This window comes from Lycium barbarum, chromosome 6, assembly GCF_019175385.1.
Source record: "Lycium barbarum isolate Lr01 chromosome 6, ASM1917538v2, whole genome shotgun sequence".
NCBI classification, from domain to species: Eukaryota; Viridiplantae; Streptophyta; class Magnoliopsida; order Solanales; family Solanaceae; genus Lycium; species Lycium barbarum.
Window position 1 is genome coordinate 21,542,878 of NC_083342.1, and position 72,089 is coordinate 21,614,966.

At 35.8% G+C, this 72,089-nt stretch overlaps 1 protein-coding gene and 1 pseudogene across 4 annotated transcripts; both read left to right on the plus strand.

Annotated features, from left to right (window-relative positions):
• The first annotated feature begins 17,868 nt into the window (after positions 1 to 17,868).
• On the plus strand, positions 17,869 to 30,227 carry LOC132643596 (uncharacterized). 4 transcript variants are annotated; one of them, XM_060360063.1, is made up of 6 exons: positions 17,870 to 18,050; positions 23,935 to 24,059; positions 24,376 to 25,077; positions 25,150 to 25,385; positions 26,281 to 26,390; positions 29,686 to 30,227. In XM_060360063.1, exons 4-6 carry the CDS (start codon positions 25,378 to 25,380, stop codon positions 29,907 to 29,909), a joined length of 342 nt encoding a protein of 113 aa, XP_060216046.1. In that variant the 5' UTR covers positions 17,870 to 18,050; positions 23,935 to 24,059; positions 24,376 to 25,077; positions 25,150 to 25,377; the 3' UTR covers positions 29,910 to 30,227. The 4 variants fall into 4 exon arrangements, with proteins under 4 accessions (XP_060216045.1, XP_060216044.1, XP_060216046.1 ...); XM_060360062.1 differs by lacking the exon at positions 25,150 to 25,385 and having other exon boundaries at positions 17,869 to 18,050; positions 23,930 to 24,059; XM_060360061.1 differs by lacking the exon at positions 25,150 to 25,385 and having other exon boundaries at positions 17,869 to 18,050.
• Positions 30,228 to 62,808: 32,581 nt separating this feature from the next.
• LOC132643597 (probable xyloglucan endotransglucosylase/hydrolase protein) lies at positions 62,809 to 64,879 on the plus strand (annotated as a pseudogene).
• The last annotated feature ends 7,210 nt before the right edge of the window (positions 64,880 to 72,089 follow it).

Genomic DNA, 72,089 nt, shown 5'->3' on the forward strand with positions numbered 1-72,089 from the left:
TTCAAGGCAATTCCAATACATCAAGAAGGATTAAAATACATTCATAATTCAAGACAATCTTCAACCACGAGAGGCGGTTCCACTATGATAGGTGCTTCCACTATGAGAGGTACTTGCACCACCACGGACCCATTGGTTACAAAAACGCTTATTATGGCCAAACTCCTTACATGTCGAGCACCTTCGAGAGTTTGTCCTATCTGGAACATCCATTTGATTGGGAATCCGAGATCGTGCGTTAGCATGCACTTTACGGATATACTTCTTGTTAACAATCATTGAAAATGGCTCGTTTGGCAAATAAAATGGATCACCTAGTGAGTATAAACCTCCGACATATCCTTTAAGATAAGTTTCGACGTTGTATTCGGATGTCACATAAGTGGATACCCTTTTTCCCATTGCCTCGAAACACTTGATGGCATGAGAATATGACATGTGGTATTATTGTCACTTACCACAACTACACGTTCTCGTTCTCTCATAAACGGTATGAAGGTTTCCTCCCCGTCCTTGGTAATAACTTGTCCGGAATTCATACACACGTTCAGCATAGTTATACTCTTCCATCCTGTGTAGCTCACATTTTTTCCTATGATGCTCGAACATTTGTGCAGGTTTTGGCATCAATTTTCCACCATCTGCTAATATGGCTTTGGCATGTCTTGTTCTAGTGGCAAACCGCTCCACAACTTTCTTGAAAGTCATTTTCACCATTGCAGTAACGAGCAGCCCCCGAGCAAATTTTAACAAACCATTGAATGACTTCGAGTTGTTTATTGTTAGCATTCTCCATCTCTTACCTCCATCTGCATGTAATGTCCATTTCTCAACCTTGATATCCTTCAACCAATTATATGCTATTAGACTCACTGCCTTAATCATCTCCATCCGCATATGAAACTTTTTTTTCTTGATGCTCCATTGCAGCAGCCCACATCAATTTGTTTAGTGTGTTATTTCTAAATTTTGTTTGGAAACTTGCCTTTGTGTGCCTTAAACAAAAGCGAAGGTAAGCAAAGGGAGGCTGCCACTCCATCAAATTAAACATATTGCTTAATATGCCTTAATGTCGATCAGATAGCACACATATGCCCATACGATCCTTAATAACATATCGCCTCAAATGTGTCAAAAACATCCCCAATGTCTCGTTTTAGCGGCAATGGTGAAAGCAAGAGGGAATATCGACCCATTGGCACCCATCCCTACTGCAATCAGTAGCTTGATGTCGTATATCCCATACACATGCGTGCCATCTATGGATATGACTGTACAACGCCAAAAACGACGACACGGATTATCTTGGGTCATTGATATTTTTAGCTTACAATACTAACCACATTTACAAATATCGGATTCTATAGCAAAGTTTGACATTGCCGAGCTTTGATACATGATTTTTTTTTTGGGGGGGGGGGGGGGGGGTATAAGTATGTTGAAAGAGTGAAAATTGAGGAGGTGAAGATTGGCTTGAAAATGGCTAACTGACGGGGTTTATATAAACCCCTAGTGCGCAAAAGGTACTTTTGTCACTTTTTTTTTTTTTGCCGTCATTTTGGTCCACAAACCCACTTTTTGGGTCAATTAAGTTGCGGACTCTGAATAGGACCTCTTCACCCGTAATTAAACACTACTAATTTTTTTTTTATTTTTCCATTAAATGTTTCACGAAAAAATGTTCACTGGATATTTTTCACTGAATGTTAATGGGGAAAAAAATCTAAATTGTAATGTTTTGACACAAAAAAATTAAGAAGTTTTCCACCATTTCAATGTAAACCTGTATTCCATCGTGCGTTTCTCCAGTAAGTTGGTTCGGTGGGAAAAACATGTTTTATAATACAAATTTCTCACTGAATGTCGGTGAAAAAAAACTCTGTTTCTATTAGTGAAAGATTTTTAGTTTGAATTTTGAGTCTAGGCCTTACACGACATAAATTTAGATTAGTCAAAACTCAATGCAAATACCAAACACTGAGTCAGAGACTTAAAAAAAGGCAAAAATAGCCAATTTTCTTCAACGAAATTTTATTTTCATTACATATTCAAAAACTTCAACATGTAAAGTCAACATGAACTTTATTTAACTTCAAAGTTTTATTCTCCATGTGAGATTTTTCCTATTAATGAGAGTTTTGTAGTATTTGAATTAATTTATTGCATACTCGTAGTATTGATCTGTTTTCTAATTTCATGTCAAGTTATACTATGTTCGAGTACAGTACGAATTCTTCTTACTGTGGAGAGAAGAGAAAGGAAGAAGTAACATTCGGGTTAGGGATTTGGTTTTTGACCGTAGTCTCTAGTTTGTCAGTGAGAGAAATAAAATTTGGGTTGGGTTAAAAGAGTATCGGTTGGGTGAAATTAATTTGGGATCGGCTCTAATTTGAATGGGACTTACGTGGACCTTTAATTGGAGGCCAAACCTGGTATTGTAAAATCGGCCATTTGAGCCGTTAATAGTAGGTGACCTGAATGTGTATTTTTGTCATGACGATGATTTAAATGAGCTCAACTATTAATGAGTGTTATGAATGACTCATTTCGAATAGTTCGATGTCATATTTAGTGGGCGTTTGGCCATAAAAATTATTCCGGATTTTTTTTTCCACTTTTTTTAACTTTAGCGTTTGGCCATAAAAATTATTCACTTTTTTTCGGAGTTGTATTCCGGAATACTAAGTGGGCGTTTGGCCATAAAAATTACTCACTTTTTTTGATTTTTTTTTTCACTTTTTTTACTTTTAGAGTTTGGCCATAAAAATTATTCACTTTTTTCCGGAGTTGTATTCTGGAATACTAAAAACAAGAAAAACTTGTTTTTCAAAATCTTTCCACTTTTTTCACCTTTCTACACTACATTTCACCAAAAACTACAATTTCAAAAACTATGGCCAAACACAACTCCAATTTCAAAAATTCCAAAAAAAGTGAATTTTATTTTGGTATTTATGGCCAAACGGGCCCTAAAAATAAGAAAAACCTGTTTTTAAAAAAAAATTCACTTTTTTCACTTTTTTACAGTACATTTCACCAAAAATTACAATTTCAAAAACTATGGCCAAACACAACTCCAACTCCAACTTCAAAAAATTCAAAAAAAGTGAAAAAGTTTTTGATATTTATGGCCAAACAGGCCCTTAAACTTTTTCCTTGAAACTATCATGAGCCCAACAATGCAATTTTATTTCTAATTTCTTAAGCTTTCACTTACAGCTTCATCTAAGAGACACAATGTCACGACCCAACCCCGTAGGCCGCGACTCGTGTCCGAGTAGGACACCGTACGTACCCGATAACCCCAAACCAGCATGTAAATGAAATGCACAGATATAGAAGTCAAACGACATCGCAAGCTATCGTATAAAAGAAAATGTAGCGCACGGAAGCCGATAAGGCTATCACAAAAATACATAATCCCAGAACATATACACAACCCACATATGTGTCTACAGACCTCTACGAACAATAACAGAACCATAAGACGGGACAGGGCCCCGTCATACCCCTGAATAAACATATACATATACAATAGAGAAGTCTGTACCAAAATGTGGCTCCGGACAAAGGAGCACTCCAAGATAGCAGAGTAAGATCCTAAGCGGGCGGGTCAGCAAATTGAGCGTCTGTACCTGCGCGGCATGAAACGCAGCCCCCGAAGAAAAGGGGGTCAGTACGAAAAATTTACTGAGTATGTAAAGCATAGAGTACAGTAAACAGAATCATAACCGGAACAGAAAGTACAGAAAATGAGTACAATGTCCAAAATATCAAAATGCATATGTACAAAACATAAATAATGCATGCAGAAACATATGCCATGTCCGGCCCCATTAGGGGACTCGGGGAACAGAACGTGGTCACCACCCGTCACTGGCGTCACAACACATCATACTCCAGAGTAGGGAATAACTCCGTAACATATCATAGCATATTAGATGGCCATATCAAGTCATATCATCAACATCAGAACATAGATGTACATGGCACATCATACTCCGGACCCATGTATATGTCATACCTGCCCCCTCACATCGAGGCACGGCGAACAATGCAGTGGAATACGCTTGATAACATATCCTGGCCCGGGCTCAGTGAAAGAAGCATTGAGGCATCCACGAGTGGAGTAGTGAGAAACTAAATGCAATATAAAACACAACACATTTACAAAGACTCGATGAGACATCTCAAATGACAGATCATAACAAAGGGATCGGACGGTAATCATAGTGCGTGTCTTTCGGATGTCACAATGGGTCACGTCAAAATAATCTTTCTAGGATCGTTTCCATGCTTCAGAATAGTTTATAAGACTCAATGGAATATTTGAAACTGTTATCGTTCAGTAGTTAGAAGAGTAGCTAAAACGTTTCTTTTAAATATTGCTTGAAAACAAATCAATAGCACAATAGGAGAGGATTTGGAAATAGTGGGCCCACCTCGGGTCAACTGAGGTGACGCACACAAATTACGTACATTAAGCTTTATGGAGTCACTTATGAAGGTTTTAGTGTAATCCGGTTTCATTTGGCAAGTTATAGATATTGGAGCAATCGTTTCAATAAGATATGAAGTACTTAATTCAATTCTATTGAATGAAAAAGAGTCAAAACTAAGCTCGGATTTCTAAGAGTAGAGTCGTCCCCGAGGCTCGTATCTTAACCTATCATACCTAGGACATGCCAAGAGAATGAAAAGCAAAGTTTTACATACCTTATTTGCCTTTTACGCTTGTCCAAATTCAAGTCCCGTTTCCTCCAAAATCTACAATTGGTTACATTTACCAAATATTAATTATTAGGCTTTAGGAATTTAATCTCAAACCAATACTTGTCTACAAAAATTTGGGCAACATCTCCCCTATACATACCACATCCCCGAGATTTAACTCGGCCCAAATATCAACAACCATACCAACAACAATACCAATAACATCAACAACCGAATTGAAACGCATTCTAACACAAATAGTCTTCTTTTCTACATAGTGCAATAGCTTCCATTCCAACTTCACATTTTCAAGTCAATATCAACATTTTCATATTCATGTACTAATTTAAGATCATTCAAACATAGGTCAAGAACATTCCAAGAAATCTATACAATATTCGAACAATTCCACCAATTCCACATTCCACCCGAAATCCCTACATATGCAACAAAACTACCACGACGCATTTTCTACTTTCAAATTCATTATCAACAACAACATTCCACACTTTAACAACTTCATTCCCATAATATCATAAACTCATACTAAAATGACATAATTTCCTACAATCAATTTAATGCCAACTTAAACCATTTAACCCTCATTTACATTATAAGGGTCACAACAACACAACTAACATACTAAACAAAATTAATTCATTTCCATCTTACCTCCCCACACCACACGACCCCCTACTCCATTTTACAACTTCAACCAAATCATCAAACTTCCATTTCCAATATAGAGTTTACAACAACCACAACTAGAATACTACATAAAATTTAACTCATCTTGCCTATACAACAATACATACACACGGCCACATACACATATACACACTCACCATGCAAACTTCCATATTTCCATAAATTCTACTCATTTCTACACATTACAACATAAACAAAGCCTTCACAACATATAAAAGAGGATGAAATCTTACCTTTCTTCACAACTTCCCAACTTAGCTAGAGTTGCGATTTCGCAACAAAGAGCGGTTTTCTTGTTTCAACGATTATACCACGTTAGAGAGGACCCTTGAATTAGTAGGAATACTAGAAGAAATAAATTTTTGGGGCAAGATTTTTTATCTTCAATTTTTTTGGTAGCTTGGCCGAATGGTTGGCCTTGTTGCTCTTCAAGTTTTTGTTTCTTGAAGTTTCTTGAATTATGAAGAGAAATAAGAGTAGTCTTCCATTTTAAATCACAAGGATTAAATCCCACATGGGCCTTGGGCCTATACCATGGCCGGCCACCCCTCCTTGGGCCTTTTCATCATTATATTTTTTTTTCAAGCCCAACTATCTCATGACTAATTGTCATTCATGAAAACTAATTTTTCTCAATTTCCAATTTTGCCCTTAGTCTCCCTCAATATTTCCATATCCATAACCCTTATAAACAACTTGTGTGCTAATCAAGGTTGAAATATAGTCTTGCACTCAACCTCCCGCAATTGTCTTGAATTATCCGATTGCTCAAAATGCGGGATATAACACACAATCCTTTGTGTCCTCACCTAGGGATGGCGAAATCAGCCCAAGCTCATTTGAACCATCCAAACCGCCCATGTTTTAATGGGTTGGGCATAAAAAAAAAAAAAAAGACAACTTACACAAATAACTATAATTTAGGAGCTTTTAACTATCCATAGCTACTTTTTTTAATTTACAATTCGTAGCTACTAAAGGCCAATTCGCGTGTATTTGAATACACTGTTCAATTGCGTCCAACCTTATTTGATGTCGCGTGTATTTGACTGTGCTTGAATACGTGCAACCTTAATTTCTCTAAATACATGTGTACTCAAAATGACTGTATACAAACAAGAAAAATTCATATACACTGTATTTACTCAAATAATTTGTATACAAATATATGTATATAGATCATTCAAACAACACATACAGTAAAATACATCTAGTTTGCCCAAAAATACAATCAGCCTAATACATTAAACTTATATTTACACTAAAAAAATATGACGAAATACACTCAGATCTGAGATACAATAAGGAGAAGAAGCTATGGATTCCGGTCAAATCTTCAGTCAAATACAAAAAAATACACTCAAAAAATGATGACTACCCTCAAATACACTCAGATTTGATATACAAGAAGGAGAAGAAGCCATGAATTTCAGTCCAATCTCCGATCAAATATAAAAAATACACTAAAAAATGACGAATACACTCGGATCTGAGATCTCATATTGTTCAAAAGTCTATCGGGCAAGCAGTAGGTGATTTACGAATGATGAGTCCAAGTTTGATGAATCCTGTCTCTCTTGTGGAAAATCATCCATCTTGAAGTAAGTGGACTTTCAAAGCCTGAAGATTCATTCGATCACCGTAAGCTCTTTGGTTTCTCCAATAGGACCACAGTTGTTAATCAAATAGTCATCTGCGTTTTTCTGGGCCCTAATATGCGTCGTCAGTTTCATCGCCGTCGTGAGATGCACGTGGCTCCGGCGAGGAATCGGCGCCGGAGGGAACGGTGGTGGTAGTCAACCGTCGACGGAGTTGGACGGCGGCTGGCTGAGGGAGAAGAGAGAGGGAAAAGCGAGAGAGCGTTAAGGGAGAAGAGAGAGGGGGGGGGGGGGTTACGGAAAAATATTGATGTAGTGGAATAACTCTATGTATTTGGTATAGTTATGATGAGTAAATTGAAAATTCATTATAGTTATGAAAATAATTAATTTAAAAGGTAGTTGTTATTCATAAATAACTCTTAGAGTTAGCTATGACAGTTAAATTTTTGGGAAAATTACGTATATATACACGTTAAGAAGAAATATTTACGAAACGTGACGATAGTTTTCCTTATTTACAAAACATAACGATATATTACGAAACATGACGGATTTTCATATATTTTTCGTTTTTTTTTCCAGAAAATATATGTATTTTTTTTAAAAAAAAATACTTAATTTTTATATATATATTTTTTTAAATAATTTTTATTTTAAAAAAAAATTAAAATTTTTTTTGCTCAAAGGCTTAAAAAATTACCTCAAATTTTTGTGTATGAAAGTTGTATGAAAAATGTATGAAATGTGTATGTGTTAGAGAAATTTTTAATATAATTTTCATACGCAAATTGTGAGCGAAAGCTTTAAGCCTTGAATATTGTATGAAAGTTGTTGCAATGTTGTTGTTGTTGTTGTTGTTGTAGTAATTTTCTAGAAACCTAATATGAACTTTATATACAAAAAATGTTAATGAAATTCTAAGTCTTGAGCGATATTTCATACCATTCTCATGCATAAAATTTTGAGCGTAATGTTTAAGTCTTGTTGAGATATACACATTTCATACGTTCTTCATACATAAAATTTGAGCGAACTTTTTAAGCCTTGAGCGAGATATACATATTTCATACACAAAAATTTGAACGATTATTTTAAGCCTTGAATGTTGCATCAAAGTTGTATACAATATTGTTGTAGTTGTATTAATTTTACAGAAATCTAACATAAACTTTATACACGAAAATGTGACCGAAATTTTAAAACTTGAGCGAGATACAATTTTTATATTGTTTTCATACACACAATTTTGAGCGGATTTTTTAAGCCTTGAACGAGATATACACATTTCATACATTTTTCATACCGTTTTCATACACTAAATTTTGAGCGAGCTTTTTAAGTCTTGAGCGAGATACACACATTTCATACATAAATTTTTAAGCGAAAAAAATATTTTTAAATAATATTTTAACAATAATTTTTTTTTATTTTAAAAAAGCATATTTTGTATAGGGTTTATAATGTTATACTTTGTAAATATAAAATTATCATCATATTTCGTAAATATTTCTCCTTAACATGTATATATACGTAGTTGTCCCTAAATTTTCCTAAAAAGATGCTTTGATGATGGCTAAGTTTACAGCACAACCCGATCAAACCCATTCAATTTCCTTCAATTTCAGTAGTCCAAATCAATACAGAGTTTTTGTAAGTTATCACTTTCTCTTCTTTCTGTCGTGATCAAAGTTCGAACGACAGAAAATAGCTTCAACAACAATTAATGCTAAACTAATCAAATCAAACTATTAATCTTTGAACAAAAATAGTTTAGCCAAACCCAAATTTTTTATTTCTCCTGCATCTTTGAACAACAATAGTTCTGTAAAATATTAAATCAAATCCAGTAAATGGTAAACCAAGCAATTTTTTGCTATTGAATGGATTTAGCACTTGAACTGTAATGGCATCTTCTTCTTAATTTTGTTATTAAACTCTATGCATTTAATTATATTGGCAGCTTCTTCTTTTTTGCTTCTTTCGTTTTTTATTTTTTTATTTTCAGATGGGTAGTTCATATTTGTTACTCCCTCTGTCCCAATTTATTTGACATTTTTCTCTTTTTGAGAGTCAAACAAATTGTTCTTTGGCAGCAATTTTTTCATATGTCTTTTAAATATTTTAAATTATTAATTATGGGTCCTTATGGTACCTTTTATGTAGTTTCTAAATATGTAAATTTTATTTTTAAAAAATTAAAGATTCTATATTCAAACACACAGTCAAATTAAGAAAGCTTGAATCACGAAAAGCGAAAAAGGTCAAATAAATTGGGACGGAGGGAGTATAAAAATTGATGTTATTAATTGTTTTTGCATTGAGTGACGTTTGGATCCAAATCGAGTGAAAAAAACAAAAAACGTCTTATGAACAAGTTAAAATAAGAGAGCTATTGTAATTCATGAAGTTACGTGGATGGTAAATACCACAAGCTTAACCTCCAAACCTTTTTTTTTTTTCACCTAAATTAAAAGAAAGATTCTTCTGAAGCTTTATGCTTAATAACTTGACTCAAAGGACTTGTTTGTCAAATTATAACTTGTTGTAATATGTACGGAATTTGTTTGAGAATATTTGGTTGAAAATGTTTATTGGTATCTCCAAAAAAAAAAAAAAAAAGTTAGGTCAAATTTGACGGTTGTGACCTACTGTTTAACATTTTTTTGAGCGGATTTCCCTTCAAAGGCACCGGTCTTTAATTTTTGCCCCTCAAATTATTGATCTTTAATTTTTACCCTTTGCCTAAAAATTCATGGGTTCCGGCTTTGAACCCCCTCTGGGTCAAAAATTAAAAAAAAAGAATCGCACGACAGAATTTTGGATTAGCAAGCAGAGTTTTGGATTCAAACTCTGCCTTAACCTTAAGGCAAACTCTTTGTTACAAGGTCGCAAACTCTTTATTATAAGGTAGCAAGCTCTGCCTTAAAGGAGAGTTTTGCAGACAAATTCTGCCTTGAAATTTTTTTAAAATTTTTTTGACTACTGGGGGTTCCAACCCGAAACCCATGAGTTTTTAGACGAAAAGCAAAAATTAAAGACCAACAATTTGAGGGGCACAAATTAAAGACCAACCCCGAATAAGGGCAATCGTGCAAATTACCATTGTTTAACGGGAAATTTGTATGAAAAAAAAAATTGTATGAATGCCCTTTATCTTTGGGTGGTCTTTACTTTTTGCCCTTCAAAGCGTTGATCTTTAATTTTTGTCCTTCGACACTTTAATTAAAAAAAAAAAAGTATTCGAAAATATCTCTGACATCGAAAAAATTAAAGAACAATAATTTGAGGGACAAAAATTAAAGACCAGTCCGTATGAAGGACAATCCACGCAAAAAGTTATTGTTTAGCCCATCTTGATCCAATTCATCTTAACAAAGCTTACTTGGGCTAGATTCAGCCCGTCTTTACCAATTTAGGGGTAATTTGCAGGATTACCCTTCACTGGGGGTGGTCGTTAATTTTTGCTCCTCAAAATGGTGGTCTTTAACTTTTGCCCTTCAGACAGAATTTCGCTAAGGCAGAATTTGCACATGGACAGAATTTTCCCATGCAAATTCTGCCTTGCGATTTTTATTTTTTTACTGAGCTGGGGTTCAAACCCACAACCTCGAGGTATTAAGCGAAGGGCAAAACTTAAAGACCACCAATTTGAAGAGCAAAAATTAAAGACCACCCCAAATGAATGGCAATCTGCGAAAAAAAGCCAATTTATTGACTCAGCACATCTCACCTCGCCAACTTCAGCCCGAACATCTCATCTGTCACCCCTACGACCCTACCCTCACCCAACTTCAACGTCAACCTAGAGCCTGTTTGGATGGGCTTAGGCCTAAAAAAAAGGAAAATTTACTGGACATAACTACCTCTAAGACTTATTTATTAATAATAGCTACCTTTTATTTTATTTATTTTTAGTAGCTTAAATTAATTTCAAAATTACCAGTTGTAACTGATCTACAAGTGTCTATGTATTTCCCAAAAACTTACGGCCCATGTTCCCCAATAACTCTCAATCTCTTCTCTTTTCAAATTAATTTATCTCCCATCTTCAATATTTTCAACCGTATTATACGCCCATTATCTATCATCATTATTAGCACGATTCCATCTTCCTTAATCGTTACCCACACAGTGTAGGTAACGAATAAAGGATGACAACAAGTAAAATGAAGAAAATGGATGTCTTGATCAACAGGAAAGTTTACAAAATTCGAAAACCGGTTGGGTAAGGGAATTGGGAGCTGAGGGAGCCAATTCGGATGACAAAGTCCCATTAAACTAGACGGATTGCTCAAGTGCTCCATGTCAATTTTGCTTTAAAATCCCAACCTGTTGCAATCTACAGAGAAGACACTAAAAGAGTCGAAGCTCAAGTTGGCACCTGTAGGGTAGAGAAAATTCTGGGCATGATAAAGGAGAATTCTTCTTCTTGGATTTTTGGTGAATCTGTGGTTAGTGTGGAAGTTGTAGAAACACCATTGATGAGAGTTGTGGAGTTTCACGCCCACCAAGTGTTTGATAAAATGTTTCAGTATATTTCACTGTATTTATCTTTTTCTTTTTTTTTTTTTTTGTGTAGAACCTATTTTTGCTCCACTTTGTTTTCACGATTTTTGTATTTTACTGTATCTCAATGTAATTCTGCATTTTGTATTTCTAATTTATGAAATAGTTTCTGATATATTTCATTGTATTCCAGTATATATACGCATACTACAAGTTTATATTTCTTAAACAATCAACCATATTTCATTGCATTGCAGCGTATATTTTTCTATTTTTGAAAGTTTTCAGATCTTTTGTGGTTTTTGAATTCAAAAGGTTTTGATTGTGATAAAAGTTGAGAGAGATTCGTGAGCTGTTATGAAATGCGTGAAATATGGTTGATTTAATTTAACTTACCATTTAAAAAGAAAAAGAAGAATTTGTTCAAAAAATATAGCCAATTTTTACTCAACCCGATTTTGTATTTCCCTGTATTTCAAAAACTCTATTCCATAAATAGCTCCTGATTTCACTGGAGCATGTTTACTGTTCACTGTATTTCTCTATATTTCAAAAAAATAGAAATACACGCGTTTTTAAAGAAAAGTAGCTACGCTTGGTAATTTTGCATTTTATAGTTATATCTAGTTAGAAGCCAATAAAAGGTAGTTATTTATGTAAGTTATCCAAAAAAATAAGTTGGGATAGTTTAACTTATTTTTTTGGCTTATAAGTTGTGCTTTAGATAAGCTAAGTCAAATGGGCCCAATTATTTTTTTGAGCTTATTTTAAGCACAAAATGACTTTAAGCTGGCCAAGCAAACACTCAAAAAAGCTGAAAACAACTTATAAGCAACTTATAAGCCAATCCAAACGGGCTCCTAATACATTATACAGGTGCGACTAAAACTTTTTTTCAGCAAATATTTGAATAAAAATAACGTTAATTTGAATTAATTAGGCTATTGGTTGCAAATCCAAGTGTTAATTAACTAAGATTAAGTAGCATTACATTTTTTTTGTTTTGTGCTGTAGGAATCCGAATGGTAGGGTCAAATTATTAAATTTCTAGTGAGAATTTGGATTAAGATTCGTCACATTAATTTATAAAACCAAATTACATATTTTGTACTGCATAAAAAGATACTACTCCCTCCGTTTCAATTTATATGAACCCATTTGATTGGACACGACATTTAAGAAAGAAGGAAGACTTTTGAAACTTGTGATTCAAAATAGGTCTTAAAAATTTGTGTGACTGTAAATCATTCATAAAGTGAATTTGTTTCCAAATTAGGAAATAAGTCATTCATTTTGGCACGGACTAAAAAGGAAATAGGTTCAAACAAATTGAAACAGAGGGAGTATAACTTATAGTAACAACTAATAATTCAAACTATTATAATTTTTTTTGGTTAATATGAAGATATAATAAGCAGCAACCAAAATTTAAATTAGTTGAGTCAATTAATTTCAAATTTAATTCCGGTGAAAAAAAGTTAAATTCGAACATGAGATGCATAAAGTAAAAAGAGAAAAAAAACCAAACTATCTTCTACGATTCCAAACATGAAACTTTTTACTCCTGAAATAGAAATAGTGATTCATAAAATAAAAGATACACTCAGATTGCTTTATAACATTAACCTTTCTTGTGATTTACGATATTAAAATTTTAAAGGCAAGGAAAACTTTCAAAGTACTGAGCTACTTAAGAAAGGAAGAAAATAAGGAAAAGATTTGAATAGATTCTCACCTGTCTTGTTTTGATTTTTAATTAACCGTTCTTTTAACCTATGTTCGTTAAAATAGGTCCGTAATTTTTAACACTAACCTTCTCTTTTCCCAAAATCTATATGACCGGCTTCAATTATAATTCAGTAGGAGTTTGGCCATGAAAATCAAATATTTTTCACTTTATTTGAAATTTTGAAGTTGGAGTTAAAGATGGAGTTGTCTTTGGTTATAGTTTTTGCAAAGAATATTTGATTTTGAATGTATTGAAAGTGTTATATCCCGCATTTTTGCGTATTTGGATAATTTAAGATAATGGCGGGAGGTTAAGAGCAAGACTATAATTTTAATCTTGTTGGGTGCATAAGTTGTTTATGAAAATTTTAAAGTGGGAATATTAAGAAAGGTCAAGGGTATAAAGGAAAAATTCGTAATATGACTCGTGGAAATATGGAGGAAGACGAAGGGTAAATTAGGAATGTGAAAAAACAATTTTTCATGAAGTGCACAAAAAAAAAATATGGGCTTGGAAGAAAAGGGGTCATTTGGGCCGTCTATAGTAAATGGGCCAAAGCCCATATGAGCACAAAATTAATAAGTCCATAAGATGACTTAATTAGTCATCTTATTCATTATGTCCCTAGAAGTTTCAAGAACCCTAAAGAACAAGAGAGGAGGAGAAACATAAGAGGGGCTATTCAGCCACCTCCAAAATCAACAAGAACCTTGAAAATTTTTTCTTCAAAAATCATTTCCTACTAATTGAAAGGTCCTTAGCAATGTGGAGTGGTCCTTGGAGCAAGAAAAATCCATATTCTAGCAAGTTACAAGTCTTAGCTAAGTGAAAAATCAAGGAAGAAGGTAAGAATTTATTCCTTATATGTTATGGATGTTTGTGCATGTTGTAGTGTACAAAAATGAATGAAATTCTTGAAGAATATGGGTGTGTGTGGTGTAGCCGTATGGTTGTTGGTGTAATGTATAGAAATGGATGAAAATGCATGGAGCATGAATGTTGTTGTTGTGGCCGAAAATAGGGGTGATGTTGTGAGATATGATGAATTGAATTTATGTAGCATTTTGATTGTTGTTGTGTTGTGGATTTTATGATGTTAAATGAAGGCTTAATGGCTTGAAATGAATATGAAATTGTTGGTGTATTATGGAAGGAGTTAGTGCGACTTTGTTATGGCTTCTTATATTTGTAAGAATGATATTGTTAATGTGTAGGCTATAAATATAATTCATGAACTTGAAAGTGAGCCATTGTTTGGAAGATTGTAAGTTGGGTGGTGGTGATTGAATGTGAAAGAAGGAATTAAGTAGTTATTGTTCTTGTTGAAATTGGAAAGTGTTGGATGAAGTAGCATGTTGATTGAATTGTTTTGAAATTTATGTGAATTGAATTGAATAGAATTGAATGTTAGAGTGTTGCTAGAATAATTGCTAGTATTGTTGTTGGCTTGGCCGGGTTGAATTCCCGAATTGTTGTTGGTTAAAATTGGCTAAGTTGAAGTTTTGGAGATGGTGTATTTATAGGGGAAGTGCTGCCGAAATTTCGGTAGACAAATGCTACTTTAAGATTCCACTTCTAAATGCTCTGACCAAAGTTTGGTAAATATGACCAATTTGTAGATTGTGGAGGATTTGCAACTTGAATTTGGAATAGCATAAGGAGCGGAAAGAGGTATGTAAGGCTTTACTGTTCCTTCTATGGCATGTCTTAGACGTAATAGGTCGGATACGAGCCTTGGGGACAACTCTATTCTCCGAAATCCGCACCTAAAGTTTCCCCTTTTTCATTCAGTAGAATTGAATTAAAAATCGTGTGAAATGTTGGAAAAACTTCCTAAACCTCTAGAACTTGCATAAATAAGACCCGACTACCTTGAAACCCTCACAAGTAACGCTATGACATGTAACATATGCAAATGGTGTACGCTACCTCATTCGGCCCGAGGTGGGCCCATTGTTCCCGAATTTTCCCTATTGCTCCGTTTGACTCATTTTGGAGTAGAATCCAAAGGAAGCTTTTGATCCTTGTTCCAATTATCAAACGATAAATACTGTACTATTTTTAATGGAAATATGTCTATGATGACCATGATAACGATGATGCTAAGGAAGAGAATACGTCTATGATAAGTATGACAAGAATGATTCCATGACTAAGAGTCTTAAGCTAAGGACCCAATATGAATAAGAAAGTATCAAACTAGTTCTTGATTTCAATTCTATTCCTTGGTTATGACACCATCCTCTAAAGATTCCAAAGCCGATGAATTGATTTCTATGACGTCCATGATTTCATTCTATGTTTCTTTCAACACTATTCTCCGTTGATAGTCTCACCTTAAAATACTTGTTCCTTCAAGGTGAGACAAGGCGATCACGATTGTTCCATAATGTAATCGGAGGTCACCGACCTTATGTCACTCTGATGGTTACATGATTTTCTTTGGGCTCTCATGCATGCTTATATGACATATGTATGTGAGATATGAATATGTACATGGGGGATGGGAAGGGAAACATGTTTCATTGCCACCTGGTCAGTTGGCTTATCATCCCGGACGCGGGATGCCCGGACGCGGGATATATGGGCGAGCCGATGAATTTCGGTGCTATGTGGGCGAGCCGACATTGTTCGGTGCTATGCTATGTCCTGCTATGCTATGACACGATATGATATGACATGATCCCATATGATTTGATACGATATGATATGATATGATAAGACATGACATAATATAAGTTCTATTTTCTATGTCTATGAAAAAAAAAAGTTTTCCGAAGACAGACAAGCATGCATGGTATCTGGCCTGAAAGGGCATTCCTATGTACAAGTTACTTTCTTATTTCATTATATGTCCTATGATCCCATGATATTGTTATTCAAGCTCTATGGTTCGGCTTGCATTATTTTTCCATGCCTTACATACTCGGTACACTATTCGTACTGACGTCCCTTCTTGTGGACGCTGCGTTTCATGCCGCGCAGGTCAGCAGGTAGACAGGCTTGACTCCTAGGAGCTTCATCAACATTACTATAGCGGCGCTCCAGTTGTCTCGGAGCCTCAGTTCCTTGGTACTATTTTGTGTATATATTCGGGCACGGCAGTACTCGGCCCTTCTTATGTATATGTGTACTATGTTTAGAGGCTCGTAGACAGATATGTACAGTTAGATGTTTTGTACTCTTGAGGGTCCTCGTCGCTGTATAATGTACTAGCAAAGTTTAATTGCCTATGTTTATAATTATGCTACTGATGTTAATAGTAAGCAACGGAAAAAAAAAGGGATATGGTATAGTGCATACGGCCCACTTAGTGATAAGAATGCGATACGAGATAGGGGGTGCTCGGTACAAGTATTGGGTACCCGTCGCGGCCCTAGTTGGGTCGTGACAGAAAGTGTAAAAAGTGAAAACAAGTTTTTAGGTGTATTTCAAATTTCAAATACAATTGAAGTTGTATTTGGAATTTTCATGGTCACACATTGATTTCTAAATAAAGTGAAATAATTTTCCGGAAAAAAGTAAAAAATTCTCATGGCCAAACGTGTTTAGACCGAAACTTTGGTTTCAATTTTTAATAGCAGTAACACAATCTTTATTCTCCTTTTGGTATAATTGTATAAGAATTTAACCTCGAGAGGGAGAGTGAGGTTTTTGAGCTAAAACATCATTAGATCGTATGCCTTCAGATCTATCCATGGTTTGTTGCTACTAATCCTTTGGTTTTTACTGTTAGCAACTTCCGTTTCCCGTTAGTTTTGACGTTTTAATATTTCAATAATATACAATCCAACATAAAATATTACATTCACGTAGTCATATTTTTTATTAACATCTGCATGGCCAATTTTTTTTTTTTTTTTTTTTGTGCAGTAGTGTTTATAAACACGTTATACAACATTATAGACTTACTGTAGACAATGTATAAACCTGTATAAAAGTGTATAATGATGTATAAAAGGGCTGTTTCGGGTAATATTAAAAATATGAGCCATTTTGGATAAATATTTTCTCCAAATAGATATAGAGTATTATTTTCCCTAATGTGTTTTTGACCTTGGAGCAAAAGTATCTACTTTGTTCAAACATAAAGGACCTTTTACGTTTGGTGTAACATATAAAGTACCAAAATATTTTAGACCGTAACATAAGGGACTATATGGATCTTTTTCTCTCTTGAAAAAAGCTAATTCTTTCGACTTTGTAAGTTCAGATCAAACAACTAGCTGGACTACTATTATTCTTATCGCTATCTCTTTCTCTCCTTGGATTCAACTTGTAAGCAGGGGCGGATCCACATGGTGTCACGTGGGTTCATATGAACTCACTTTGTTGAAAAAATAATACTGTATATACATGTATATTTAATCTATTTTTAAAATAGATACAAATATATATTAAATTTGACTCCACTTGAATAGAATACAACACCAGCCCAGTGAAAGTGGGTTCATTTTCGGTCAAATGATCCGAGTTCGAAACCAGCCTACAACAATTGACTATCCTCTTTTCTTTTAAACAGATCTAACACGTCCTTTTGCAACACTTTAAAATATTTAACACTTACGAAAGTTTTGGGGGCAAACTAGAGTTTCTTTTAAAAAAAATAATAATAGAACTTAAAATCAAAAAGGATCCCATGTCCCAATCTAAAACAGCAAATAATCCCCAATTCCCATTTCCCATTTTCCAAGCCCTTACGTCTCTGGTCTCTTTGCTTAAATTCGAAACACAACCTTGCTCCATAAATCTTCCGGATTGCTGAAATTTCACCCACTCCGTTATCAATCAAGGTTTGCTCAATATCTTGTGGAGTTAATTTCCTTATGTCATGAAATATTAGTCTCACATGGAGCAAGCAACCACCTTTAATTCCCTTTTTTTCTAGTAAAGGATATCTCTTGTCTCTTTCCCTGTTGCATTAGATGTTGGCTTTTGGTTTTGTTCTCTTCCTGGTTACTCCTAATTTTAAGTTCTTGTAATGGGATTTAGGTCTTTTTAAGTTGTACCTTTCACTGCTCTGTTGTGGAATTTTGTCAATAATATGAATTAAATTGGTACTTTCTAAAAAAAATGTTTAGTTCTTTTGTAGTAGATGTGAGAGAAATTATTTATAAGATCTAAATATGGTTGAACTTTGAACATGTCAAAAAATAAAGTGAAAAATAGATTGCTTGACTAATTAAGAAATTTGAGACTCAGTAAGTAGTGTCGCTTCTCGGAGGCTGAAACCCATTACGTTATGCCTAGTATTGCTTTTACGGTGAGTTACTATCGTGGACTTTAGTTTTTTTTTTTTTTTTGGAACCCCCTTGCACGAAATCCTGGGTCCGCCACTGCTTGTAAGTTCCTCTGTTTCTGTAATTTTTTCACAAAAATGTCATCTTATTAACTGGTTTTATTGATTTTTCGGTTATTGTCATGAAATTTTATACATTTATGCAAGATTGACGAATTAGGGTCTACTTGTTGTTTGATGGAATGTCCAAGTGAAAACTTGTTGAGCTATTTTAGCTAGAATAATTAGTAAGTTAATGATAGTGAGAGTGATATGTTCTTTAGGAAGATCATGGACCAAAAGCTGATTAGAACGGAGAGTCCAAATTTCTTATAACCCCCATATTGGAACTTGTGGACTCTAATTTGTCATAAAAATGTAATGTTTTGTTATCTTTTTGCATTATCTCTGCAGTATTGACTGGGTTTGTTGAGTTTTTGGTTCTTGAGTTGAAATTTATGCATACCCGCAAGGGTGCTCAGTTGGTTGAGCATGAGGCTTTCACAATGGAGGTCTCAGGTTCGAAACCCCCTGCCTATAACAGTAGGGGATTTGCCTTCTGGGTCGAGCTCATCGCATGAGGCTTGCCTAGTGCAGGTTACCTCTCCTGTGTGGTTTACGAGTTATTGCACAGAAGCTGGGTTTACCCTGTGCGCGGCTGCGGGTTCCCATGTCATAAAAAAAGAAGAAGATGAAATTTATGCATTTATGCAAGGTTGTCGAATTAGGATCAACTTATTGTTTGACGGAATGTCTTGGAGGAAACTTGTTAGCTAGAATAATTACAACAACAACAACAACAATAATATACCCAGTGAAATCCCACAAGTGGGGTCTGGGGAGGGTAAGATGTACGCAGACCTTACCTCTACCTTTATCGGGTGGAGAGACTATTTCCGATAGATCGTCAGCTCAAAAGAAACGTAGTTAGCTAAAATAATTATAGATTAATTAATGATAGTGATATGTACTTTAGGAAGATCACCCACCAAAATTTAGCGATTAGAAGGGAGAGTTCAAAGATCTTATAAACCCCAGATTGGAACTTATACTTTTGATTAGTGTTGACTAAATGAGCCTATATTTTCCTTATCTCTTTTTTTCTCTCCAACAGCTTCAACCTAATCCAGTCTAATTTGAAACCCAAATTTTGGGCATAAATGGTCTGTATGGGAAATCCGGGTGAAAAAAATGAGATGGGTTTCTCGATTGGGTCATTTCCTAACTTATGGGTTTCAGAATGGAAAAGATAAGGCCTTTAGTTTTTTTTATGATGAAGTAATAAGAAATTTCATTACTGGCATCAAGAAGATGCAGAATAATACGAAAAGTTATAAAGATAAAAAACTTTGTTAGCTCAATTACAAAAAAGACTAAACTAGTACCAAGGAGCTAACAAAATTCAAAAAGTTGTCAGTGAAAGGTTATGCCAATTATAATAGATACAAAAGACATCTAGCCTTGAGGGAGTGATTTGGAGTTGATAAACCTTCAAAACATCTGTTGTTCCTCTCTGGCCATACACCAAAAGATACTACCAGGTATCCCTCTTTCTACCCATACTGTATATTGTCCCTTTTGTTCCGTGTTGAACTAGAACCTTAATTTATTACTTATTATTAGATCTTAGATTGTTAGGTTAGTACAAGTCGATGGGGAAAATCAAACTCCCCACCTTGGAATAGAAATGATTTTTGTTCTTTTGTCAAATCTTTCAGATTGGCTTGAAGGCCTTACCATCTCTCCAATTGCACCAGTATTCAAAGGCTTCTTTAGTGCGATGTAGCATTACCTAGCTAATACCAAATATAGACAAAAACATGCTCCATAAGAAAGCAGCAATGTAAAAAGAGACGATTGTTGGATTCAAGGTTCTGTTGGCACACGTAACATCTATTGAAAATCTGTAATTCTCTTTTCTTAAGGTTGTCTTGAGTGAGGCAAGCTTCATGAAGGGCTGTCTATTCCAACTGAAGCATATCATCTTTGTTGGGAGCTTAGTCTTCCATATCAACTTCCATGGTTAGTTATCAAGCACTTCATTAGGAGCATTTGAGTTTGCATAGCCTTCTTTCACTGAGTATTTACCATCCTTGTCACTGTCCCACCTTAACTTGTCTGCTTCCTGGGCATTTATCACTTGGCCTTCTAGCCTAGAAAGCAGGTTGGTCACTGCATCAATTTCCCAGTCTTGTAGGTTCCTTCATAGTAGTACATCCCAGGTGTTGTCTGTCCTATTCTGAGTGATGGAAGAATTTGGCTCACATGCTATTTGAAATAGGATTGGGAATTCTTCCATCAGGATGATATTGTTCAGCCACCTATCCTTCCAAAACCTAATATGTATACCATTTCCTGCTGCTAGATAAGGCCTTTAATTATGTCCGCTGGGCACGTGATAAGTGAAGTGCATCAAGGACGTGCATGGCAAAGTATTGGTAGAGGAAGCTCTCATTAGACGGACATGGTAGTCATACTTTCACAAACTCTTGAACGACGAAGGGGACAAAGATATTGTGTTGGGAGATTTGGATCATACCGAGAGGCGTCGCGATTTTGGGTATTGCAGGAGTATTAAGGTTGAGGAGGTTAAGGGTGCTGTTCGTAGGATGTGCAAAGGAAGAGCAACTAGACCTGACGAGATTCCTGGAAAATTTTGGAAGAGCGCGGGCTCGGCAGGGTTGGAGTGGCTGACTAGGTTGTTTAATGTCATCTTTAAGACGACAGTGATGCCCGAAGAATTGAGGTCGAGTGTAATGATCCCTTTATACAAGAACAAGGGCGATATCCAGAGTTGCAACAACTATAGAGGTATCAAGCTGCTAAGCCATACTATGAAAGTGTGGGAAAGGGCGGTGGAGATGAGGGTGAGGAGAGGTGTGTCTATTTTAGAGAACTAGTTCTGATTCATGTCGGGACGCTCAACTACAGAAGCCATCCATCTTATAAGGAGACCGGTGGAGCAGTATAGGGAGAGGAAGAGGGACTTACACATGGTATTCATCGACCTAGAAAAGGCTTACGACAAAGTTCCAAGGGAGGTCCTATGGAGATGCTTGGAGGCTAAAGGTGTACCTGTGGCGTACATTAGAGTGATCAAGGACTTGAGGGAGCCAAAACCAGGGTAAGGTCAGAGATGACTTAGAGCACTTTCCAGTTGTGATGGGGTTGCATCAAGGATCAGCTCTTAGTCCGTTTTTATTTGCCTTGATGATGGATGGTTTGACGCGGCAAATTCAAGGTGAGGTGCCATGGTGTATGCTTTTCGCGAATGACATAGTCTTGATCGATGAGACTGATAGTGGAGTTAACGCTACGCTAGAGGGTTGGAGACAAACTCTGGAGTCTAAAGGGTTCAAGCTGAGTAGGACTAAGATAGAGTACTTGGAGTGCAAGTCCAGTGAAGCTCCTCATGAGGCTGGCGTGGTAGTGAGGCTTGGTACGCAGGCCATCCAGAAGAAAAGTAGTTTTAAGTATCTTGGGTCTATTATACAAGGCAACGGGGAGATTGACGATGATGTCACACATCGTATTGGGGCAGGGTGGATGAAATGGAGGCTCGCTTTCCGAGTGCTATGTGATAAGAAGGTGCCACCACAACTTAAGGGCAAGTTCTACAAAGTGGTGGTTAGACCGACTAAGTTGTATGGGGGCGGAGTGTTGGTCAGTTAAGATCTCTCACGTTCAAAAGATGAAAGTTGCCGAGATGAGAATGTTGAGATGGATGTGTAGGCACACTAGGAGGGACAGAATTAGGAATGAGGTTATTCGGGACAAGGTGGGAGTGGTCTCGGTGGAAGACAATATACGGAAAGCAAGACTGAGATGGTTTGGACATGTGAAGAGGAGACACACAGATGCCCCAGTGCGGAGGTGTGAGAGGTTGGTCATGGATGGTTTTAGAAGAGGTAGGGGTAGGCCGAAGAAGTATTGAGGAGAGGTGATTAGATATGACCTTAGATAGGAGGGTATGGAGGACTCAGATTAGGGTAGATTAGGGTAGAAGGCTAGCAGATAGTCTCGTTTATCCTTTCATAGTAGTGGTCGCATTATCGCGCTATAGTTTCTTGTGCTTTGATTTTTGCTACTATCTGTTATTTCCTGTACTTTGATTATCTTATTTTATCTGTGATAGCTACTGGCCCTTTGCAAACTGCTTCATCATGGCTTAGTTGCTTTCGTTATTTTCATTTCCATATCGCTTTGAATTTCTTGGCCTTATCTGACCTCTTTTATGCTTTCTATTGAGCCGAGGGTCTCTCGGAAACAGCCGTCATACCTTCGTAAGAGTAAGGTCTGCGTACACTCTACCCTCCCCAGACCCCACGTTGTGCGATTTCACTGGGTTGTTGTTGTTGTATAATAGTTCTCTGTTGCTTATTCATATTATTATTAAATATGCAGATGAGGCTCTTAATAGTTTTCGGCCCTTGCTTCTTACGTGATTTTCAAACATAGAAAGCAATTTTGTTGTTTTAATTTAAGTTCATTAAAGTTTTCATTGTACACTTAGAAATCAATTCTGTCACAACTTAAATTTTCTGTCTTCTTATACTTTCTATGTTATGATTGCGTGATTGATCTTAGGCGGAGATGTCTACGGAAGCTAATGAGGAATCTTGCGAGATTAGTTCGTCAGTCCCGTCAAACGAGCTAAAAAACAAACTTCTTTTGGTTTGGATACTTTCTTAAAATTGCCTCATGCTAGTAGAAATGAAAGGTTAAATGATCTATGTAGCGCACTATAGGCCTGGAACTTCAAATTTGAAGCGACATATAGATACACACACAGGTAATAGACAAGAGAATAGGTCTGAGACAATTGACATATAGATACGCACAGATAATAGACAAGAGGATAAGTAATTTTCCATTTCGGGTAAAGCATTTATTTTATAATTAGGTGATGGGAAAAAAGAACCACCAGTTTTGCCGTTTGTTTTGATTGATTGCCTTAGTTTTGTTTTGATTATTATCATTTTTAGTTGGCAAGAAAGGCTTCTAAAATTTGACATTTGAAATCGAAGGATTTGAAATTTACCAATCTATATCCAAACCTACGCATCATGAACATGCTTTATGAACTTAACTGGAGTAATTAATATCGGCAATGGTTGATCTATACTGCTAAATGAAGCCTCACCATTGAGATGCTCAGTAACCATCTTGATCTTCCTTAAGTTCTAACTTCTTTGGTTATTACTCATAAATGTTTGTTCCTTGAATTGCCACATTTGTTGTATTACCAGATTGAACAATAATAGGATTAGGTTGGTCTTTGCATTTTCTTCGTTCTCCTGCTATTTAGCCATTAAATTTCTTTTAATTTATGTGAAATTTTCTCAACAACATTTTGTACTTCTGAATCTCACATTTTGCTCTGGCTAAATGTAGAACAGGTAAAGACGGTTATATAACCTCCCATTTGTATCTCTGTTTCAAATCTCTTGGTGCCACTTTCCTATTTCCCACTGTTGTATCAAGCTCTGCAATTGTTCTTGATCGTCTTCGCTTTCTTGCCAAGGTAAGCTAAATCTTGTGTTTTTAAATTTTCCTTTTTCTCTGTTTGGGTGTATATTGTGATACTGCAAGCTCAAAAGTTATTTTCATTGTTTATTCGCATTGATATGAAACATTTTTGTACCCAATTCTCTAGAAGCAAATCTCTGGGTCCATATAACTTTGCAATATTATAAAATATAGATTCTGGATTATATTTCGTTTGTATTGACTTTCCAAATTGTATTTTTGCTCTCTAAATTCAAGAAAAAACTTGCATATTATGCAGTCCGTTGTTCTAGATCTTATGGTCCTGATAAAAAGAATATTTAATGGTCCAGGTTCATAGAAGTATATTTCCTCAAGGCTAGGGGTTATGGAGGCCAAACAATCTTATCTCTGAACCTCATAGTTCCTAAAGGACATACGAACTTGAAAGCAGAATGACAAATCAAAGAAATTTGTATTATGCTTATTGCATAAATCTGTCCATGTCTATGAGGAGAATGAGGAATGAAGGAGAAAAAAGGGGATGGATCCATGAAATTGACAGAATTTTGAGTGTTAGTTCAAACTAGAAAAAAAATTAAATACCACTATCATAGTGGTTTATTCCATTAATCAAAAGAATAGTTTACAAGATAGATAGGAAAAAAGCCAACAAACAGAAAACACCAACTGATCAAAGGATCAGCAGGAAAAAAAAAAAAACAGGAAAAAACAGTCAACTTGCTCAAATGAACAAGTTAACAGAAACAGCAACAAACAGAAAAAGAAAGCAGCAGTAGACTTAATGCAAGCAGTGTTGATGCCTTGGATTGATGCCACATTTGAAACACCTCAAAGCTCTCACCAGGTGCAATGGAATCAAATCCAAATGAATCTTCTTCAGGCTATCAAAACTGGACTGCACTCTTCCAACTTCAGCTTTTACTCCTTGGAAAGCAGTTTCATTCTACAAGAACTTAAACCATTATATGAGCAATCTGCACCACAAGCAACCTAATGGAATGAACATCAAAGATGTTAATACCGCCATTAAGGTCAGTTCTACATATGATACATTTTGCCCATACAAACTCTAGGCTAACTACTTTAACTGTCACCTGTACCAGATCAGGACTAGTATCTGAACATAGTACCTCTTTAGGTTGGTGCTCTCCTTCTGTAAGTGCAGCTTGAGAAGGGCAATGAGAAGGTACAGTTCAATTCAATTCTTTTCAAGAATCTGTCCACCTCCTGTAAGTGCAATGAGTTTAAGGGCATAGCACCTCTTTAGTATCTGAACATAGCACCTCTTTAGGCTGGTGCTCTCCTTCTGTAAGTGCAGCTTGAGAAGGGCAATGAGAAGGTACAGTTCAATTCAATTCTTTTCAAGAAACTCTAGGCTAAACTACTTTAACTGTCACCTGTACCAGATCAGGACTAGTATCTGAACACAGCACCTCTTTAGGCTAGTGCCCTTAAGCAGCACCTATCCAATCCTCTGATGAATGTGATTATCCATGGTGGTTGATGACAAGCTCTGGGAAGTTTACAGGTGGTAGTGCATGGGAATTGCTGAGAACAAGACAAATTGCAGCACAACAGTTTAGGAACATATGGGTGAAGGGGCTTCCTTTTAAGATTTCATTCTTCTAATGGAGGCTATGGAAAGCAAAACTGCCTGTTGATGAAGTTTTAGCTAAATGTGGCCTTGCTGGGTGTGGAAATACTATACAGATGCAGCTGGAATTCAAGGCCCAAACTATTATTTTTGTGCTTGGATTAACAATTTACTCATATAAAGGAATTTGAGTGTCTATTTCTAGCTAATATTATTGCTCTCTCTCTCTCTCTCTTTTTTTTTTCCGGGGCCCGGGGGTTGGGGGGCGATATTCAGTTGCCTTGCCGAGGGCCCTAGTTGAGATGAAAGTCTTCAGGTGTTCCTTTGATAAAAGTTTGGAATTTTGGAGTGAAAAATACTAGCTTTAATCTACAAGCTGTATGACACAACATGTCAAACAAGAAAGTCCAAATGACTGGATTGCAGGTTTTGTTTCTCTTGTCTAATTGTGGAAGCAAGACAATCATTAGCTATTAGAGAAGCATCAAATATGCAATGAAAGATTTTGTTACATACGAAAAATTACCTTATGAACTTCCTTTTTCCATGATTGAGGTTCATTTTAATTGAATTCTTTTTTCTGTCCTTTCATAGATGATTCTATCAAATTATATTTCATCCTTTTTATTCTATTTCGCAGGTTGATAGCAGCTATGGCAGGAGTTGTTAATAAGTTCTTTGTCACATCTATGATTATGTGGGCAGCTCCTATTGCAATTTTGTACGCCTTTAACCACGACTTAATTCCTGGTGAGCTTTCCCTAAATTTTCTGATACAAACTTTACTCGATAAAATATTTTGTTTAAAAAATTTGGGCTATTATACATGCCAGAAGTTGATGGCCATACTAAAGTAGGTATTTATTGGTCTTAGATAATTAAAATATTTTCTTCTAATTAGTTCATTATTCAAAAACCTTGGACTATGCCTTTCTTTTCATTGTTATGCTTTGAGCCTTGTCCTTTTTTGTGCTTTTACATTTGATCACAGTGGTATTTAGTTTGCAGTCACATCAGTTTGTGGAACATGAGGAAAGTGTGACAGATTTGTGTCTATTAATTACTCAACTATGTGCTGCCCTGCAGTCTTTGTTGCTTGAAATGATAATTTCTTCACCCATCTGAGTTGACGTATTCAAAGGGAGCCAAAGTTTCTTCACACTTTCATCTGAGTTCGAGGGACAATTATGATGTGTTGGCCTCACAATACGTTCTGTCAATTGAATTAATGTGATTATATTAGTGCCGAGCTCTCTGCTTGAGAATGGGCGAGGTTGGTCATGGTGAATAGGGAAGTTCTGGAGATAATTTTAATTATATTCTTATCTTTTGTCAAATATCAAATGAGAAAAGAAATCTTTTTTTTGTGGGACATAGGTTGTTTTGGTAGGAGAGCACTCTCAAATGTGCCCCTTGCTTATGTCTTAAATAGCACACCTGATACTTTTTCTCAGAGTTATTAAATTGACAAGAACATGGATAGAACCACGAGGGTGGCTCAGTTGGTTGAGCATGGGGCTTTCATGATGGAGGTCTCAAGTTTGAAATCCCCTTCATACGAAAGTAGGGGATTTGCCTTTTGGGTTGAGCTCGTCGTCCATGGCTTGCCTAGTGCGGGTTCTCTCTCCTTTGTGGTTTGCGGGCTATCCCATAGGAGCGGGGTTTACCCTATGCGCACCCAAAGGATAGCGGCTGCAGGTTACCTTGTCATCAAAAAAAAAAAAAAAAAAAAGACATGGATAGAGTGGAAGGTGATGAACTATAGCAGGTACTTATGACGGATTTGTGACTAGTTCGCCTCCTGGCGCAGCCAAGTGTAACTGTGCTGAGCTTCTAGGACACATATCTGGGTGATTACCCTATCAATGCTTGCTGATTCCTGCTCTATCCATTAATAGTTTTACATACCAAAGAATATCAATAATGTGCATGATACAGTAGCTAGGAAAAGACACGTATAATATCCATGCTTTGTAGACCAGAGAACCTGTCACCATTTTGAGTACTTATGGATAATACTGATTAAAAGTAACTGGAAACTTCTTTGAGATTATTACGAAATGAAGTTTTAAATTTGGATGAGTTTTTGAGACACTTTTGGTTGATGGAATAAGGGAATCACAATAATATAGTTTTTTTTGTTGGTTGTGTATTGGTTGGAGTTGCAAATCAATTCCCATTGGCAGCACTTACAAGTAAGAAATGTCGTTTGTCTTGTGATTGAAGACCTGTACGGGCAATGACACAATTTCTTTTATCTTAACTTACCACTTACCGCAACATTAAGTCTAGTCTATGTTTATGAGTTAATTGTGTAGACCTTTAAGATTTCTCTATGATTTAACTTGCGAGAAAAGGCCCAAAATAGTCCCTTATGTTTGAAGTTTGAATCAAAACCATCCCTTGCCTTTTAACCTAGAGCAATAATAGTCCTCTAACTATGCAAAACCAATGCACTTTCGGTACAAACTAACAGATTCCATAAAAAAGAAACAGAACTTGATAATAGACTCACCCAACTCAACCCACCCACCCACCCATTCTAAATAACTTCCAGCTTTCCTCCCAAAGTAAGATATTGGGTTGCAGCCCTAGAAGCAAGTCATACCAAATCAGATTTAGTGTATTTTTAGGTCTTAGAAGTCCCATATATAAAACTATCAGGTCATATGTGATGCATGATACATCAAACCTGAATGCTTTCTTTAACATTAAAAATATGCTCCTTATGCAATTACTGGTTCCAACCATTTCCACCATTTCAACCAGGAGCTTGGAAGAATGACCTCATACATGGAGATTAATGCGAATGAGTTCCAACTAAAGATTTTCCATACCCAATCCTTCAATTTTTTTTTTTTTTCATTTTAACTGGAGTGTGAATTCGAACTGATACATTTAACTAGTTTGACGTTAACCAACATATGATATTGAATACGTAAAATACCGTTTGTTTGTTTCAAGACCGATTCAAGTAATCTTTGGAAGTTAAATTCGAAGTCAGTGTGTTACTGTGTTATGATGAAGATATGATGGGTCGATCTAAAGTGAAACAAAATCAAGAAAGAAGAAAACAAAAGGCACAGTATGTGATGAGCTGAATTATGATAAGGATGTGATCATCTTTGTGGGATTGTTCTGAGGGAATGTAGAATAACCCCCACAAACATATTGTTGTTGAATAAAACTGGAATGCTCTCTCTAGAGCTGCTTAATTTAGTTTTGAAACTAAGGATGTAGTGTTTCTAAGAATGTAATCAATTATTATAATTTGGGAAGAAAGATGAGGCGGGTTATCTGAATCGGGTGAGTTGTTGAGTTGAGCGGATCTTATACTAGGTTCTTTAGTTTTTGGTGGAATCTGTTAGTTTGTACTAAAAATGTACTAGTTTTACATAGTTAGAGGAGTCATAAGTGCTCTAGGTTAAAGGATAGGGATGGTTTTGATTCAAAACTCAAACATAAGGGACTAGTTTGGTCCTTCTCTCTTTAAATTGCCTCCTGAATGGTTTCGTAAGTCGCACAATATCACTCATCTCTAGTTTTCAGAAACCAAAGTGATTTTTTCTGTATGAATGACCACATACCATTTGGTTAATACTACCTTGGAAAATGCAAAGAATAAGCACCGGGTTTTAGATGGCTTCACAGTGGCCTTTTACCACAAGTGTTAGACAGCCACAAAGCAAGACCTGTGAATGCAATCTAATGCCTCATGTATTGTTCGGAGAGATCTTTCAACTATATTTCTGATGGATAGTATGAGGTTTGATTCGAGCTATGAAATGGTGTCATCGATATCACCACTATATTACTGCTAAGGTCATATTCCCCTGATGTTCATTTCAAAGTGCTGGCGACAGTGTTCTTTTCTCGTTCTTCTTGCTGCTATTAGCATTAAGATTACTATCTTCTTTTTTCTTCTTAAACTAAAAGTCCTGATATCTTAATCAGACAGCATAATTATGCTTTTTTGCGCTGATAGCCTTTTCCTTTTAGTCAAGTGGCTTATGATTCTAAACTAACCATTGTACATTTGGAACAGGTATGACCGATATGTCTCCCCATTCAATGACATTAGTGAGTGGATTCGTTGCTGTCATATCGGTGAATGTGGTTATTGCATTTTATATTTGTCTGGCAATGAGAGAACCCTCTGATAAACATGAGCCTGATCCTAAATTCCTGGCAGAGGCCAAAGCCAGCGTAAAGCAGTTAGGGCAAAATCAAGATGGGGACTCGTCGAACACCCGAACAAAAAAAGACTGAATGAGGATAAAATTAGGACATTAATGTTCTCGAAGGCATTGGACACCAAATGTCACAATTGAAAAGAAGGCAGAATTTCTCTTTCCTTTTCAAATTAAAGTACTGTTAAGATTCTTAATGGTACTAAACTTGCAGTTCTAACTTTGTGGGATACAAGGGCACAATGATTAATTTTTTTTACCTGGTTGTATTATTTAGAGATTTTGATCGTTTGCAGGGAGTTTTTCTTTTCTTCCTAGTTTAACTTGGTAATATTGGTTTGTTGTAAAGTACAAAATTCCTTATATATTTGGCGTACACTAAATCTTCTTCCTGCAATGTTTCTCTTGTTATTCATATATTTACGCTATATTAGGCGTATGGATATTTGTTTTATCAGTGTACAAGTAATACCATTTAACATGCTCTCTTGACTCATATTTGAAAGGTTTTAGTGTTTTACATTACCTTATCTCAGTTGAGTAATGTGTTGTTTTCAGGATTAAAAGATCTCATGTTGAGAATTAAAATGGTTGAGTAAATAAGAGATGTAAGAACCAGAAAGGTTCTTACCTTAACGAATTAAGCAAGCTTGAGAATTATGAGACATAAGGTAGACCGAATATCCAATTTGTGGCAAAAGGGGGGTTAAAATAGATTTTCCATATAGCACAAATAAAACGATATGCATAGCTTGTAATTGTGCCAAATTAAGAAATATGACGCCATGCAAAAAAAAGTTCCAAAAGTTCGAAACACACAAAAAATTAGAATGAGTGAGAATGAACCTACTTCCCTTGTACAAGATTGAGCATGTTAAATCTTCACTAGGAATAGGGAGGGAAGGTCAGTCCTCAGTTTTTTTTTTTGAAATATTCATATACATACTACTCAGAGATCAACGCCAAATTTCAAAGGTGAAACCCTGGATGAATAAATTTAATTTTAAAAAGAAGTTAATGAAACTTTTTAATATTTTGGTGAGCAGAAAAATTGCACTGACAAAGATGATTAATAATCTTTAAATGAATCAACGATATGATGCAAAGATATATATATATATATATATATATAATCCATTTGCATATTTTATTCTCACAAACAATAAACAATTTCTAAATTGCAGTCACAAAAATAATTAATAATCTCTAAATTGCTGCTATTTAAGTTGTACCTGGTTTTTAAAATTATTTAATTTCTATTCAATTTTTGCACCTGTAAGACAAACTAGCAAACATCAGATAAAACACATGTTGCCTTCTCCTCTCTCCTTCCACTTCATCTTTCTTCTTCTCTTGTTGTACAATACTTCCTCTGTTTCTATTTATTGATATAATTTGACTAGTCAGAATATTTAAGAAAGAAAGAAAGACTTTAAAACTCGTGGTCTAAACCAAATCATAAATTTTTGTGTGTTTGTAAATCATTTCATATAGGGTAAAAGGAAAAATTTTGAGTTAAATTATTTCTAAATATAGAGATGTATCATTCTTTTTTTGACAGACTAAAAAGAAAAGTATATCACATAAATTGAGATAGAGGAAGTAATATTTTTCAAATTTATATCAATTGAAGTACAATGCTTTAAAGAAATGAGTCTTCAATTTCAAATATGAAAAATGACTTTAAATCAGGTGAGTTGTAGAAAAAAGCTTGAAAACATTGGCAAATCACTGTTGTTGTAAGATGGGTTGTCAGATTTGGCGTTGTTTTTTTTTTGGACAAATTGATTATTATGTTTCAAATTTGAGCTCATTTACACTAGATTTGGGTGTTGAATGATATGTTAAATTGTTAAAATGCGAGAACAACTATTTCTCAGCAAAAACTTCTTAGGCTAAAAAGACTGAAGTTCTAGCAAAAAATCGCTGAACTTCAGATATATGAGCCTTAAGTTTATATAAAAATTATTGAATTTTAAACATATGTTCCTTCGAAAAAAAGGATATATGTTCCTTTAAGTTCATTCAAAAATATCGGACGTGTGCTTTTAAATTATGTAAATTTAAGTTTTGGCAAGCCAAACTTCAGACCTGAATAGTTAAACTTTAAATACCATATGTCTAAAATTAATTTACCTGTTGAACTTCAAATTCAACGTGCCTCGGTGCCTGAAGTTGATTTAAGAGGAATGAATTTACAAAAAGGTAAAAACTCCAAATGTTAACTTAAAATTAAATAAGGGTCTGTGCTTTTTCTCTTTTAAAAAGGTACATATGCTAGCCAGCATATCGTCAATGCATCAACCATACGTATCTTATTATCCCAGCTTCCCTAAATGAACACGTAGACTTGCCTTTTTGTATTATTACGAACTACGATGTAAGAAGACACATGAATGCAGGTTCTTCTTTAACAACTTCCAAAGCTTTAATGTTCTATATTCTTTTTTTTTTTAATATTTATTTTCCTTTTATATTTTCAGTTATACAGTTACAGTATGTTATAAATAGTTTTTAGAATTTACTATTCATCTGTTCTTTTTAATATTGCACTCTTTCTTAATTTGTTTAAAAAGAATGAAGCCCTTTTTAATATGAAAAACTCATTAACTTCAAATTTTATCCTTAATGTCATATAAAAAATTAAAAATGATATGACCTGTTGTATTGGACAAAATTCGTAGACTTCAAATGAGCGTATTAAGTGACGACACATGGTTAGAGTAACAGGTCAGATCCGAGTCAGACAACCCGAGGCTTCGGGCATGGCCCCGGAGGAGTGGCGTGACATCTCGCTTCCTGAGACTAAAGAGTGCAAAGGCTCCGCGGGGAGGAGGGAGGGGGTTCGTTTTATCGCACCATTTACACGAATTTCAACGTTCGTTAGAAAAAGACCTCAAATCTTCATCGGGCCTTAAATGAGCTTTATTACCCTTTTTATTATTCATTATTGCTATAACATTAATATTTGGTAATACAGGGGGCACGATTCATGGAATGTGTACCCTATAGTTCAAGTATAAATAGGGATTCTCATTGAATTGTAAGATCATTTGAAATCTAATAGAAAAAAAGTACTTTTAAGCAATTTCTTTATTCTTGTTCTTGATTGTTTTCAAGAAGGCTTCGACGCTTAGCCTGCTCGGATACTCTAGCTCATTGCTTCGTCAAGGCTCAGGTTATTTAATTTGAATTTCTTTAGCGTTCTTTACAATTATCTTGCTTAATCTTGTATATTATTTCACTATTTTGGTCATATTGATCCACGTATTTATAACCACCTGTATAAATTTAACTGTACTGATTTACGAGTAAATACCTATTTAAGATTACAAGTTCTTATAAATCTTTTATTATGTCCCAAAGAGTCAGTCTATTTTCTTTTAAACTGCTCTCTTTACAAGCATAATTTCTATCTACTACTCTAAGATCCACAAATATTATAGTTATAATTAAAAATTAAACGAAATTATATGAATGCACGAGGTCACACTTCACCCAATTCGATCACTTGGGATGAAGGAAACTTGGGAATCAGATGCAGGGGTAATTCCAACCAACTGTTGAGATGTTTATTGGGGTTGCTCACTTCAACCTATTAATGCTCAACGTTGTTTTAGACAGTTTGTTACTCTTTCAATCTCATTTTAACTGTCCTTTTAGCTCTAAAAATTTATCTCAAAATAATTGTCACTTTAGAAATTTAATAAATTTATCCCAAATAATTGTTACTTTAGGAATTCAATACTAAAGTTGGTTCTTATTTCCAACTTTACCCTTAGAATTAAAGAAGAATGCACATTATTTAAGAAGAAATAGTCAATCTAATTTTATTAAATAATTAAAAATAACTTAATAAACTATACCTTGTATTTATTATTTTCTTAGTGAATGTAAAATTAGCTAAAGCGCTAGTTAAAATGGAACGGAGGGAGTACTTAATATTTATTGTCATTTAGTCTCTAAGGAGGGGTTTTGTTGACAATAAAATAGTGTCCATGTTCAAAAATGAACAAAGCACCAACTCTGCAAGTTTGTAGCTTTTCTCTAACTAGTTTGGTACAAGAGATAAGAATATATAATTCCGGGATTATATTTGAGATGAATTTATCCCACGTTTGATTGGGATAAAATGATGGTATCACTAATACCGGGATTAGTTATCTTGAGATTGTAGTGTTATTTTATCCCTGTGGGAGATTGAAATAAATAATCCCAGGATAACTTATCCTGGGATAACTCGTTTCCAACCAAACGACCCCTAAATGGATAAAGGCACCATCAAAGACGTGGTGCTGCAGATGGAGCTGCTCCTTTCCTTAATCAGATGTCTCAGGTTCTAGCCCTGAGTATGGAAAAATAGGGAGCACTTTCCCATATAGATCCTACACGGCATGAATTCGGATATAGTCGAGCTTCAATGCGGGAACTGAATATCGGTGCTGAACTGAAAAAAAGAAAGAAGAAATACATAAAGGCTTATGGTGTTTTCTTTTGTCTGATATCTTTTATATTCAATACCAAAACAAATGAGGACTAAAAATGTCAAGGCCAACATAGAAGCTAGAAATAGCACGTCTATACTAATCGAGCTAACCAAAGCCTAAAAAATATTGTTGTACTCCATAAAATAAAATGGTGGAGTAACCTAAAAAATGCACGGAATATTCCAAGAGCGCGGCAAGAACTGTAGAGAGAAAATAACTCTGCGCGCCGCCCAATTGGTCTTTCTGCTACACAGCACATATTGACTCACTAGGGAGTCGTAGCAGCAGTCAAAATTTACTCAGAGAAGCCCATCCACACACTTGGCTTCATTGCTATAAGTTCCCCAATATTTTAATAAATATTTATTCGCACTGAATATTTATAAAACAACAACAATAATAATATATTCGGTGTGTAGTCTCATGGATGAGATCTGAGGAGGGTAGTATCTATGCAGATCTTACTCCTACTTTTGTGAGGCAGAAGGTTATTTCTAGTAAACCCTTATCGCAAAATAAGTGTAATCAAAACAGGATTAAAAGGAGAGTAACAACATCAAAATATCCAGATGAACAGACAAATGAGGCAACAGGTGGTAAAAAAAAAATGAAGAATAAGATACTAAGTGCCTACTAACTAATACTACTAAGTAAGGAGAAGATGAGAAGAGGATACTAGTCCCCTGTCTCTCCTATGTAAAAGTACTACTCCCTCCGTTTTAATTTATGTGAACCCATTTGACTGGGCACGGAATTTAAGAAAGAAGAGAAGACTTTTAAACTTGTGATCTTAAATGAGTCACATATATTTTGTGTGGTTATAAATCATTGCATAAAGGTAAAGTGTTTCCAAATATAGAAAGAGGTCATTCGTTTTGGCACGGACTAATAAGGAGATAGGTTCACATAAATTGAAACAGAGGGAGTATAACACTTGGCTACCTACCCTTCTACTCTCATTCTCGACCTCCATACCTTCCTATTTAGGGTCACGTCTTCAGTAAGCTGAAGATGTGTCATGTATTATCTAATCATCTCCCAAGTTCTTCTTCGGCCAACTACCTCTACCTCTCCTAAAATCTGCAATAACCATCCTCTCACACCTCCATACTGGTGCATCCGAGCACCTCCTCTTCACATGCCCAAATCATCTCAACCTTGCTTCCTTCATCTTGTCCACCACAGAGGCCACTCCCCATATCCATATGATCATCCTCATCTTCGCTACCTTTATTTTCTTGACTGACCATCACTATGCCCCATACAACAATGTAGGTCTAATCACCACTCTGTAGAATGTTACACCCCGTGGTTTTGTACATTGAGATTCGCCGTGTGTTAGTGATTCTAGTCTTGGATTCGGGGGGTCATCAAGGTTGAATGAGATTAGATGAGTTTATCTTATAGTTATAAGGGGGTAAGTTCATGTTTAGCAGGTATTGGAAGGTTTAAAGGTTGAACAAATCGACGAGAATATGTTTTCAGGAAAAGTGAGTTTTACGGTCAGATATACGGACCGTATAATTTTTACGAACCGTATATCTGGCTGACTCCCACCGTAAATTGATTCCAGAAGGGGTAAGCAACTGCTTGGTGTTGACACCCAATTTTGTCCCGCCTCTCTTCCGAAATACCTATTTTTTGCGTTTCTAATATTTTTGGAAAAAATAAAATATATATATTATGTTTACTATAATTATTAGCCTCTTATCAATACCGCTATTGCATTATTCTATTAATTATTCTTATTACTATTACCGCATTTTATTATTATTATTAGTATTATTATTATTATTATTATCATTATTATTTATTACTATTATTATAATTCATAATTTTTTATCATTTCGGCATTTTACCAGCTTACGCACACGCATAACATTTATCTTTGCATAATTAAACAATAGTATTTATTTCAGTGCGAATTGTCGGAATATTATTGCACGGCTAGTAGAACGCCACTTTTATCCGAGCATTGAAGACTGCATATTTTGTATTGAGAAATATTTAACACAAGTTATTTAGACAGGTCTTTTATTTAAATTTAGAAGCCAAACTATTCTTTGCACTCGGTCCGTATTTTGACTTACCGGACCCCAAATCAAAGTCCGATTAACCCCTAATATTTTTGGACTAGTCCATATCTCTTATCTCAATTTTTAGAATAATTCGTGTTTTAATTTATTAGCCTATTCTCTTAATACCCGGTCTAAAAAAATTGACCCAGTCCATTTATGGACTGGGTCCGACCCATTTCGTGCAAAAAAGGGGGAAACCCTTCCTCTCATTTTCACCCGCCTCCTTCTTCACTCCCTTTCCTCTCCTCCTCCGCCTCTCCACCTTCCCGTCGATTCTCTCCACCTCCCCATCGTCACCTCTACACCACCATCTCCTCCCTTCTTATCACCACCATCACCACCGTCGCCACCACGTTACCTCCACCATACCTCCGACTTCACCCATACACCACGTCTGACACCACTCCACTACCCCATCATTATCCCTCACACCTCTGACTTCGCCCATACCCCCCACGACGCCTCCACTACACCATGCGTCTGACACCATCATGCCACTGCTACACCCATACCTCTGGCACCCCCACTTTGTCTTGTCCCACGCTCCTCTCTCTCTTCTTCACACGAAAACCCTAACAATCCCCTATAAATATTCATTTTCCAAGTCAGTAGAAGGGGGGATTTTTGGGGAGAGGCGAAACCCCCCTAGAATCTGAGATTCTTTTTGGTAAATCCCCAAGAATCGATTTTGGATCGGTGAAAGCCCCAAAGAGACTGGAGTATTTTTTCGATCCCTCAAGAACTAAGTCTTCTTCTTCAGTCACGAAAATTCCCAAAATATTCAGTTTTTTAGCTTTGAATACCTCTAAAATTCCAGTCCCTAATCGTACGAGGTTCCCTGTAAAATATCAGTTTTTCATTTTTTCTAGATATTGTCTCCAATCATTAAATTCCCTTCTGTTTTTATTTTAATATTTGTTTGAATTTGGGCGCGCACAAGTTCGGATTTAGTAGTGTTCGAGGATAAATCGAGACTCCGCGCCTCGTTCCGCTGCACCCGAAGAAGGTAATTCCCCTTCCCTTTTTTTATCGTTTTACATTTTGTTCGGTTTTTCAGCTATTTGCAGTTTAGTTATGTGCTATATCGACATATTTCATAGTCAAGTATGCTTTGGTTTGTTGTTTAGCTGCTTTGTGGCACAGATTAAAGGTTATTCGTCTTAAATCTTACTAAGTATATGTTTGGTTAAAAAATCGTCTGAATCTGGTCACACGTTTACATAACTTAACAAGTTAGAATCAACATGTCATATGACACTGCAAGGATTCTGTATGCTCGCTTCCATTGAAACGCATAGTTGTTGCTGCTATCCATATCTGTTAAGCTAAGAGTTGACGTATAGAATTTGTCTGCCTGAATGTTGTTTATCTTCAGTTTGTTGAGTCCTAAAGGATTTCCTGAAAGCGCATACGTGAAAGAGATTTAGTCTCAGATACGGTTCTGTCCTGTTTGGTTTTAAAATAGTCCAAATTTATTAAAATCCACTAGAAGTGTTTCATCCAGTGATTTAAAGCTTTTCATCTTGAGCAGTTTTCCTTTTTGGCATATCAGTAGTACCTCCCCTTCTTTTATCACCATTCTGTTAAGGGCTTCTAGTAATAGACTAGCTCGTTCTCCTCTAAGGATTATCTCTGTGCTTGGGATTTAATTGCTTCCAAATTGTGGATTTGATTGGTTTAAGGCAGTCATTTGGATAAACTAATGTCTAGTTAAGGAGAGGACTTCCTTGAAATATGTTCTGTCATAATGTAAGCTAAATCTGTTAAGTTTGATTCCCTAATGTTCAAAATGCATTATTCATTGATACTGAACATCTGGTTGAAATGTCAATCATCTATGCTGCTTTTTGTTGAAACCTGAAGCATATATCCATTTCCTTTAAATTACTGTAAACTGTATTGTCTAGTTCTCTCGCTGCTATCTGGATTAAGTAAATGGATTAAGGAACAAAAACATGAATAGCATATGAGTTCGAGGATAAGTTTATCTGGAATTTCATTTTTTGTGTGCCTCTCTTACAGTTAGTTTAAGAATTTAAATGATAGGACTAAGATAACAAAGAGTGCATCCTTGTATTTTATCAAATGAGTTTTTCTGATCGTTAATATGCTTAATGCATGTTTAAGTCGAAACCAAGAGCAATATTTATTGGAACACCTGGAAACGATTTATTAGATTCAAATAGGTTGTGCTCTAACTCAAGATACATGATTAACAATAGATAAATAGATACGATCTTTTTCCACTTCCCCCCTGTCACTTGTAAATTACTGGATGTCAACTGAGATAGTCTTGGTAAAAAAAAAAAAAAATGCTTGTCTTTCCATTGGATTACCTGTGTATGAGCTTCTGCCTTCCAGATAACTGTGTAGTTGCCCCCAAGTGCATGGCACTTTGGTTCCCATATTTGCATCATTCTGTTTGACCTGCTGCAAGTATATGCCAAGAAATTTTGAATATGTTGCCTGCCCATTTCAGATTGTCATTTGATATATTGTCATTAGATGTATGACTTTTAGTCGGTTTGTTCAATTTGTATGAGCAAATTTGGAAATGAATTTTAGTTCTGTGGGGATATTACATTCCTGAATCTGTTAATTTCTACATGTCTAAATTATAAAAGATACCATGTTTTGATCTGATTTGAGCCTACGCCTTTATATGTTTTACCATATTCTTTGAGTGTATACTAATCCTTTCCCTTTCATCTTTCGCATGAACTCGCATACGAGTCCGAGGGACTCGTTCTTCTCCTGCGTGCGTTGTTGGGCTAAAAGTCCAACGAAATCATCTCGAGTAGCTTCCCATCAAGCCAATCTGCAATATCAATATATATAAAATTTATTGGGCCAAAGCCCAGTAATATACATAGTGTGCAGCAGCTAGGCCGAGAAGATGGGCCTGATCCATTCAACTTTCTTCCCCTCTATTTTATTTTTTACTGTTGCGTATTTTGATTGGTTTTGTATGACTAACCTTATCTTATTTCATTAACTTAGATGGAATCCTAACGATTTAGTAGATTTAGTTTTAGTAATGGGTAGTTAGTTTAAGGAAGATTAACAGTTAATTCCGTAAGTTATACTTTTTTTATGTTTCATTTTGTTTGGGATAATTGATTTGCAAAATTCCATGACTATATATTTTAAGTAAAATAAATCATATTTTTATTCTTACCATTTTAAGATTTCACAACGTCATTAAATAATAACTTAAGCATATTTTATAAACCTTGTTTCAAGATTTTTTCTAATCATACAAGTTTTAAATCAAATGCATTTAATAGAGTTAGAGAAACGAAACTTATCTACTTTACATCCAATTCAAAATAGGTTCAGATGTTCTACGCCACTACATTTATACAATATAATTTTATTCTAAGGTTCAATTTGTTAAGTCTTATCTAAAAGTGTCTATTCGTATGCGAATCATTATATTTTGCAAAATCTAATTCTTTTTTAGATGACATTATTATTTAAAGCTTAATAACATTTATTAGCTTATCTTAAATGAATTACCGTGCAATTTTTTACAAGTTAGTTTAAATAGCATTAGTATTCAAAATCATATCAACATTCAAGAGTTTACTTTAAATGGCATTTGAAGTTCCCTTTCATGTAAATCATCATGCTTTTCTACAAATCTCATTCTAAATAGCGTTTCTATTTAAAGTTTTATCAATTTCTATCAATCTTGTTTTAAACGGCATTTGAAATCTTCTTTATCATATTTCATCTTAAGCAACATTCTTGTATTTTCTTAAAATCTTAGCAATATTTCTTAGCTTTCTTTTACTCTCCTTAAGGTTTAATGTCTTATTTATCATCAATTAATTAACCTAAGTTTGGTCGGATAACCGTAAGTTAACGGATTCTAAAGGATGCCTAACCCCTTCCCTTTAGGATAAGATAGAGCCCTTACCTAGAATCACATTGGTTAAGCAGACTATTAACGGAGGTTTAGTTTTAACTTTACCTTAGTTAACATTTAGATGTCCTAATTCATCGTTAAATTAATTAGGTGGCGACTCCTTAAAACAAGTAATTTAGGAATCCCCAATATGTCATACCTTAAATCAAACCCGATTAAAATGGGGTGTGACAGCTTGGCGACTCCACTGGGGACTTTAGGCTCTAACCATAACAGACTTAGGTTAATAGTTAATTTGTTGAATATCTTGTTGGTTTTCTTTTTGCCTTCATTATTGCTTTTCCCTTATATGGTTTTAAGTGTTTGTATTTTATTCCTTATGTAAATTTTTCTATGTAATATGTATATTATTGCTTTCCTTAAATTGGCATTTCGCTCATATTTCTTCCACTCCTGGAAAACTCACACATATTCACACACTTAAAGCGGCTTCGCAGTTTGCGCCCGTGCACTACTAAATTACCCCTTTAGTTGGATTGGTCTTGTGGATTTAGTCGATCGGCGGTGCAGTCGACGGCCACAGACTTTCCACTTCCAAGTTGTCCGCTTGGGGAGCCTTGTGTCATAGGAAAACCATTCTTAGTCTACCTAGGGTAGAGCGAAACCAAAACCTTGTAAGGACATGCATCATTTTAAACCTAGGAAGCTTAATACCCTTGGTGTATTAAGTTCATTAGTCAACCTTACCAAATGTCGAAATGAGTCTATGACTCTAAGTGACACTACTCACTATCTATGTGCATTATTTGAAGGACAAATATGTGGAATATGTGGACCTAATACTCTATAGATAAATATTTCAAGGAAACTGACATTTTGTTGCAGGTTGCCGTGGAGCATTAATTAATGCCGGAGGTTGAAGACAACCAAAGGAAATTAGTGAAGTTGAAGTATTAGATATCTTAGGTTGATTTTGAGATGTATTATTGGCATGTAATAATTTTTATTCTTGCAAATTACTTTTAGGAGGAGTTGTGGAATAATACATAAAAGACATGTTTGTCCTTCAAATATTCGTTAGGCCTACCTCTGGCATAAAGAGGTCCCTTGCATTATAAAACGCGATGTATTATGTGCAATAATGTGTTTATATGCAATAATATGTCCTTACCGTATACTGACTCATTTTTTTTTTCTTTTTCTTGTTTTATCTTTTTTCTTTTTAAAATTTATTTTTAAAATAAAAGGTTGACTTGTGCTAAAGGGGAACTGGCGGAGCATCCATATTTCACACGGTCTAGAGCCAAGAAATCAGACTCTGACTCATCACTAATCATCTGGTTAACTAAAAAGACTCGTTCTAAAATGGATCAAAGTTTGATCAATGCAACCACTTCATCTGAGCCATCTCTTAGTTTGCCGATCACGAGTGATCCCACATCTTCTAATCAACCAGAAACACATTTGGAGATCATTGCTCGTTTGGAGCGACGAGTTGCTGAATTAAGTCACATGGTACTTCACAACCGGTCATTTTCTCAAACGCCACCCATGACACAGATTCAAGGGCAATGTCGCACAGATGTTGATCATTATGTCGAAGTTGAAAATGAAGCACGGTCAGTTAATGATAAAATGATAAATAGAAAGCTCAAAAGTTTGGAGGATGCCATGAGAAGTTTGCGTGGACTGGGTAGTAATCAAAGCGTGAGATATGAAGAATTATGTGCATTCCCCGAGGTAGAATTGCCACCAGGTTACAAGATTCCAAAATTTGAGAAGTTTGATGGGTCAGGAAATCCTTTCTTTCATTTGAAAGTCTATTGTGAAAAGTTGATTGGCGTAGGAAAGAATGAAGGGATAAGAGTCAAACTATTCAATCAAAGTTTGAGTGGGAAAGCCTTGGAGTGGTATTCCAAGCAAGATACAACCAAATGGCGTACTTGGGATGATTTGGCAAATGCTTTTGTGGATCACTACAAGTTTCATGTTGAGATCGCTCCTGATAGAATCTCAATTACAAAGTTGCAGAAAAAGTCGATCGAATCATTTCGAGAATATGCTATACGGTGGAGAGAAGAAGCATCTAGGGTACACCCACCCATGGAGGAGACAGAAATGGTTATTTTCTTCATTCAAGCACTAGAACCGGAATACTATGAACGTTTGGTGACAATGGGTGGAAAAACTTTTGCAGAAGTGATCAAAGCTGGGGACATGATCGAAGATGGCATTAAGACAGGGAGAATAACAAGTCTTGCGGCTTTGCAGTCTACTAGTAGGGCTATACAAACAGGTACTCTCGGAAACGGAAAGAAAAAAGAAAAGGAAGCAGCCTCGGTAATGGCTTTGGGAAACACATCATACCACCATCAACGACCCCCGCGATACCAGCCTAACGCTCACCACTCACAATATTTCCAATATTCTCCACATCCCTACGACCAAGCTTTGTCATCTTACCAACCTCAATCACCACAAATATCCTACCCTGTTTACAACACACAACCAGCATATCGAGCTCCACGACCACCAACATATCCAGCTCCACCATCACAAACTCATCATCCAAACAATGCATCTGCACCTCGCCCAAATAAACCGTTTCGCAATTTCACACCATTAGGAGAGCCACTGAGCGTTGTTTTTGAAAGACTGCAAGCTTCAGGCCTAGTATATCCTGTGGAAGGTAGAATTCCAGATCCATTACCCAGAAACTTTGATCCCACTAAAACATGTGCATATCATTCGGGGGTAAAAGGCCATTCCACTGATCGTTGTTACACATTGAAGCATAAGGTTGAGGATCTTATTGAAGCAAAACAGATCACGGTCAAACCACCAACACCAAATGTGGTTAACAATCCACTCCCAACCCATGATGGGGCCACGATAAATATGATTGGAACAGATGAAAATGTTGATGACCCAGTCGAATTTATAATGCCTGTGGATCGTGTGGAAGATCATGATCTTGTAGCCGTTGCTTCTCCGGCTGTAGTGATAAGGGGTTGTGTGCCTGTCGAGATATTAGGAGCTTCATCAATACCTGTGGAAGTAGTTCGAGCACCAAATCAGTTGCCAGTGCTCGATACAAAAGCCGTACCATGGAATTATCAACAAACTGTGATGGAGTGTCGAGGAAAGGACACGATCACTGACAAGGTTAAGACGTCAGGAATGACAAGGTCTGGGAGGTGCTATTCTCCAGAAGAACTAGTTAGATTGGGGCAACTTAAGGAAACCAACGTACCTCCCAAAAGGGTCGTGACTGAATTCGAAGCAGAAGAATTTCTGAGGAAAATTAAAGCTAGTGAGTACTCAGTTGTGGATCAGTTGAAAAAGACCAATGCTCAAATTCCTATTCTCTCTTTGCTTTTGAGTTCAGATATGCACATAAATGCACTGTTGAGGATTTTGAATGAAGCATATGTTCCAAGCGAAACAACTAGTGAGGCGTTAGCTGGGATGATTGAGCGCGTGCTTGACAGTCATCGAATCAGCTTCGATAATGAAGAATTGCCGCCGGAAGGATGCATGCATAACAAAGCACTCCATATAACTGTCAAGTGTCGTAACATGTTTGTGGCTAAGGTATTAGTTGATGGGGGTTCTGGACTCAACATCTGTCCATTAACAAGTCTGAAGAAGATCGGATATAATGTTAGCGAGCTCAAGACCAGTGATATGAATATTCGAGCATTTGATGGGGCTCAAAGGCGCCCTATTGGGGAAATAGAGTTGAAAGTGTTGATTGGCCCTGTTGAATTCATTATGGATTTTCAAGTACTTGATATTTCCACGACATACAACATGTTGTTAGGTAGACCGTGGATCCATTTGGCTGGGGCCGTACCATCTACTTTGCACCAAACTGTCAAATTCGAGTGGGATCAGCAACAAATATGTATACACGGAGAAGGAGACACGTCTTTCTATCTAGAGCAATCCACCCCATTCGTCGAGGCAGAAGGAGGGTTCGACGGAGCAGCTTACCACGCTTGGGAGGTTGTGAATGTCACTAAGGAGAGTGAAGTATGTCAAACTCAAGAGTTCAAAAGATCATGTGCCGCAATTATGGTTGCAAAAGAAATGGTGAGAAATGGGTACCAACCTGGATTTGGGCTAGGGAAAACACTAAATGGGCGGGTTGAGCCAGTCGTTCTCCCTACGCAACAGTTTACATTCGGTTTAGGATATGAGCCAACTAAGGAAGAAGTGAAGAAAGCACGAAAAAATAAAATGAAGGAGATTGCATTGCCAAAACCTATTCCTACCATTGATCAAACTTTCTCAAAACCTTCAGATCTGATTGATGAAGTTGCCTATGATGATATCGTGGAGGGAGTCAAGAACCTGTTCGGGGAAGATGAAGATGATCATGCTGCGATAATCAAAGACTTTGCTGAAATATTGACTTTATAGGCTGCTGAGCCAGGACCTGAGTTGCAAAATTAAACTTCTATCTTAGCCCCGGTTCGTCGGGAGTTTCAGTTTTTCAGTTTAAATTTCCTTTTGTAGTAGGCCGGAGGCATCAACTAGAACATTTAGTTCCTTTTGTCATGTTGCCTCTATGTTTTGTTACGGCCTTTTTAAATTAAGATTCTGTGATTTTGTTTGGAACGAACTACGTTTGGCCTGACTTCCTGTTGGATACGTAGGCAGCCCACATCGGGTTCGGCCACTTTTTCAAAATATTTCAGGGTTTTTGTTGTATGAGTGGAACTACGCATGGCCTGATTTCCTTTTGGATACGTAGGCAACCCACATAGGGTTCGACCCCTTTTATTAAAAAACAAAACTCAAAAGTCTTTATTTGTATAACGAACTACGTCTGGCCTGATTCCTTTGGGATACGTAGGCAACCCGAGGCGGGTTCGGCCCTTCTATTTTAAAATTTTCAATATCTTCGATTTGTTCAAACATTTTGGTTCCCATAAAATACATAAGGATTTTTATACAAGATTTTGGTCTTCTCACCGTTTAAATTCATGTGTCTTAATATCTTGAAACTGGGACAAAATTTTTGAAGTCGGTCAAATCACTTTCAAAAAACTTTCATTATAAGTTCTTGCTTTTCAATTGTCCAGAATCAAGCATCTCCAGGACTGAAACTGGGATAAATTTTTAGAAATAGCATAAAGTTGTCTTAAATATTTAATCATTTTTCAATAAGAATCTATCCATATTTCTAAAATGCAAATAAATTCAAAAATCAAGACATTTTACAGATTAGAGCCACTAAGTATTTTCAAAATCATTCAAATCTCATTACTTTTATTTTCAAAATACATTTTGTATAACTGAAACTCCCCGGCAAAGCAAGATATGTGGTGAGACATCGAAGAACGTGGACGCGACCGAGACAAAAATCAAGTCAAGGGCCAAGTTCCCCGACATGCACAAGTTAATCAATTTTCTTTTAAACTCACAATTTTTCTTTGATGAGACAGGTTCAACTAACATGAACGTGGTGCATATTTTAAATTAAAGACATGATCAAAGAGTTAGCTTCCTTCAAAAGGCAAATATTGTTCAACGCGGATGCAAAGGTAGCTTATGATGAACGGTGGACGTCGTACCACTCGTTATGAAATCCCGATCGCAGCAGTGGACATGAATTTATCTTCTCAACGAAGAGCCCCCGTGGCATTTCTCGATGGATCAAATACACATAATCGTGGATTTAACTTTCTTCAAAGGGGACTGACTGTGGTCACCCGTTATTGGTTGTGGATATAAACGTGGATACCTTTCTACAATACCATTTTGAATGGACGTGGATTTACATTTACATTGTGGATGTGAGCAAGGAGGCAGAAGTAGATTTATATTACAAAAGAAAATGCACACATAATTATGGAAAGTGGATGCAGATTTATTTTTCGAAAGTAGAAGTGGATTTATTTTTGCACCGTATAATACGGATGTGAAAGTAGAAGTGGATTTATTTCAAACAACCGTATAATACGGACGTGGAAGTAGAGGTGGATTTATTCTTTACACCGTATAATATGGATGTGAAAGTAGAAGTGGATTTATTTCAAACAATCGTATAATACGGACGTGGAACTAGAAGTGGATTTATTCTTTACACCGTATAATACGGACGTGAAAGTAGAAGTGAATTTATTTCAAACAACCGTATAATACGTACGTGGAAGTAGAGGTGGATTTATTCTTTACACCGTATAATGCGGATGTGAAAATGGATGTTGGATTTATTTTTGTATCATGAAATGCGGACGTGGATTTATATTTTACACCGTGGAAGTGGACATGGATTTCAAATTTTATTTCAGGCACCCACCTCCGAATGCGGGAATTTTATATTTAAGTTCAGGCGCCCACCTCCGAATGCGGGAATTTTATATTTAAGTTCAGGCACCCACCTCCGAATGCGGGTATTTTATATTCAAGTTCAGGCACCCACCTCCGAATGCGGGTATCTTATATTTTATTTCAGGCACCCACCTCCGAATGCGGGCATTTTCTATTCAAGTATAGGAACCCACCTCCAAATGCGGGTATTTTATATTTAAGTCCAGGCACCCACCTCCGAATGCGGGCGTTTTATATTCAAGTTCAGGCACCCACCTCCGAATGCGGGAATCTAATATTCAAGTTGAGGCACCCACCTCCGAATGCGGGTATTTTATATTCAAATTCAGGTGCCCACCTCCGAATGCGGGTATCTTATATTTATTTCAGGCATCCACCTCCGAATGCGGGTATTTTATATTCAAGTCCAGGCACCCACCTCCAAATGCGGGTATCTTATATTTCAAGTTCAGGCACCCACCTCCGAATGCGGGTATCTTATATTTCAAGTTCAGGCACCCACCTCCGAATGCGGGTATCTTATATTTCAAGTTCAGGCGCCCACCTCCGAATGCGGGTATCTTATATCTCAGTTCAGGCACCCACCTCCGAATGCGGGTATCTTATATTTCAAGTTCAGGCACCCACCTCCGAATGCGGGTATCTTATATTTCAGTTCAGGCACCCACCTCCGAATGCGGGTATCTTATATTTCAGTTCAGGCGCCCACCTCCGAATGCGGGTATCTTATATTTCAAGTTCAGGCACCCACCTCCGAATGCGGGTATCTTATATTTCAAGCTCAGGCACCCACCTCCGAATGCGGGTATCTTATATTTCAGTTCAAGCATCCACCTCCGAATGTGGATTCAACTTTTGAAACAGGGGTTGCAAGTGTAACTTCTCCAACCCTGGCTTATTTACATATATTTCTTTATTGCTAACAATTGTTTTAGCTGATGGCTTTTGACAATATCAAAGTTGGCATCACACATCAAATCGTGGAACTTTTTCTTCGGCAGCGAACTGGGGCAATTCGTCGGGAAAGACAATCAGACTTCCCGACACGGGTCAAAGATCTACCTCGAACACTCGTCTCTAATTACAAGTATTCTCTAGCGTTCCAGCAATTCAATTTTGAGGATTCTCAAGTTTCTATCACAATACCCAGTGTTATCATAATTCAGCACTAAGACAATATTTTGCAAGTTTCGCGCCAATTGGGGTTCAAGTGTCGTAATTGTCCCAGAACTACACTCGACCTGATTCTCGTATAGCCCGATATATGTAGGCAACTCAGAGACCGGAGTCCGGTCATAATCCTCTCAAGTTTCCTTTAGCCGGGACAAAATAGGCTACTGAGTCAACGTCTTTGCCCGACAACTCTTTCATCATTACCGGGCAAAGAGGGACAAGTTGTTGACACCCAATTTTGTCCCGCCTCTCTTCCGAAATACCTATTTTTTGCGTTTCTAATATTTTTGGAAAAAATAAAATATATATATTATGTTTACTATAATTATTAGCCTCTTATCAATACCGCTATTGCATTATTCTATTAATTATTCTTATTACTATTACCGCATTTTATTATTATTATTAGTATTATTATTATTATTATTATTATTATTATTATCATTATTATTTATTACTATTATTATAATTCATAATTTTTTATCATTTCGGCATTTTACCAGCTTACGCACACGCATAGCATTTATCTTTGCATAATTAAACAATAGTATTTATTTCAGTGCGAATTGTCGGAATATTATTGCACGGCTAGTACAACGCCACTTTTATCCGAGCATTGAAGACTGCATATTTTGTATTGAGAAATATTTAACACAAGTTATTTAGACAGGTCTTTTATTTAAATTTAGAAGCCAAACTATTCTTTGCACTCGGTCCGTATTTTGACTTACCGGACCCCAAATCAAAGTCCGATTAACCCCTAATATTTTTGGACTAGTCCATATCTCTTATCTCAATTTTTAGAATAATTCGTGTTTTAATTTATTAGCCTATTCTCTTAATACCCGGTCTAAAAAAATTGACCCAGTCCATTTATGGACTGGGTCCGACCCATTTCGTGCAAAAAAGGGGGAAACCCTTCCTCTCATTTTCACCCGCCTCCTTCTTCACTCCCTTTCCTCTCCTCCTCCGCCTCTCCACCTTCCCGTCGATTCTCTCCACCTCCCCATCGTCACCTCTACACCACCATCTCCTCCCTTCTTATCACCACCATCACCACCGTCGCCACCACGTTACCTCCACCATACCTCCGACTTCACCCATACACCACGTCTGACACCACTCCACTACCCCATCATTATCCCTCACACCTCTGACTTCGCCCATACCCCCCACGACGCCTCCACTACACCATGCGTCTGACACCATCACGCCACTGCTACACCCATACCTCTGGCACCCCCACTTTGTCTTGTCCCACGCTCCTCTCTCTCTTCTTCACACGAAAACCCTAACAATCCCCTATAAATATTCATTTTCCAAGTCAGTAGAAGGGGGGATTTTTGGGGAGAGGCGAAACCCCCCTAGAATCTGAGATTCTTTTTGGTAAATCCCCAAGAATCGATTTTGGATCGGTGAAAGCCCCAAAGAGACTGGAGTATTTTTTCGATCCCTCAAGAACTAAGTCTTCTTCTTCAGTCACGAAAATTCCCAAAATATTCAGTTTTTTAGCTTTGAATACCTCTAAAATTCCAGTCCCTAATCGTACGAGGTTCCCTGTAAAATATCAGTTTTTCCATTTTTTCTAGATATTGTCTCCAATCATTAAATTCCCTTCTGTTTTTATTTTAATATTTGTTTGAATTTGGGCGCGCACAAGTTCGGATTTAGTAGTGTTCGAGGATAAATCGAGACTCCGCGCCTCGTTCCGCTGCACCCGAAGAAGGTAATTCCCCTTCCCTTTTTTATCGTTTTACATTTTGTTCGGTTTTTCAGCTATTTGCAGTTTAGTTATGTGCTATATCGACATATTTCATAGTCAAGTATGCTTTGGTTTGTTGTTTAGCTGCTTTGTGGCACAGATTAAAGGTTATTCGTCTTAAATCTTACTAAGTATATGTTTGGTTAAAAAATCGTCTGAATCTGGTCACACGTTTACATAACTTAACAAGTTAGAATCAACATGTCATATGACACTGCAAGGATTCTGTATGCTCGCTTCCATTGAAACGCATAGTTGTTGCTGCTATCCATATCTGTTAAGCTAAGAGTTGACGTATAGAATTTGTCTGCCTGAATGTTGTTTATCTTCAGTTTGTTGAGTCCTAAAGGATTTCCTGAAAGCGCATACGTGAAAGAGATTTAGTCTCAGATACGGTTCTGTCCTGTTTGGTTTTAAAATAGTCCAAATTTATTAAAATCCACTAGAAGTGTTTCATCCAGTGATTTAAAGCTTTTCATCTTGAGCAGTTTTCCTTTTTGGCATATCAGTAGTACCTCCCCTTCTTTTATCACCATTCTGTTAAGGGCTTCTAGTAATAGACTAGCTCGTTCTCCTCTAAGGATTATCTCTGTGCTTGGGATTTAATTGCTTCCAAATTGTGGATTTGATTGGTTTAAGGCAGTCATTTGGATAAACTAATGTCTAGTTAAGGAGAGGACTTCCTTGAAATATGTTCTGTCATAATGTAAGCTAAATCTGTTAAGTTTGATTCCCTAATGTTCAAAATGCATTATTCATTGATACTGAACATCTGGTTGAAATGTCAATCATCTATGCTGCTTTTTGTTGAAACCTGAAGCATATATCCATTTCCTTTAAATTACTGTAAACTGTATTGTCTAGTTCTCTCGCTGCTATCTGGATTAAGTAAATGGATTAAGGAACAAAAACATGAATAGCATATGAGTTCGAGGATAAGTTTATCTGGAATTTCATTTTTTGTGTGCCTCTCTTACAGTTAGTTTAAGAATTTAAATGATAGGACTAAGATAACAAAGAGTGCATCCTTGTATTTTATCAAATGAGTTTTTCTGATCGTTAATATGCTTAATGCATGTTTAAGTCGAAACCAAGAGCAATATTTATTGGAACACCTGGAAACGATTTATTAGATTCAAATAGGTTGTGCTCTAACTCAAGATACATGATTAACAATAGATAAATAGATACGATCTTTTTCCACTTCCCCCCTGTCACTTGTAAATTACTGGATGTCAACTGAGATAGTCTTGGTAAAAAAAAAAAAATGCTTGTCGTTCCATTGGATTACCTGTGTATGAGCTTCTGCCTTCCAGATAACTGTGTAGTTGCCCCCAAGTGCATGACACTTTGGTTCCCATATTTGCATCATTCTGTTTGACCTGCTGCAAGTATATGCCAAGAAATTTTGAATATGTTGCCTGCCCATTTCGGATTGTCATTTGATATATTGTCATTAGATGTATGACTTTTAGTCGGTTTGTTCAATTTGTATGAGCAAATTTGGAAATGAATTTTAGTTCTGTGGGGATATTACATTCCTGAATCTGTTAATTTCTACATGTCTAAATTATAAAAGATACCATGTTTTGATCTGATTTGAGCCTACGCCTTTATATGTTTTACCATATTCTTTGAGTGTATACTAATCCTTTCCCTTTCATCTTTCGCATGAACTCGCATACGAGTCCGAGGGACTCGTTCTTCTCCTGCGTGCGTTGTTGGGCTAAAAGTCCAACGAAATCATCTCGAGTAGCTTCCCATCAAGCCAATCTGCAATATCAATATATATAAAATTTATTGGGCCAAAGCCCAGTAATATACATAGTGTGCAGCAGCTAGGCCGAGAAGATGGGCCTGATCCATTCAACTTTCTTCCCCTCTATTTTATTTTTTACTGTTGCGTATTTTGATTGGTTTTGTATGACTAACCTTATCTTATTTCATTAACTTAGATGGAATCCTAACGATTTAGTAGATTTAGTTTTAGTAATGGGTAGTTAGTTTAAGGAAGATTAACAGTTAATTCCGTAAGTTATACTTTTTTTATGTTTCATTTTGTTTGGGATAATTGATTTGCAAAATTCCATGACTATATATTTTAAGTAAAATAAATCATATTTTTATTCTTACCATTTTAAGATTTCACAACGTCATTAAATAATAACTTAAGCATATTTTATAAACCTTGTTTCAAGATTTTTTCTAATCATACAAGTTTTAAATCAAATGCATTTAATAGAGTTAGAGAAACGAAACTTATCTACTTTACATCCAATTCAAAATAGGTTCAGATGTTCTACGCCACTACATTTATACAATATAATTTTATTCTAAGGTTCAATTTGTTAAGTCTTATCTAAAAGTGTCTATTCGTATGCGAATCATTATATTTTGCAAAATCTAATTCTTTTTTAGATGACATTATTATTTAAAGCTTAATAACATTTATTAGCTTATCTTAAATGAATTACCGTGCAATTTTTTACAAGTTAGTTTAAATAGCATTAGTATTCAAAATCATATCAACATTCAAGAGTTTACTTTAAATGGCATTTGAAGTTCCCTTTCATGTAAATCATCATGCTTTTCTACAAATCTCATTCTAAATAGCGTTTCTATTTAAAGTTTTATCAATTTCTATCAATCTTGTTTTAAACGGCATTTGAAATCTTCTTTATCATATTTCATCTTAAGCAACATTCTTGTATTTTCTTAAAATCTTAGCAATATTTCTTAGCTTTCTTTTACTCTCCTTAAGGTTTAATGTCTTATTTATCATCAATTAATTAACCTAAGTTTGGTCGGATAACCGTAAGTTAACGGATTCTAAAGGATGCCTAACCCCTTCCCTTTAGGATAAGATAGAGCCCTTACCTAGAATCACATTGGTTAAGCAGACTATTAACGGAGGTTTAGTTTTAACTTTACCTTAGTTAACATTTAGATGTCCTAATTCATCGTTAAATTAATTAGGTGGCGACTCCTTAAAACAAGTAATTTAGGAATCCCCAATATGTCATACCTTAAATCAAACCCGGTTAAAATGGGGTGTGACACTTGGATTTTACGGTCCAATTATACGGACCGTATAATTTTTACAGTCCATAAAAGTGGACCGTAAATCTGAGTCGGTACCATTTTTTTATGTAATATACTCGACCCTTATTCATTTTAACTCATTTCCAACATTTCCCAAGTCCATTAAAGCTCTAGAACCTTCTCCTAAATGTACCCAACCAAACCCAAGTGAAATCAAAGATCAAGAGGCAAAAATCAAGAGATTCAAGTGTTGGGAGGCTCACTAGGGTTTGTAGAGTCCAAGAATTCCCTTGATGTTGAAGTTGGGGTTTCACTCAAGTGAAATAATTTGACCCAAAGCTTGCTCGCGTGTGATTAAGGTAAGTTTTCACATCTAATGCATGTTGTTGAGAATGTTTGATGGTTATACAACTTGATTGAGGGATGAAAGTGAAAGAGGAAGTTCAAATATGGATTTGATGATATTTTGAGTAGCAAAGTAACTTGAGTTATAATTATTAGAATGTTTTGAGTATATTCTTCTTATGAAAGGTAATAATGATGATGGGGAAGTGTTGTATACAAGTGTATAAAGGATTGTGTGGAAGTTGTTGATATAAATTGATTATGAGAATGAGTTTTGGGATTATATTGGATATAATTTGAATAAAAATCTCTTAATCATGATATTGTTGAAGTTGTGGTTGTTGTTTGGGAGTTGATTTGGAATATGGTGGAAGTAGGTAAAATAGGAGAAGTGCTGCCCAATTTCCGCTAGCTTACTAATTAGTCTAGTTTGAACTCATGAGTATTTCCAAGACTTGACGTTAGTGTGAATCCTCTTGAATGTAGATTTGTGAGCTTGGAAGGAGAAACGTTAAGTAGCTAAGGAGACGAAAAGGTATGTTAAGGCTAACCTTTTCTTTCTAAAGACATGATTTCCTTATTGTATCCATCTAAGATATCCGTAATGTCCTATTCCTACAAAATGCTAGAAGCTCATGACTTTTAAGGTTCTTAAGAGATTATTGATAAGAGTCCTTCATAATGATAATGATGATGATGATGGTGGTTATTCCATAATAGAAATCGGGGGTTCACCGACTTTATGTCACCCCGATAGAGTGGTAATGTTTCCTTTGGATACTCATGTATGTCATTGTGTATATAGCTATTTTGTGACACCGAGCTTATATGGTCGGGTATGATATTTATTGCGCGCACAACACTGCAGATGGGTATGGACAACACCGAGCCTTGTTGTGGTTAGGTACGGACAATACCGAGCCTTATACAGCCGGGTATGGGTGATACCGAACCTATATGGTCGGGTATGGTATCATTATATGTATATCTATGAAATGTTTTCTTTAGAGAAGGGTTAATTATGCATGATAATCATCTTAAGAGGTATTATGAGGTATAAATTGTTCTCTTTATCGTATGTTATCTTCATACTTTCATCAGGTTGCTATTCCTGCCTTACATACTCAGTACATTGTTCGTACTGACGTCCTTTTGTTTGTGGACGTTGCGTTCATGCCCGCAGGTAGACAGGGAGACAAACCAGATCCCTAGGTTGCTTCACCAGTGATTGCATAGCGGTGCTCCATTTGATCCGGAGCTGCAGTATTTGGTATTATTCTTTTTGTGTACGTACTTGGGCATGGCGGGGTCCTGTCCCGTCTTTATGATATTATGCACTCCATGTAGAGGCTCGTAGACAGATGCACATAGCTAGATATCCCATAGCCTTGTCGGTTCATATTTTGTATATCATTTTGATAGCCTTGTCGGCTTGTATATATGGGCATAATTAATGATGTTTATATAGATGTGTCTACGTTCGGTGGAATTTGTGCCCTTTTTATTTGTGGTAATTATGAGTTAGCCATGTGGCTCGGCTAGATATGATTTATGAGAGTATGATGAGAGGTGCTCGGTAGGGCAGCTTCGGGTGCCCGTCATGGCCCTCCGGTTGGGTCGTGACATAGAATTTACCTTTAAGTCTTAATGACACATTCTTATCACATAGTATTCCGGACGCCAGCCTTTATTTCACCCACTTTGCTACAATACGACGTGCGACAACATCATTGATCTACCCATTTCCTCAGATTATAGACCCAAGATTCTTGATACTTTCTCTCTTGGGCATGACTTGTCTATCATTCTTTACTTCCACCTCCAATACTTCATATGTTACATCACAGAACTTGCACTCAAGTACTTTGTTTTTGTCTTACGTACTTAATTTGAAACCTTTAAATTCTAAGTCTACCTCCAAACTTACAGGCTATCGTTAACTCCATCACGTGTCTCGTCGATCAATACTATATCATCTGTGAAGCACTGAATATTTATATCAAATTAATTTACTTTATAATTAAGTGATTGAATGAAATAAAAATATATGTTAATTAATTCATCATAGTTAATTGATAATTATCACTACTAAAAAATGCCAAAAATCGACGGCCCTGGTCGGTTTCTCATTGAAACCGACGAAAAAGCGACCCAACACGGTCCGTCTATCACGACCCAGCTAGGGGCCGCGACGGGTACCCGGGGCTAGCCACCGAGCACCACTCGTTCTAATGGTCATCTTACTCATTTAATACTTCTTTGCAAATTTTATACACGAAATGCAGGAAAAATCATATTTTAAGTAGAAACATAAATGCTTTATATACATTTGCCTCTCGGCTATCAAAATAATATATACATATAGTAACATCATGTGAGACCATCTAACCCACACTGCGTATCTACGAGCCTCTACTGACAGACTGAATACACATAGATGGAACAAGACTCCATCGTGCCTAAAATATACATCTATATAACAACAGAATGAGCATAAGCACCTCCGGACAATGGAGTGCTCTCACTCAGCTGACCGCTGCTATGGATCTGGATTTAGCTCACCTCCCTGTCTACCTGTGGGCATGAACACAGCGTCCAAAGAAAAAGAACGTCAGTACGAATATTGTACTGAGTATGAGAGGCATGAACAATGAAGAAGGACAACACAATAATATAATGAGAACATCAATATGAACATCTGAATCTGAATGATAATCATAAGAGAAGTGATGCATGCTGTCTTACTCATACTTATCATCATATCGTATATGCATGACATACAAGCTGCCCGTCCATATCGGAACGGTGTGATAATCAGTAATATTAGCCCGCGTCCAGGCCTCCCACGTCCGGGGTACCATCTCATGCCGCCCACTTGTGGTGTCTGCCCATGCCAAAATGGTCATGGTGTATCCGTATAGCTGCCTGTCTTAGCGGTGATTGCCTGGCCAACTAGGCGCGGTGTGATGAAATCATGACATGCTTATCATAAAATACTTATAATCATATGCTTATCATAATATGCTTATCTTATCATAGTACATGCATAAGGCTCAAGATCATCTATATCCTATCGGGGTGACGTAAGGTCGTGATCCCCCGATGTCATTATGGAGCAATTATTGACATTCTGCCTCACCTTGAAGGAATTAGTACATAAGGTGAGTGTAAGCAATGATTAACATCATTATCAATATGGCATCATCATATCATATCTCTTATTTTATGTGGATAGTTATGGATATAGGAACTCATGAAGAGGAAAGAAACTTATACTATAGGATTCATGCCATTAGAAAGAAAGGCTAGCCTCACATACCTTGTCGCTTAGCTACACTATCGATCACTCGTCTTCCTTCGAGGTCACGTCGTTACCTTCACGAGAGAATCGTATTAACATTAGTTAATCGGCTTTAAAACGCGTCGTTATTTCTAGGGAAAATTGGGCAGAACTTCCTTTATTTATACTAATTTTCCCATAGTCCCTATCAACTCCCAACGTTCTCAACAACATACACATTATTACAATCAACAACCATCATTTATATATATTCACTACGTTCCATCATTTCCCCCCCAATTTCCTTCACATTTATGGTTACAGTTCGTTATCACATTTCCTTGTATATAATACTTATTTCATGACCTAAACATCATTTACAACGTATTCATAATCATAGCATATAAACTTTCATGATTCCATTCAACCATCTCCCAATAGTGACACTATTCCCTCATTCAAGACCCATTTTCTATGTTCTTCTATGTTTCAAGTGTCTCAGCTTCCCAATACTTTAAACAACATGGAATGGTCATGAAACTTACCTTGGTTGATGGTTGAGCAAGCCTTGAATGAGAATACTCCTCTAGCACTAAAACCCTTCTTCACCTCTTTTGGAATTTCTCGAAGAAGATGACTTCCAACTAGGTTTCATACACTTTGTTGCTTGGATTTGATGTTGATGATCTTAGTTTCCCTTGATTCCCTTGAATTCCTATAGATGAAGTGTTGGAGAGTTCTAGAGGTTTCTTGAGTTGTATGGATGAGTAATGAAATAAAATGAGGCTTGGGTCCCTTTTATAAATCACAAAATCTGATTTTTAATGGATAATCGTCAGGGTGAACAGTGGTCGTAAACCACACTTTACGGGTCGTATACCAGTTTACGGACCGTATAGTGTGGTCGTATTTAAGCATGTCAAAAACAGAAAGGTTGGCTGAGATCATGGCAGGTTACGATCGAGGTTTACGGTCCGTAAACCAGTTTACGGGCCGTATTCCAAGTCGTATTTAGCCATTTCACCATTGGACAGAAAGTTGAAATTTTGGAAGGCTAGAGGACGATGGCGGTATACGGTCCGTAAATCACTTTACGAGCCGTATACTGATTTACGACCACTGGTTGTGTTGAAATTCTACAACTTCCTTATTCCCAAATTCAGGTATGGTCATTCCCTACTTAGTGTAACATCGCACCCTTATACCCTTCGTTGGTCTATTCATTGTACGTATACGAGGACTTTTTCCGGGGTGTAACACCGTCGATTTTCATAGCGTCACTTTTTGGAAACCGACGGACTGCATCACTTACGTGGTCCGTCGGTTTTATATCCAATAATAAAAAATATTAAATAAAAAATCGACGGAATGCGTCGGTTTTTTTAATTTAAAAAGAAATAATATAAATTTTATAAAAAATTGATGGACCGCGTCAGTTATTTATTTAATTATATTTTTTAATAAAAAAACCGACGCAGTCTGTCTTTTTTTCGTCCGTTTTCTGGAAAAAACCCAGCAGGTAATTGCTGCATTATCTGTAGCCACACTGCACAAAATCAACACAAAACCCAGCACAATAACATGATCAAAACCAGCACTAAAATGCTCCAAATTAATTCTAAAAGAGCTATAACACATAAAATACCCTAAGTAACAATCAAACACTATCTAAACACGTCAAATACTATCTAAATAGACTATCAAAGTTCAAAATATTCAAATATCCCACCAAAAGTACCATTAACTAGTTCTACATAGTTTTAACATAAGTCCATTATGAAATCCAAACTACTGCAACTCTTCATCCGGTGTCCGGGCTATGTAATCACCATCATCATCATCTTTTAGGTCAGAACGGGGAATGGGGGAGGGGGGGGGGGGGGGGGGGGAGGTGGGTGGAGGAGGAGAAGGGAGCACACCAAATCGTCCACATTCAATGTGGCTTTTAACTTGTTCCTTGAGCGATTCAAGGTTCGCTTTCATCAAATTACTTTCCGCAACTCTTTGTGCATCAGTCTGCGCTAATTTTCGATTAAGTTCTTCGATTTGCTGCGCCATAGCTGCGAGCTAAACACCATCAACTCCCTCGGCTTGTTGATAAGACCCTTCACCTTGCAATCCTGACCGAAGGCGACTTAAGTTGTTCATACGCTCTACCCTTTTGTTCTCCCCCAACTGCTCTACGCCAAAATTCTACCTCTAATTTCGGTGGAGGACGACTCGAGTGGTCAGACTGAGTTTGGCTGTACCGCTCCACATCTTGCATAAATTGCATCTATATATTTAAAAATGAAACTTGATAGAAGCGCATTGCTTCTTCATTAGGAGGTTGCTCAAAATTTTGCTCAGGTTCAAACCTAGAATGTACCCCAAAAGCATCATTAACCATATCATTAACTCTATCATATTGAACATGACTATATTCCTGCGACTTACTACTTTCACCAACAACCTTATTATAAAATATACCATTGACCCCATCAGTCTCTCCATGATCAGTCCAAACATAATATCTCTCCTTAAAACCCATGACAATATAAATGAACTTTAACTGTTTTCGGTTTCAAATACTTCTTACACTTGTAACGCGAACAAGGACACCTAATTACCCCTTTATTTTGAAAAGGGTGAAATGACATTGCATGTGTGATAAACCCGTTAACACCTTTAACAAATTCATCATGTACACCCACATGATCACTATTATTCATATTATACATCCATATGCGATCCATCTACAAAAATATACCCTCAAATTACTGAGGTTATAGAAATATATTACAACTTAAGAATTCTAACTTAAAATATAACTTAAGAAAGAACAATCTCAATCAATTCTAACTTTGATTCTCAATAACAATTCTAACTTTAATAACTTATGGATTCTGACTTTAATATAACTTTGAAAATCACAATCCCAATCAATTCTAAAAATTGAAAAGTAAATCTAGTCAAATAAAGTCTACATTTTAGTTTTGAGGTTATAGAAATATTATAACTTAACAATTCTAACTTTGAAAAGCACAATCTCAACCAATTCTAACTTTAATAACTTATGGATTCTAACAAAAGGCACAATCCCAACCAATTCTAAAAATTGAAAAATTAAACTAGTCAAATAAAGTATACATTTTTGCACAAATTCAACATCAATAATATTACAAACGATGTTAACTAACCTAACACAAATACATTGACAATTAACATAAAATATAGCACAATCTCAAGCAAAATAAAATAAAATAAAAAAATATGAAAAGTAAACTAATCAAATAAAGTTTACATTTTTTCACAAATTCAACATCAATAACATTACAAATGATGTTTAACAAAGCTAAATAGACAAACATTAAGCCTAAATTCTACAAATAAAACTAACATTGAATTTTTTTTAAAAGCCCTAATTTGAGTACTAACCTTAATTTTTTTGTTAAAAACGGTGGTAAGTCGGGATGGGTGGCGGGGAGATTGGCGCCTGTGGTAGGGATGTTGGTGCAAGGGAGTGGTGGCGCAGGTGATGGGTGGAGGTTTTTTTTAAGTTTTTGGGAAATGGGGGAAATGGCTATTGAACCCGTTTTGGGTCTAATTGAATTAGAAAAACCGACGGACAAAACTGACGTAGTCCGTCGGTGTTTTTTAATCCATTGACCAGATTTTGACCAAAAAAAAAATTTAAAGAAATCGACGGACGTTTGTGTAAAAATTTTGGCGGAACTGTAAGCACAAATTTCCTCGAAAAAAATCGACGTCGGTTTTTTAATTAAAAAAATAAAAAATAATTAGAAATACACTTCGTCGATTTTGCGTTGGTTTGTTGAAGTGACGCAGTCTGTCGGGTTTTGCGCCATTTATTTTTGGCAGTTTTTTAGTAGTGTATTTATGTTAAAACACATACTCCCTCTGTCCCAATTTATACGAGGGTTTTACTATTTGGGAAGTTTTTAATATATTGTGCATTATCTAATACGTCGACTTTTAATAATACTTTTCATGTAGTTTACAAATACGTTAATTTTATTTTAAAAACTCAAAGAATCTATGCTCGAAGCTGCTATCAAAGATTAACTGCTTTGACCCTCGTATTCCGAACCTCCTTATATAAATTGGGACATAGGAAGTATTATACATCAATTTAGGGGTGTTCACGGTTTGGTTAATAACCAATCCAAACTGCAAACCGATAAAATAAACCGATAGTTATTTGGGTTTGGTTTGTTTTGGTTTTGAATTTTAAAAAATCGATGATATTTGGTTTGGTTTTGATTTTATTAAAAACAAATCGAAGAAAAAACCGAACCAAACTGACTAAATAATATACACAATTTTTATAATTATATATATACAATATATATTTTTTAATAAATAATTTTAAACACTTTGTTTACTTTTTCATAAAAAATTTCTTTATATATATTAGGCTAATGAGCTCTACACCTTAAGTCCATTTCTTAAAAGAAATCTATGAATCCGAACTTGTTTATTCAAAGAAACAACTATGAGATTTACCTTAAAAAAATTGTATTTCTTATAAAACTTATTCACTTGATTAAAATTTATAGATCTTAAGATATTTTCTCCATAATCCAAGAAATTTAAAACTCGCACAATAAATAGGTAATAATGAATTATAAGTTGAAAACAGATCGATGGAAAAATCTTTCCTAATCGTAAGAAAAATAATGAAAGAGAGAAATATCATTATGTTTCTTAAAAATCGAAAAATTGCACCAAATCGAACCAAACAGACAACAACCAAACCGGTGAATATACATTATATTTAGTTCGGAAAAGGCTCATAAATACCCCTAACCTATTGGAAAAGGCTCATAAATACCCTCCTTCCACCTTTGGGTCTAAAAATACCTTAAGGTTTGTTTTTGACTCAAATATACCCTTCAAACTAACAGACCAAATTTGACTGTGTTAAAAAGTCACGTGGCATTTTCTAATTGGTGCCACATTTTGATTTAAAATAATTATGTAAAACCCACCCAAGTTCTAAACCCAAACCCGTGGCTGACCCGTTCTGGAGGTACGATACACTAAACGAAAAGTGAAAAAGCTTATAACTTTATTATCTTAAGAAGCTTTAGAATATCTAGCCATGGTGGGTGATGAAAAAACAGAGTTATATGTGGGCGCTTTTTTTGAGTCTCCTCAGATGTAGCAGAGTTCTCCATTTATATCTTTAATATGAATTTCATGAAAGAAAAAAAAACCCAACTTTATAAAAATTAGAATTCTCAATTCAAAGCACTTCAATTTCTCCAATTTCTTGAAATCAAAACTGGAAAAAAAAAATCAAGAAAATGATGGAAACTGATGAAGGGAAGAAAACCCACAAAGGGGTAGGTGGGTGGGGTGTTGAGAAAGAAATTCACTGAAAAAGATGACATGGCAGTCGCATGTGATGTTTTCCTTCAAATAAGAAAATAATGGCTTAGCAAAAGGATAAAAATCGTTTGACAATTCATAGGTTATAATTTCACATAAAAACAAAACCCTCTTATATATATTGCAAATCAAAACTTTCAAATCTCATTGAGTATTTGAGTTTCTGATTTATTGGAGACAAAGGAAGAGAAAAAGAACGTATGGTACCTCCAGAACGGGTCGGCCACGGGTTTGGGTTTAGAATTTGGGTGGGTTTTATATAATTATTTTAAATTAAAATGTGGCACCAATTAGAAAATGCCACATGGCTTTTTAACACCATCAAATTTGGTCTGTTAGTTTGAAGGGTATATTTGAGCCAAAAACAAACCTTACGGGTATTTTTAGACCCAAAGGTGGAAGGAGGATATATATGAGCCTTTTCCAATAGGTTAGGGGTATTTATGAGCCTTTTCCGTATTTAGTTTGGTTTGGTTTTAATGATTTAAAAACCGACTAATAGCCTGTTTGGCCAAGCTTATTTTCCCCCCAAAAGTACTTATTTTTTCAATAAGTGCTTATTTTTAAAAAAGTGAGGTGTTTGACCAAGCTTTTGAGAGAAAATAAGTGCTTTTGGGGAATAACAGAAACAGTTTTTCAGAAGGTTAAAAAAATAGCTTTTGCCCAAATGCACTTTTTTGAAAAATACTTTTGAGAAAAATACACATAGAAACACTTTTTAAAATCTTGGCCCAACACTAATTGCTGCTTAAAAATACTTTTTAAATTAATTGGCTAAACACAAACTGTTTTTAGCCAAAAATATTTTTTTGAAAAGTTCAAAAGTACTTTTTAAAATAAGCTATTTTTAAAAGCTTGACCAAATAGACTATAAGTTGGTTTGGTTTTGATTTTAACCAAAAACTAACCCAAACCGACCCATGAACACTTGATTGGGTATAAACAATCCAATCAAACGAATTATCAATATTTTCTCCTATGTATTCCTAGGCGCGTTTGTTGTCCTCCGACATGGGCCCATATTTCCTTTTGATTGATTGATGGGACCATGTGCATGGCGCCGTGGATTGCTCCTCCAATCTGCACCAGACAAAAGTCTTGTACTTAATTAAATTGGGCAGTTACGCAACAGCTGGAAGTCTAAATATATCACCGAAATATCTGACAATATCTCACTTGCTTCAATGTTCTGTTGACACTTGACACATGGCCAAGTGTTCCATTTCAGCATAACATTCAAAATCCCCCTCTATAAATAATGAACCATATCCAAATGACCAATGTCTCATTCAAGAAAAGAAAAGAGGTAATATGAAGGGAGCTCTAGTTGGTTTTGCTTTGATTAATTTGTCAATATTGGTAAGTTGTGGGGCACCAAGGAAGGCAGTTGATGTACCTTTTTGGAACAACTATGAACCTAGTTGGTCAAGTCACCATATCAAGTACCTTAATGGTGGTACTACTGCTGAGCTTCTTCTTGACAATACTACTTTTCTATTCGCATAGATAGGTAAGAAGAAAAAGTTCTGTATACATACCATATGTTTAATTCCCTAGGCTTTTTTTTTTTTTTTTTTTCGTGCTTTTACTTTTTTATATTTTGACTTTCGTTAGTGAAAATTTTATTTCTACCACTTCAAATCCTTGAAAGTTGTGCTTTAATTTACTCACTTTTGAATTTTGGATGATTGAAGGAACTGGATTTCAATCAAAGAGATCGTATCTTTTTGGGCACTTCAGCATGAAAATGAAGCTTGTTGGAGGAGATTCTGCTGGTGTTGTCACTGCATTTTATGTATGTAATCATTTTCTTAATTGCAGTACATACTAATTTTTATAGCTTTCGCTTCAATTTATGTTTCTTACTTTCCAATTTAGGATGTTTTAAAAAATGCCACATTCTATATTTGGTCGTTACATCCAACATTTTACATGATATATTTAAATCACAACATTCAAACGCATTTTGATACGTAATGCAGGTCTTTAATTTAAGATCACAAGATTCAAAAATCTTATTGACTCTGTCTGTACATATTAAAAGAGAGACTGATGTTTTTTTTATTTATTTGGGGTTATCCTCAGCTATCGTCAAACAATGCAGAACACGATGAGATAGATTTCGAATTCCTGGGGAACAGAACAGGTCAGCCATACATATTGCAGAGCAATGTGTTCACTGGAGGCAAAGGAGACAGAGAACAGAGGATCTATCTCTGGTTTGATCCAACCAAAGACTTCCATTCCTATTCCGTTCTTTGGAACACCTTTCAGATTGTGTAAGTTGATGACATTTTCTTTTCAAACATTTTTGAGATTAGATTCCTAAAATAGAAAACATGGTAAAACTGGGAAATTAAATACTATACTTATCTAAAAGGTCTTTTTTCATTTTTGGCCCATTAGCAGAAACTAATTAATTAGAATGTTATATGCATATTTTGTATATACTGTGTATATTTATATGTATATTTATATTTAATACAAAACCTATATATTTGCTAGCTAGTATTATTCTTTTGAGTGGCCAAAAAATGTAATGCCCATCGGCCGAAATTAATTTTGGATGTTAGCTAAAATATACAAAATTTACACACTGATTTTGTATATTATATGTATATGTTGTGTATATGTATATTTATACTTAAACAAAACCTATATATTTGCTGGCTATCATTCTTTTGAGTGTTCCAAAGGTGTAATGCCCATTGGCCAAAATATACAAAATCTACACACTGATTGTGTATATGATATGTATATTTATGTATATTATATGTATATTATTTGTATGTAATATGAAAAAAAATTGCAGGATCTTTGTGGACGATGTCCCAATAAGAGTATTCAAGAATTCCGAAGACATAGGTGTGAAATTCCCGTTCAATCAGCCAATGAAGATCTATTCGAGCCTATGGAATGCAGACGATTGGGCTACGAGAGGAGGATTAGAGAAAACCGATTGGTCAGCTGCACCGTTCATCGCTTCCTACACTTCGTTCCACATCGATGGCTGCGAGGCTGTCACCCCGCAAGAAGTGCAAGTTTGTAACACCAATGGCATGAAATGGTGGGATCAAAAGGCTTTTCAAGATTTAGATGGACCTCAGTATAGAAGACTTCAATGGGTTCGCCAAAAATTTACTATTTATAACTATTGTACTGATAGAAAAAGGAACCCTACACTTCCTCCAGAGTGTACAAGGGACAGAGATCTTTAATTAGTTCTTGTTTGTTGGGGACATTACATTGTGTAATAACTCATTTTGGGTTTGTGAGGGTTGATTTGTTTTGCTTTCTTTATTTATTTTGCTCCTTTACAGAGTGCTCTTTTAATAACGTATATGACATTAGTATACTTTGTCTTCAATCTTCGTCTTCAATCTGATGTCTCAGATCCTCTAATTTCTTTATCTATCTCCACTTTTAATATTGTTGGGCTAAAACGGTCCAAAAATGCTTTTAACATGACGTGATATTGTCCGCTTTGGGTCAAGTCCGCATGGTTTTCCCCAAAAGGCCTTACATCATTAAAAGTATTCAACTCTTTATAAGTAACTCATTTTTCTTTTCAGCTACCAATGTAGTACTTTGTTCGCACACCCAACTGATATAAATAAAGTATTTGAATAAAATTTATAACTGGATTCACGTAAACTGATTCGCCTGCACAAATGACAAAAGCGACACTCTGGATTTTTACAAATTAGAGTAGAGAAACTAAATACTACTCTCTCCGGCTCAAAAAAGGTGTCCACTTAGTCTTCTTTTCTTGAGTCAAAAAAAGTGTTCACTTATCAAATCAAGAAAGAAGTAACATTGTTTTTTTTTTTTTTTTTCATATTTTTCCCTATTAAGTGTTAAATAATCAAATCCCAGTGCTTATTTAATTAGGGGTAGTTTAGTCAAATTACCTATTTTTGTCTAGGAGTTAGTATTTTCTTAAGGGGTGTGCAAATGACTAAGTGGATTTTTTTTTTTTGATCCGGATGGAGTACGTCCCAATTCATCTGTAAGATTGTTGCCCTCTCATATATACTGTAGTACCTTGTACACAAGGGGCTTTAATTACAAGGAACATTTGATTCTTAAAATAAAAGAAAAATAGCACGCTCCAAAACTAAAGAAATGTAATCGGTACTTGATACCTTAAAACTTGTGACAGCGAATTAACATTCATTTCAAATTTAGACATAAATTATGCAGGTATCATGATAACTGAAATTTTATAACTAGAAATAGTAAGCATGTGGATCATAATTCATGAAGTGATAATGTTTTAAACATAAATACATGACACACAATGTACATAGAAGTTTTAACTGACTAAATATTACTAAAAAAACAACTAGACATTAAGACACCCACTAGTGCAATAGTGAACCCAATTACTCACCATAACAAGTTGGAGGAGTCAAACGCCCAACTCATGTCCCCATGCTGATCTCACATGTGTCTGAAAGGGAAAAACAAAAATACTGCCAAGTAAGACTGAGTACATCCGCATCGTACCCAGCAAGTACCTAACTCAAGACTGGGCAAGAGTTTAATAAAAATTTCATGCTATGGATATGCAATCCAAATCAATAAAAGACATTTCACAAGTCGTAAATAAATTATAAACTTAAAACATTTCATTTAATACTCAACATGTGGCCTTATTCCTTTTTTGATATCATAACATATACTCCGTCCGTTTCAATTTATGTGAACCTATTTTCTTATTAGTCCGTGCAAAAAAGAATGACTCATTTCTATATTTGAAAACAATTTACTTTTATCCAATGATTAATAACCACACAAAATATATGTGACTCATTTAACATCACAAGCTTAAAAGTGTTTTCTTCTTTTATAAAATCCGTACCCAGTCAATTAGGTTCACATAAATTGAAATAGAACGAGTATCATAACTTAAGGAGGAATCTCTATTGGCACTGACACATGTGCATATAAACCACTATGTGTATATGGGGCCCGATCCTAGTCTGGTCGGCTAAGCCGCCTCACCACAGTGCCGAGTGGTTTCGACATGATGTTAGCTAGTCTAACACTAAGTTTCAAGCAAGGAATCTAATTGTCCGAACCAATGGTTACGACCATATTCCTATACAGGCACATGTAGTTTGAAGTATTTGACACTTCTGTCTAATACTCTCTCGCTAATCTAAGGATATGTAGCAATCCAGCCCTGCCCCTCGTTTTTAAATTTAAAGCTTTAAATTGTGTATTCAAACCTTGTATAAGTCAACAATACCATATGAGATTTGTTGGCAAAATTGGTACTAATGAATCTATAGTTTTCAAATTTTCGTGGGTCGGAGGGGTTTATTAGTTTGGGATGGGACCCAAGGGGCTCAGGTTAGTTTTGATCACATTCTGAAATTTGAAAAATTGGACATTTTTGCTGGTGCAGCTGTGTATCACTATTGTAGACCATGAGTCACAATTGAGATCAGGAAATCTGTTGAGCATCGCGATCGCAATAGTTGGCCACCTGGCTAAAGTAAGCGATCGCGATGCCTGTGTTGCGATCATGCAGGGTTGAGTACACCTGAATCACAATCTAACCCCTGGTGTCGCGATTGCGATAAATAACTTCTTAAGTCTTCAGATATATGTATCAGATTTTTTTGGGATCTCATTCATTGTTCCACAATTTGGGTATTGAATGTTCAACCTTAAGGTGATTTGGACGAGGATTTCATTCACAAATTAGGGGTAAGTGTTCTAAACACTGATTTGAATCTATATCTTGAATACCATTGATAGTGACACGTAAACTATGGATTTAGAAGTGACATGTGGGACTTTAACGATATGAGCTAGCAAATGAACTCAAAATATAAATATAATTATATATTTGGACTCGTGGGATCATGAGTAACCGAAATATATTATTTATTTCAAAGTTTGACCATATAAATTCGGGTTTGACTTTCACTAAGACCTCGTACTAAATCATGAAACCGAGTTCAATAGCATTATTTGAGCTCGTGAATATTCTTTTGGCCAGATTAGAGTTGAGTTGTTTGGACGCATCCGGGCATGAAAAAGCAGTTTTGGAAGGTTGAAAGCTTAGTTGAACCGAGGAAAGTTAAGACTTTCGCCTCAATAGGGAAATTTTACCAAAGTAATCATGTTCTAAAATGTCTTGTATGTGTGGAGGTAGCGTTATAGAGTGTCGAGCATACATGCGATTAGCGGGGGCTAATGCATATTCATGAATGCTAATTGTTGTGCATTATATTACTTACCATGTATACGTGAGAAAATACTCAAAATACCCCCCAACGTTTGAATAAAATCCCAATTACACATCTAACCTTTGCGGGGGTTCTATTACCCCCTGGACAAATTTTTTCAGTATCAAAATGCCCCTTTTTTGCTGATGTGGAAAAGAGCGTGAATGCACCGCCCAGTGGCGCGTGACAGCCTTTAAAAAACAGCATCTAACGTGTTTTGGAGTGCCAACTCAGCTGCCACATTGATTAATTTTGAACTCCCTCCATTTTTAGGCTACTTCATCTTCTTCTTTACCCTATTTAATACCCATCTCTATTTTTTTTTGTCAAAATAATATCCATTATAAATTCATAAAACATAAAAAATAATACCCCCACAAAAATCTAATCTTGTTAAACGAAAGCACTAGCAATCAATGTGAAACCAAAAATAAAGCTAGCATTTGGTGTCGTTTCTCAAATTCAATGTACACACACAGATATATATATATATATATATATATAGTTCTTTATAGAGTATTATACACAGAAAGATAAAGTGCAACTCTAATTTTATAATTTTCAGGAAGAGAAGGAAGAAGAGAATAATTAAAAACTATGACGAAGAATTCAATGTCAGTTGGAAATGTGTTGTGGTTATGGTGGAAACTGGTTGTTGTTTCCCTTACTCTTTGTGTATTAGCTTTTTTGAAGCTAAAAAAGCTATTCTCTTTCCGATTCCGAACAACTTTCCACCGTAAACGAAAATCTGAAGAAAAAAAAAATGAAAAATCTGAAGAAAAAAAAATGAAAAATCTGAAAAAAAAAACAAGGTTGAAAAATCTAATCTTGTTAAAGAAAATCTGATTGGAAGTTGCTTGTTTGGAGTTGCTACTTGTTGCTTGGTTGGAGTTGTTTAAACACTAATTCTTTGAGTTGATTTGGGGAGAAAATTAAACTCCATTGCAAGGAATTTGGAGAAAGCTATGAAGAACACCAAATGGGTTTCTTTAAATTCTTGATTGTTTGATCAAATTAATGGATGAACTTTGTTCTATTTGGTGTTAGGAAACTTCCTTTCACATTTGGGTTTGTTTGGATTAGATTTGAGGAAGTTGGTGTGATTTTTTTTTCCAACTCCTAATGAAGATGATGATGATGATGATAATGTTGATGAAGATGAAGGAGAATTGGGTATGGGTTTTCGGATCCTTACTAAAAATGGAGTATGAAAAATTGAGAGATTTTTTTTTTTTTTGAAGAAGAGTAGATGGATAAAGGAAGGGGGGAAATTAATAAAAAATGGGGCGAAATTAAACATGTGGCACGTGGGCCAGGCGCGTGTGGACAATCGCCATTTAATATTTGGGGGTTGGCAGATTGGACTGCCACATCAACAAAAAAAGGACATTTTGATACTGAAAAAATTTGTTCAGGGGGTAATAGGACCCCCGCAAAGGTTAAGTGTGTAGTTGAGATTTTGGTCAAACGTTGGGGGTATTTTGAGTATTTTCTCATGTATACGTTGTAATTATCTGCACATATCATGTTACTAAGGTGTTTTTGGAGATTAATCAGCAGATTAATATAGTTTCTCATAAATAATTCCCAGTGGTTAGCCCTATTCTAAAATGAGAAGCTCTATGTGGGATAGCTAATACTGCCCAATTTTCCATATCCATGTTGTCCAATGGAAGTTCCCAGGAAAACCATTTATTAAGTTAAATAAAGATGGAGGCTCAAAAGGTAATCTGGGCGCTAATGGAGGTAGATGCATCATTAAATATTATATATGGAGGTTTGATTTGGTCTCCCTCATTTTTTAATAATTTTACTAAATATATCTCACATCTATATTACAAATTAGTGCGTATTTACTGCTTTCTTTGTTGTCATTTAGTTTTACTAAGTCAATGTGTTTGTTCCTATATTTTCGGGATAGGTTGGAGTCAATAACAGAGTATATCGACACTCTGATGTAGTTGGATATTTTCTGCACTTTTTAAGAGTCCAGTTATGCTTCTAAAATCAGTTATGACTTTAGAGTTTAGTTTGTAAATTAAATTTCTGTTGTATTCTTTCAAATAAGCTTTTAATAAAAAGGTTTATTTCAAGTTCATCTCTTTGTTTTATGGTATCATAGCTAGGTTGGGATTCTTCAATCGCTGCTCTTGTTGTTATCACTACAAGAAAAAAGATATTTGGTAACAATTATTTTTTTGTTGCCATAGATTGATTATTGTTGTAAAAAGTATTTTTTTGGCAACGAGAAAAAATTTGCTGCATAAACTTTTCCCAACTACTGTTGCAATGACGTGCAACAACTTTTTTTTGTTTGTTGCCAAAAGTACTTTTTGCAACAATAATCAATACTATGTCAACAAAATTAAATTGTTTGGCAACAAAAAAGTTCATTTGCCAACAATAAAACTAAGTTGTTGCCAAATATTAAATTTTTTGTTGCCATTTCTATTTCTTGTAGTTTGTTTTGTAAGAATATTCTTATTGTGTAATATGGACCAGCAATATTCTTATTGTGTAATACGGACCAGTTTAATGCGGGAAGTGGTGCAAATGCACAAAATAGTATTGAGAAACTATTGGAGGATGTACGAAAGCTTATCTTCAATGTCAAGAATAGCGAGAATTGGTTGCTGGTCCGATACAGAAATTCCAACAGATAACCCTGATAATACTGAACCACGTAGGAATGGAGGATCAAGTGCGGGAAGGCTCTATTTGCTTTAAGGACATCGATTAGCAAAGTGTTCATTGATACTGTTCGTGATGTTGGTTATCCAAAGCAAGTCTAAGGAACTCTCGAAAGGTTATTTTCCAAGAAGAATACAACAAGATTACAGTTCTTGAAAAATGAATTGGCAATGATATGCAAGGAAGCATGTCGATTTTAGAAATTTTGTGCTGAAATTTCAGAACTAGATGCGACTAAGAAGATTGGTGAAGCCCGTTTAAGGAGATTACTCATTTGTGGTTTAAACAATGAGTATACACCCTTTGTCACCTCCATTCAAGGATGGGGAAAACAACTATCAGTTGAAGAATTGGAAATTCTATTGTCTAATCAGGAAGCTTTGGCTAAACAAATGGCCAAATGTTTCAACTCTGAACATAGAGTTGTTCTTTTCTCAAAAGGAAAGTCAAATGAGCATGATCAAGAAGAACGTATTAATCGGAGGAAGGTTGCTGGTAACAGTTCACAAGGTAACATATCAATCAGGTGTCATAGATGTGGGAAGCTTGGGCATATTCAGAGATATTTTTGTGTTAAGACCAGTGTTTTAAAAGGCGAGGGCGTAAGGCGGGGCGTTTTACGTCTGCCTCAGTGAGGCGTAAGCCCCATGGGGTTTTAATTTTTAGTATTTTATAAAATGATATAATTATAATAAATACTTTTAAATAGGTGAAATAGCGTAAAAAATTGAAGAAAACTATAAATAAGTGATATATATATATATATATATATATATATATATATATATATATATATATATATGCTCCACCCCCATAAAAAAACTAATTAGAACAATATATTATATGCTACTTACAAGTACAAGTGACTGCTCGTTACTTTTTTGAGATAGTAGAAGACAAGATAAATAATTGGAAAAGAATATATATTAGGCATTCTAGCAATAAAAAAAGGTCTTGACTTTTAAATTTAATGTTCCAGTTCCTTTTTAAAACATTTGAGTAATTACATGTTGACTTTTGAGAATTTGGGCATTATATTAAGGACTTATTTAACAAATTTCGTTTTAGTTTGAAGAAGTTTTCTGGGCTTACGCCCCAACAAAAGAAACTTGCCCAAACGCCCGGGCGTACGCCCAGAGTTATTGGGCGTACGCCTTTGGAGACTTTCGCCCCGACCCATCGCCCCGGGGAATTTTTGGTACGCCCCGCCCCAGGGCTCGCCCCGAAAACGCCTTTTAAAACACTGGTTAAGACCTCTAAAGAAAATGTTGCTTAAGAAGATGAACAAGACGATGAGCCTAAGTAGGAGCATTGCTTTACTGTTGAAGACGTTGAAATAAAAGACAATGCGGCTTTTGAATCGACACCAAATAAATCTCATATCAATTATGTTGACTTCAAGGAGGAGTGGATAGTTGATTTTGGATGTTCACACCATGTGACTGGCGAAGATTCATTATTTTCAGTGTTGTGACAAGATAACGGAGAAAGAATTATAGTAACGGTTGATAACTCGACTTATCCAGTAATGAAGGAAGGTGTCGTTAAGATT

Excerpts from the sequence above, each read along its gene's own strand:
- LOC132643596 (XM_060360062.1), top strand. The coding sequence starts at position 25,058 with ATGTTAATACCGCCATTAAG. Across the intron at positions 25,078-26,280 it reads ATGTTAATACCGCCATTAAG|GTTGATAGCAGCTATGGCAG; the intron begins GTCAGTTCTACA and ends TCTATTTCGCAG. Across the intron at positions 26,391-29,685 it reads TAACCACGACTTAATTCCTG|GTATGACCGATATGTCTCCC; the intron begins GTGAGCTTTCCC and ends CATTTGGAACAG.